This window comes from Paramormyrops kingsleyae, chromosome 8 (genome assembly GCF_048594095.1).
Source record: "Paramormyrops kingsleyae isolate MSU_618 chromosome 8, PKINGS_0.4, whole genome shotgun sequence".
Lineage (NCBI taxonomy): Eukaryota > Metazoa > Chordata > Actinopteri > Osteoglossiformes > Mormyridae > Paramormyrops > Paramormyrops kingsleyae.
In genome coordinates this window covers 15,681,288-15,753,376 of record NC_132804.1, presented here as the reverse complement: position 1 = coordinate 15,753,376, position 72,089 = coordinate 15,681,288, and the positions used below count along the sequence as shown (strand labels likewise).

The following is a 72,089-nucleotide window of genomic DNA, read 5'->3' as shown; positions in this document are numbered from 1 at the left end:
ATGAAAATGCTGGAACATTAAACCACCTCTGAAAACGAAAACACTGTCCGAAATTGCTCATGCAGAAGTTTCTCTTGATTAAACACAGACATGCAGATTAGGATGCTATTGATTTTATTAACAGATTTAAAAGATGAAGACTGTAAGAGGCAATGTGCTTAGCTCACCAACAGTCTCTGTTAAAGCAATATATATTCATATATACAGCATGTTTTTATTTCTCATTAAAAACTATATTCAAGTAATGTTACACACATTTACACTCATGTTTTCATGATAACACAACCATGCAGGCCCTATTCAGGCGTGTTTCTGAAGTACCCGTCCATGGGGCAGGCCATGTCTGTGACACCATCTTCTGTCTGTTTTTTTGGGAAGGGTTCACCCTTAAATGACTGCTTTGGGCTTTGTGTGGTTCCCAGGCATCTGCCCAAACATGGCCTTGGGGATGCATTAGTCTGACCCCGATCCACTCAGATTAACCCTAACTGTGGCTGAAGAGAAGGGAATCAACAAAGTCCAAAATAGGACAAACACAACAACATAGTCTGTTTTTGGCTTGTATGTTTTTTGATCTGAACATGAGACGAGACTAACACCTGTGAACAATAATTTCTGTTTATGTTCTAGATACTGCTGGACAAATCAATACAGCATATTATACTCTAATATCACATATAAACACGTAACCCAGACAAACTTCAAGTAATAATTTTCATCCTTTTTTTTTTTTTTTTTAGCTCTAACAAAAGTACTTTTTTTTCATTTTCATAACTGCAGAGACTGACAGTCCATGGTAACAGCGATTACAAAAATAAGGACTGGAAACCAGATCCAAACATTAACAGCAAAATGGATCTCACATCTGTACAATTAGACATTTCTTTAATTCCACTAACTTCTTCCTTTCTTGTGTACCGAAGTGTTTACTCATGTACACAAGCTACAGGCTAACCAGACAGGAAAATCATAGGAACTGGGCAAAAATATACTAGTAATACTAGTTATTAGTAATTGCAAATAGGACAGTGTCAGAATTTGGAAAGATGTAAGTAGACAACCCTATGAAAACAATTTAAATAAATAATGTGACTTAGATGTATAGAATGAAAACAAGTTACATGTACAGAGTATAACTGGGTGTGTGTGTGTGTGTGTGTGTGATCAGAATGATGTACACTCTTGTAATAAACAATGAAGCTTCTGTCTTTCCTGGAATGAGCTACAAAATTCAACTGGAAGAAAAGAAAGACAGAGAGGTAAAGATGTATTATTCTTATTGAGTTATATGGCCTGAGTCTTCGTCCAGGTGATACTCCTTTCTTGCTTCAACCACTGGTAGAACCAGAACGAAGTCTTGATCTCACAGTTCATATGGGGTATTGTAATGTAATGTATTAATGCATCTTCTCCTGGTGAACTACATTGGTTAGTAAATTGTTTTTAGGGAGCAGGTATGTGTTTTTGTATGTGCGACTGTGCAAAGTTTAATATAATCACAAAACAGTACATTAAACAAGTAATAAATTTAAAGTTTGATCACAAGAAAGACTGACAGACCCTTAACCGCTGTAAATTTAACACTGGTCACCCATAATTCCTTCTGTGCTTATTTGACAGAATGCCAAATGGCAGGAGGGTTGTGGTCACTCCAGAAGACATTCCATGTTGGGGTTGACAAATGAGAAACCGTCAAACGCAGTCTGGTCCATGGAGTCAATCAGGTTCTTGTCGCTGTGTGAGAGGCGGGGCTTCTCGCTCAAGAATTCCCGGTCAAAGTTACTGCAGTCATTAGGAGCTTTCTGTGATAGGCCAAAAAGAAAGAGCACATCAAGGCACTGTTAGGAAGGGCATCACCCTCATCCCCCATAATTCCTTAATTCCTGTGACAAAAATATAAGCAATGTTAATCTGAACAAAAAATAAATACAGGCTTCTAGTACTTTAATATTGCCAGCTTCCAATGACCCCCCCCCCCCCACCATTGGTTTAAAGAAAGCACACCATTAAGACAATGAACCAGTAGGCCGTACCACTTTGGGCTTGAATGGAGGTTCCACTTCCCGCTTCTCCAAGCTGGTCCAGTTCACGGTCTTGAAAAAGGGGTGCATGCGAATGTTGCCGACAATGCCCAGCCTGCGAGTTGGGTCCCTCTCAAACAGCTAAGGGCAGAAGAGAAGGAAGCACAACATTGTGATTCCTGGTGTGGGAAGATATGCAGCTCAGTCCTGGTTTGAGCTAAGGGTCAATAAGCTGACTCACTTTCTCTAGAAGGTCCTTGGCCTCCTTGGTGATCCAGCGGGGATAGTGGGGGGTGTCCATTCGGATGGATTCGAAAAGCTCATCCTCATCATCACCATGGAAGGGTGACTGACCAATCAGCATCTCATACACTAGTACTCCGAAAGACCACCAGTCCACGGAGAAGGAGTACTTCTGTCCCAGCAGGATCTGGGAGCAGAACACAAGAAACACACTACTGTCGTGTACTAGAAGGTTCCTCTGCTATTGATCTATTGTGGTTCATAGTCTTGGTAAACTGCTCATTTCCTCTGAATTATATGTTATGGTCAGACAAAGAAGAGTTGGACGGATCTGCTCTTCCACGGAGATAGCCTAGTATTATTCTTGATATCCATGACTACGGTAGACCCAATGAGACAGGGATATGAGATGATTTCTCTTACAAAACAGCAATATCCCACCCCTCCAAACATACCTCAGGTGCGATGTAATCTGGTGTTCCACAGAAGGTGGTGGCACGATGCTCCCCAAACATATTCTCCTTGCACATGCCAAAGTCGGCAATCTTGATGTGCCCATCACAATCCAGCATCACGTTGTCCAGCTTCAGGTCCCTGGACAGACAAGCCGAGAAGACCGTGCTTTTCACAGCTGACTGAAATGTGTTGTGGAGATTCTTGACAGGCTCAACCTGGAATTCTTACCTGTAGATGATTCCTTTAGTGTGAAGGAACTGGAGCCCGACGATTATTTCGGCCGAGTAGAACCTGAAAACCAAAACAAAAGATAAACAAAAAGCTTAAAAAAAGGCGGTTGAGTGTTGACCATAAAAAGAATAACCACCTTCTGTCATGACCACACTGATGGATCAGGTGGTTTGAATTATTTAGCAGAGCCTACTTGCCCTGGGGCAGTGTTTCTAAACCCAATCCTCGGAGACCCTCAGACAGTCCATGTCTTTGCTGCCACTTAGCCCCAGGCTAAGCAGTCAACATTTTTGCTCCCTCCCAGCTCCATAGGGAGCAAAAAATGTGGGCTGGCCCAGCGTACTAGGTTGAGAAACACTGCTGGGGGGCATGCACTAGCTGAAATTTATGCCAGGACAATGACAACTGCCACCTGTGGGACACACAATACCATGTTTCTGTATATTCCTGAACCTACAGTGTCAGCTTATTCCTCACGAGAATGCCACAGTTCCCAGCCACCTGCCCGTCTCCCCTTACCTCTTGCTTTGTTTGCAAGTTTACTGAAGCTGCCTTAACTTAGACCTGAAGCAACATGTTTGGATCCAAAGTTGTCATCCTGAGCAGGCCATCAAGCCTGAATGGGTTGAGATGCGCACTCACTCTCAATTTCTAAACACTAATTAGCCTCACTTCAGTTCTTTGCACCGTGGGAAGAAACTCTGTGTGAGTTTGCATGTTCTGTGTGTCACACGAGTGGACGCAGGATTCGAACCCTCAATCTTGGAGATATGAGACAGCAGTGCTGAAATACCATGTCACCCAGTTTTAATGACTTATTTTTATTAGTAATTGCAGTGCCAGCTATATAATGAGGATTAACCCAAACCCTAACAATGATGTCTTTGCCCAGCAGTTCTGTAGTGTAATTCCAGAGACCCTCCACTGAATGCTTGTACAGTGAACTCCACCACAGCTAGTTAATTTTTAATAAAGGTTTCGGGGGCATGGGGCTGTCAAACAAAAAGAATGGTGAGTGGAGACAGGTTGTTTCCATGGCAATGGTGACCAGCCTAAACGTGTCGCCTGAATCCCGTCATCGTGAAGGGCCAGCTGTAATGTTATGTAAGAGGGCATGTTCCGGGGATGACAGGGGGCTGTCGGGGGCAGATTGATGCATAGGCTATCCTAGGCTACAGCCTAAGGCCCCAGCAAATATTAGTTAAATTGATACCCCCTGTGTGTCCATGCTAATGTAAACTTAGGGCCCCCAGATAACTTAAACCACACATTGGGGGTTCAGACAAAGGGAAATATTATGAACTGCTTCATAGCCTGCTACACTTTCCATAGTCTTAAGATCTCATTCCTTATATTGGTCAGAAAGCTATTTCAGACAGGGAGACCATCCCATATGTTACAAGGAAACTCAAGAGAGCAGAGGACAACCCCCATTCCTCAGCTAATTTCAGATCAGGTGACATAATGGTATCCCTGGGTAATGAAATACACACTCCAAAATGTCATCGGAACAATGAGGGAAAGGGTAGACACCCCCATAAACACACGTCTCCACAGGGATAAATGAAGCTTCTTCTGTTGAATGAAGCTGCTCTCCGAGTTGAGCTAAGATAGGATGCAGGGGCCTTCTGTGCATTTTTTGTTCCCCTTGAATACCCCAGTAAAATGAGCAGCTCCTAATGTGAGGCAATGACTAAGCTGTTAACTGCACCCCCCCCGCACCCCACTTCCGGAAGCCAACACTCACATGGCTCTGTAGAGGTCAAAGCGGCCCTTCTCTTGTATGTGAAACATCAGGTCTCCCCCATTCAGGTACTCCATCACAAAGAACAGGTGTTCCTGTGGGCATAGATTGTGTTGTCACTGCGGTGATGTGCCGTGTGGCTGCAGCAAGTTCACAATGCCCATGATGGGTTTGCACATCATGTGGTAGCAACTGTATGTGATACAAGCCTTTGATAATATTGAAGCATAGATGGATGAAGGGAGAGTTGGATGTACCTTGGTCTGGAACGTGGAGTATAGGTGTGTGAGAAATGGACAGTCCCAAGCTAGTGCCAGCACTCTCTTCTCCACCATGGTGCACTCCACGTCATCATCCATCAGCACCACATCCTTTTTCAGAGCCTTTATTGCAAAGTACTGCCCAGTCCCTTTCATCTCTGCCAGTAATACCTGGAGCAACAGGAGGAGGGAGAAGGTAAGAGTTGGAGAGAAGACAAGAGAGGCTGATAGCAGACAGATTGAAGAGCCTTTAATTTAAAGTAATATTTTGAGAAAAATCTCAAAGTGGATCTTCTGGAAGTCTTGGCCTACCTTGCCAAAGCTGCCCTTGCCCAGAACTTTGTGGAAAATGAATTGTTCGGAAGTGACGCGTTTCTGGTGGGTGATGCGGGGCGGGGTAGGAACAGGGGCAGGAACAGGAACAGGAATAGGAACAGGGGTGGGGATGGGACCGGTGCCTTCCCACAGTCGCCCATACTGAGAGCCTTCTGCTTGGAACAGAGAGAAGGCCATCACATCATCTGAAAGTAACTGTGGTTGTTCTCTTTCAAGTTTAATTCACATCTGGGCTTCCATTACTACCCCCTTTTCACTTCACATTTCTCAGTCTGCAGAAAAGGTGCAAATCCTAATGGCCTCACCGTTGCTCTCTGATCCAGGACTCTTGTTGAAGTCCTGGTAGATTCCTATGTCTGTCAAGTTGGGGTCAGACCGCCGAGTGGATTTCTGCAAAGACCGGAAAAAAGATGCCATGAGACAGGAAACTGGAGATGTCGGGGAAGAGTTGGAGAAGCGCCAGATAGAAACTTCTGGGCTAGGGGACGGCCAGTGCCGGATGCAGCAAATCTCCCCTTGGGAGCTTTCAAGCACACTCAGCAAGCAACTTGGATTTTGCTGAATGTGAGTCTAGCAGGAGAATTTGTACAGTTCTTGTTCTCAGTAAAAGAATGACATTTTTATTCATTGTGCCGTTTTACTCATGTGTGGCCTGATCAGTGAAACCGACTTCACACAATAACTAACACCAGAAAAGCAGAGTCTGTGAGCAACGTCAACATTTTTTGATCCAGGAACTTTCAAAGGAAGACATAGGGACCCTTTACTAGGACTGAGTGATAAATATACATAATAAATACATACATAAGTAACTAAATGCTAAAGACTGGGGGGCAGGGCTTGCATTTGTCCTGCATTTTTCCTAAGAGGCAGGGGGGCTTCGATGTCTGAACTCCACGGACCACCACCCACCTGGCTGACTTGGTTCAGAGCCTCAGCCAGCAGCTTCTGATTGATGCCACACAAGTTGGCCACTTTGGACTGGCACTTATGATGAACGTTCATCCCACACTCTGTATAGGAAGGAAGTTTGAGACAACAAGGTGTGACAATTTGTGGAAGCGAAATGGCGAAAAAGCATTAGTTAATGAAACATAAATGCTGTCTCATAAAATATAAAGCTTGGAGTGCTGGGCTGATCCACTGCACATAACGAAGTATGCTTTTATTGAGGTGTCAAGGTTAACTATGTGGCTGACATTCTTGGTTGGAACATGCAGGCAGCAGGCAATCACGCTGGCCTACCATCACACTTGAGGCCCTGCTTGACCAAACCCCACAGTAAGCTCCCGCAATGGTCACAGAATGTGGGGCTCATGTAGTTGTTGGTCTTGAAGCGATGTGGCATGTCGATCTTGAAGCGTTCCTTCTGGAACTGAGGACAAGAAAACAGATAGGACAATAATAAGTTACTGGACTAACAGCCAATTTATGCTCTGCGTAGAATCTATGCCATAAGTAGCCGCGCACTCTATGCTGTACTCAACGCTGGAGCCTGACGTGCACCTCTCCAGAAATGTAAATACAGACGTCAGGCTATGGTGTAGGCTAGGGCATAGAGTACAAGGCTACATGGCTACGCGGCTACCCATGATGTAGAATCTGCGTAGAAGTATGAAATCAACCTTAAGAAGCCAGTCTGTTTGATAACCTGTCCTGTACCCTGGAAAGACTCCCTCCAAAGGAACTCTATTAAGCCACTGGCCTTCAATGATAATGACACCACCTGAGCCTGTGTACTGGCATGGTGGGTAGGTGAAACCTCCGCTAGCTCCACATTTCACATTCCTTTTTGAACTTCACGGCCTTCCTTGGTAAGGCCCTTCGAATGAGCTCCTCAGTGACAGCTGCTGTTATCCGCTGCTCTCACTGGAAGCTTATGGTCTTTCTGACTTTCTGAATTCCCTACCTAAGCCCTTCTGCACCTGTGTGCATACAAGTCTTCATGTCTCTTTAAACCCCTTATCGCCCCAGTGCTGAAAAAATGCAATTCAACTGTAACCTTATGTGCTCAGGTAGACTGAAAACCTTTTTGTTGTATAGATTTAGAATACCTGAAGTCACCTACCATAGTGTCTCGGCTGTTGGCCGCTGTCCCCGTACAGCGTCCAATGATTTTGTCAATGCACTTCTTGTGGATTGCTGCATTGCATTCTGGGTACGAGAGATTCAATGTTAAGTTATATGGCCAAAACAAATGATAAAACATAAATCGCAACACTGTTATGTATAGACATTCTTTCAAAATACATTTTAGCATTATATGAAAGCTAAATAAAACAGTAAAACAAGTAAAATAAGATATAAATAAATAAATGAATAAATAAAACAGTATAAAATTTAGTATGACATGCAACACAAACAAAATTTAAGAATGATAGTCTTTTTTGCTTCTGCGTAATGGCTTCTGCATTTTGTGAAGTACTAAAACATTATTTTAAGGCATTCACTTACTTCTGCACTTGTAGCCTTGTTTATTAAGGCCCCTATAGAGAAAGAAGAGAAAAAGGATGAAACTAGATACTTCAGTACAGCTATAAAAGCCTCTTGTCTCATAGCAGGGGTTACACAGCGTTCCCCCGCAGAGTCTGTGTGACTGATGATCAAACACGTTTGTCTTTGGCCTCCCACAACGGTGTGGAGCCATTATGGGCTGAGTACTTAGGTCACGTGATCAGACTTCTGCTATCGACAGCATTAGCAGCGGCGGTGCTAATGCTAACGGCTGCAGCGGCAGTGCTAATGTTAACCACAGCACTAACTCGGACCGTAGCCTTCTGAAATAGAGCGACACTCACCAGACAAACTCTCGGCACACAGAGCAGAAGGTGGGCTGCTTGAAGAAGGTGGCGATGAACTCGTGGTTCTTGATGTTGTGGATCTTGGCCTGCTTTATGGCACCTCGGCGGCGGTTCAGTGTCAGGGCGCCCTCCTCCACCTGCGATGCCTGCTTGCCTTCTGCGTACACATCAGGACAGCGGTCAGTCGGAGAGTCTCGATTCCGGCACCCAAGATGCACTGGCCCTCTCAGGTCAGTCAATCTCTGCCCTTTCACTCATTCTATTTTTCAGTCCCATAATGTAACATGTTCATTGCAATCAGAAAAGCAGGTCTCTTAATATGCTGCAAATTATAGAAAACAAACTGAAACGTATTCAAAACTTTTTAAAAATTAATTTTTATGGACTTCTTGTCAACCAACTTAGCACATTTAGCACTGTGTAATTAATTCAATGAACTATGTCCAAACAAAACAAACTGTACTTATGAAGCTCAGAGTTCATTACACTTTTACAGCATTTTTACTGGTAGGGGCTTTCAGTAAAAGCCATTCCCAGTTTTATCTCTTGATACATTGGGAGGAAGATCAAGCAAAACACAGCTGATGCCTTTAACAGTCATGCCCCCTGCTGTCCATTTGCTCAGAGAACTGTTATTGTCTCTGACCCAGTATACTATATAATTAAGAGCTGCGGGACCAGCTGATGTAATCCAAGGTAACTGGGTCGTGGACATGTGAATGGGCCCTGGGGCCGAATGCCTGGCTGGTCCAGCGTCTGGTCTAATTGTGTGGCCCCCTGCCATCGAGATCTCCTGCCACGGAAGGGTACTAAACAGCAGAGACAGGAAGTGGAAGATGGCTGTCCAGACATGGTTCCCTAAAAATATCTCAGTGGGAGCTGTTTTCCAAAGCTCTCATGCTCTCTTATTCCCCCCTCACAGCCTGGAGCCAATCCGTGGATGTTGGGCCTCAGCCAGGACCTCAAGCTTGACGCCCATGTGCTTCCAATGGGGGCTGAGCGGTTAGGGCTGATCTGCTCGCTGAAGCAGCCTTACAGACAGCCCCCCACTCCACGTCTACTGAGAGTTCGCACTTATGATCTAGACTCTCCCTGCCCTTTTTTTTTTACACGTTACTACATCAATACATCATCTAGGAGAAACACAATCAAGACTGGAGGAAAAATCTGACCAAGAGGGAAAAATCAAGCAGGAGATAATGATGAGACAGGACTACTGGCAGAAAACCCAGTTCAGGGTCCGCTCACAGCAAGACAGCCAGAGGCCGGATTTTAAAGCACTGATTCCAGGTCAGATACGCCTTGCTGCAGAGAATCCTAGTTACGGACTGAGAGTTATTCTTTCTGATCTACATAAACTGGCATGATTAGCATTACTAGGCACCATTTTACCAATTTCTGCTTCAAGACACATGGTGACGACTTGTCTGTGTGGCTGATCCTGACCAAGGCCCACATGGGGAAACTCAATTTTATAAAAATCTGTTACCACAATCAAAAAACTGAAGACTTGTATTTTGTTTGATTACTTATGGTTAACGATAGGACTGGGTAGTGGTTAAGGTTATTATTGTTGGGATTTTTCCCATATAAATTAATGGATGGTCCCCATAAAGATATGAATACAAACACCCGTGTGCATATATGTGTGTGTGTGTCTGTGTGGGATTGGTATCATTAGAGGGTCACACTCGTTCCTACCTACGTCAGCATCCTCCAGGAAGAACTGCACAGCCATCATCACCTTCCCGGTGGGCTGTAGGTCAACCTAGAGAGACCGCGCAGGTCAGAATCAGCCACATATGCAGAATAACACCGCATAGTTATACAGGGCGCCAAACCCCGCCCCGAAATTCAGGAATGCAGGGTGGAGAAAAGGGTAACAATTTACTTAAGGGTACACAAATAACACAGTGGTACATTTCTACTGGTAACACTTTACTTGAGGCGGCACAAATAATATAGTACTGTGTGATTACTTGTTTTAATTGACCACAAACTAAGTCTTACTTACATACTGATCTCATGTCAATTCATCGTTAATGAATCATGATGTGTGTTTTATCAAGCAGTTACTGTATTTGTTACTAGATCTTTAATTCTGAAAGCTGTGTAAAGCTCTAAAACTACTGAATTAAGAAGTCATGATTAACACAAGTGCTGAGCCCATGTTTGTTCATCATTAATGAATCGTGACGCATCATTCATCTCAAGTAGCAACCAGATTCATTTGTACTTCAGTAGTAACTGAGTTATTACCAAGTATTTGTGCTAGGACTGGACGATATGGCAAAAATTTATATCACGATATATTTCTTAATTTTGGTCGATACGATATAATTCCGTTATCGATATGGACAATATTAAAAAGCCTCAGGAAAAAACTGCCGAGGACACACACAATGGATGTCTGCAAACTGAATTTGCAAAGTCTATAATACCTCCAGGCTCCTCCTATTAAAATTATATAATTTTTTTTTAAATAAAAACAGTACAAAAAAAAATAAGGTTCACTTTTTATTTGTATTTAGCCTTTACAAACAAGAAATGTGAAATAAACTATCAAATAAATAAAACTCTCAGACTCAGCTTATTAACAATAATATATTTCCATTTAAACTAAAACAGGCTGATTATTCATACACTGTATATTATATGATACAGTATATATGTATATCGAAATATCGGAAATGTGTTTAAAAATCGTATCACCGTTATTGAAAAAAAATATATCACGATATATATTGATATCGAATTATTGTCCAGCCCTAATTTGTGCCATGTCATGTAAAGTGTTAATCCCTTACGTAATGTTTTAATTAACCAGCAACAAAGTGTTTGTTCTGTACTGACCCCTTGTTTATTCCTCAATCAATGAATTCATTTATTTCATGCAGTTACTGCATTTGTTCATGATTTGTATTTGAATAATAACAGAGTCACTAAGTTACTTGTGCCCCCTCAAGTAAAGTGTTACCAAAAAAGTTTTGGCCTTTATTAAAATCAAAAAGCTACACTTTGAAAGTGGAATTAACAATGTCTCTCTTTTGGCTTTATTAACATTGTAGGATAGCATACACATATATACAACCATACTATACCCCTATAACAGAAATGACTTGGTCAAGAAATTCCTCTAAGTAACCTCTAGGTGCCAGGTGCATAGCTTGAAGGCCCTGTTGAAAATCTGCATCTGTGTTAAAGGCTGCAACAGATAACTAAAATACTGCCACGAGAAAACTGTCATTTTGCTGGTGTGCATCTATACGTCCTACAGCTATAGGGTTAGTAGCTGCATCATTTTTCCCTTCTTATGTCATACAAGACATGACACACTGAGATGGCAGATTATGCAGAGACTAAATTGCCCTGACTTTTTCCAAAAATTCCCCATTACCCCTGTGCTGCGGAAAAGGGCAACTCTGAATGGATGTGGTCACCTAAGATTCAGATTCACCTAAGATTCAGATTCACCTAAGATTCCTTCCATCCCTCCAACCATCCATCCATCCATGCACTAATTGCCTGTCCTGGTCAGGGTTGTGGGAAGATACAGAAATGAAGAGGGGACAGGGACATGTTGCAGTCTTTTTGAGAGATGAACTTCTAAAAGACTAGAAGTGTTTTTAATCAATAGTTATTTACAGTGTCAAGTGTGAATACATGTCCATAACATGGAGAGTAAGCAGTGGACAAGGGTGAGTTTTACAGACGATAGTGAAAAGCCAATCCACTCAGATACAAAGGAAAATCAAGCCACAGCTGACACTCCAGCTCCTGAACTTGCTCCACGTGGGAATGGAATAGGGAAGGTGGGACAGGCACAGCTGAACACTGCACACGACATTGTGAAATGCCCATCACCTGACTCTCACTGTTACACATCCCTTTGGAGTAGACAAAGATCATCGTTTTCAATTGAAAGACCATTCTTAGTTAGACATTGTCCATCATCAACGGATGACTCTTTTTGGCTGTCCCTTTAAAGACAAAGGCTTAAAGGTTTGGACAGTCTGTTGTTCAAGTTCTTTTCATGATTTTGACCTAACCAATCTTCTTAGTCCTTTTGACGGGACACAGTTGTTTTTAAATGCTACACAGATGTCCCATCGTAATGACTGCCTACTAGCACACCAAATGCTTTTCATTAGTTGACAGATGGGTAGGAGTCTCTTACCCAGAACTCGGCATGTCCATTGCCCTTCTTGCAGCGCTCTGCCAGCACGGACACTCCCACAGTGACCTCGGACAGCGGCTCCTCAGCCGTCTTCATGAGCAACACCTGCAGGACGCGGCCCTCGTAGATGTGGGCATCAAAGCTGGACTTCCAGGCTGGGTACATGGTGGGCTTCCTCTGGACCAGAGTTTTCCCCCTCTCTGTATGAGGAGGCAGTCAGTAAACACACACAGCCTGCACCTAGGGGCATATTAACTACTCTGGGGGCCTTTGGCTGACATAGCTAGGACAAATTTGTGGAGTGAGGGGTGGGGGTGGGGGTAGTGGACCCCGATTTTGCTGGGGCATTTTTAGGTGGGGCATCTACTAAATAAATAAAGTGGCATTACTCACACACCATATATAAAGCTTGCATATCAACATAAGCGCTTATATGCAAGTTTATGACAGTGGATGTAAGTTGTGAGTGAGTAACAGTGAGTGTGTGATGGTGAATATCTGCTATAAATGTGTCTGGACACAAACCTGTGCTGAGAGACTCCTTCATCTTGATGGCGCAGAAGGGGGGGTCAGATAGGGGGGCAAAGGCACCCAGGTCGAAATCGTTGAAGGCGATACGCAGGAAGGGGGCCATGGTGAATAATGAGGCAGCCTCCTGGAGAGCACAGAGGAGAGGGGTTTACACCAACCAGTACACACCTTCATCTGGTCCCCACAGCCAGCGTGAGACAGCTGCCCCACCAAATCACACGCGACTTATAGGAAAAGAACAAACCAGACAGAAGGGGAAGGAAGTCACATTTCACAACTTTCCCTACTGCCATTGGTTCAAAGCTAGTCAGATGGAACCAGCTTTGTATTCTGCCCTGGAGAAGATTGATGTCCTCCACCATACATGCTTCAGACAAGGAGAGATGGATGCTACAAACATGGACAAGACAATCACGTCTGTGTTCTTTAGCTCGACAGAGTACAGTTCAAAGCACCATTGTAACCAACAGAGTTTCACATCCAAACGGTCCAAATCAGAAAAGACTGAGACTTCTTGTAAATGAAACAGATTAAGAATAAGGAGCTCTTTCTCTGTTCCTGGGGCATCCTGCTAAGAGAAACACTTCCACTATTCTTCTGAATGCTATGCCCAGGCAAATGAGGTGAACGTTCTGTGCAGGTGAACCTACAGATGTCCCAACACTGCTACTCCAGGTGACCAGATACAGAAATCTGGTTACATTCAGCTAACGCAAGCTGACTGAGTTCAGCCATCACCTCTGCTAGATACACAGCAAGAGATCTATTGCAAAATTTATGCAATAACTAGCTTCCCTTAACGGATGCCCTCTTCCAGTGGGAATTAGAAGGATCTCCAGCCATTACTCTATGTCTGTAAACATGCCAAAAGCACCAATGGCATCCTCAAAGTTGGACCATACAAAATGGACTGATTTGTTCCACTTCACAGACAGAATCACTAAAAAATAATCATCTATGTATCCCAGCAGTGACTCACAGTTAACGTCTACATGGATGGTGACCTATATAGGAAATCTAAATATATAAGTTAATATTTAGAGTGACTAGAAGTATTGTTCAAAGCTGGCTTTTTACATACAACAACACATCATTGCAGGATTACTCATAATAATAATTATTTTAGAGAAGAACCTCTTATTCATCCATGTGTGTCTTATTTGACTACAACTGTGCCAGGATTTCATGAGGAGCCTAGCAGAGCCTGTTCCACCGGTGATTTCTTAGAAGCTTGTAAAAAGACCCATATGCAAGAACAGGACAAACCTGTTTGGCCACAGGCAAACCCTGCTCACAAAACACAGCTTGAATGTCAAACTAAGTTTATTCTCTTTCACACGCACACTCACGTACTCTGTATCTCCTCAACTTGTGTTAGTCAGAGTATCTGTAGTTTACAGACCTATAAACAATCAGCTGGCACTGCACTGTAACTCTAACATTTAAAAAATTTGTAGCTTGAGATTCAAATGCCTGATGATTATTAAACAAAGGTCTATGCCAACCCCCGCCACAAGTGTCAATCAATGAGAGGGAGGCAGGGCACTGGGAGGTGACACTCAGGTCACATTCAGGTTCATATCCCAGTCCCAAGTAAATTTGGCATTCTTACCCAGATTACCCTTTTCATGCAGTGGCGGGCTGCATGTGTCAAAACCAGACTCAGTAACCGCTGTATTCTGCATGTCGCAACCTCAACCGTGACCAGGATCTTGCAACCAGGGCAGGCTGAAGAGGATGTGGGATTTTATAAAGTTTTTTTTCCCCCACTAGTGCTTAGATCAGCCATACTGCCACATTACATTTTTCAAAATTGTTTAAAAATGCTTGTGGAAGACGTGGTTACAATATTAAAATGACTATCTAAGCTGTAGAAGCATTTACAACTGCCATTTTAAATGTTCATGAAACACCCTTGCCTTAATCCCACAAGACAGGACATGAAAGGAGGACAACATGGTGGTTTGTCATTCCTGTGACAGAGGTACCCTCAAAATTATGCGTAAGGCTCAGCTGGTACAGTCACGCGTGTGTTTTTAAGGGTTGGCTATTTTAGTAGAAATACCGAAAAGATTCAAGGTGTAACACTTAATGGTACTTGTTATAGAAATTTGGGAGGGCATTACTCTGACGCATCAAGCAAGAAAAGAATCGCACAGAAACAGTAGCAGAAAAAGCTAATTCTCCTTCCGAAGTAGGGCACCGCAGCAGCACAAAGTGACTCCGTACCTTTCAGATGCTTTCTAACCAAGTGGCAAACCTGGCCGTGGACGTGTGTGTGCTGTTATTTCAAGCATCATGACAATTCCTCAAACTCGGTGACACAAAAGCGCTGGTGTGCTAAGCCTACGCCTACTACCATCCCGACTGTAGCCCAAAGCTTCCTTTCCTGCTTGCCGTCTATTACAGGGATCTCCCATGTTGCCTGGTAATGGTGCAGTCTTCTAAAATTTATGACGTTTACTGCATACCAAGACTCGCTATATTTTACCAGATAGTTCTGTCAAAATTCAGCTTTTGATTTCTCACAACTGCTTTCCACTCCATGATGGGGGAAAAAAAACATTTTGTCTGACTTTCACTTGAAAATGACTTAGAACTACTGAACGGAAACATTGGGAAACAAGGGTATGCCGTCATATTTCATGTGGCGACATCGCTGTCTATCTGAGAATGGGTTAATAATTTAACTGGACGTCTCTGCCTGTTTTAGAAGTATTTCAATCACACATTAAATGCATAAAATGTGGGGCGGTTGGGCGGGATCTACGAGCAACGCGTTTCCATGGAGATGGACTACTCCTCCAACAGGGGTGGGACTGGAGATGAAGCCACCCAGGTGCAGGTCCTTGGGCTGCTGAGATGGCCAGCGGGCCACCCGCTGCGCTTCACACAGTATATAGGGCACTGACTGGAATCCAGGCGACTTCTCCATGAAGGTGACCTTCATCTACTTACTCCCCGAACAGAACCGCCATATCTTGGTGCAGAGCTAGTGTCCATTTAGGCCTTTTCTGCAGAAGTGCATAGAAGATACCTGGCTTTATCAGCCTGTAGCAGTTTGAACTAGAATGCAAACTGATACTAAACTGAAACCGTCATTATTAACTGCCACCAGGCCAAGAGCATAAATCACATCACAATAGACTGCAGATCCGAATAATGGCTCCTGTCACACACAAACACACCAGCAGTGAAATTAAAGGCTGAGAGTCACACTCTAGAGTAGGCTGCGACAGAAAATTATGTTTAAATTATGTCAAAAAAATTATAAAATATGATTTTAAGCCATCAAAGTGTGCCAGCTTAGTCATTTAAAAACCTCTCCTAAAGTCACCCCAGTATTTGCAATAACTACCCAGTATAGCCATATATTTCTTCAACCCCTAGCACCTGTGTGACTCATCAATACATCATGCATTATTAATTGATTATTAATTAATTAAATATCCTGGGGGGTGAAACTGACCAAATATGTAATGACTAGGGTGCCCCTGGGGAGAGATTTGGGAACTGAAGCATTTTTTCTAGCCATCCAACAAGATATCGGTAACTGTCCGAAGAAGAGAATTATTGTATTACTTTATTAGCATATATATATATATATATATATATACTATTTTGAAAGCATTTTTGAGCAAATTTTAAACTCACTGTTTAGACAGAAATTTTTTAAACATAAATTTTCTTTGGTCACCGAAGATTCGCCCAGTACTGTATGTTTTCCCACCACAGTGTCCAACAGCAATCCTACGCTAAGCATATCGATTCCACCCCACTGAGAGCCACTGAGTCCTTATGGGGGTGGAGAACATCCACACTAGCGAAAAGTCTGTGAAACAACCCCTCCTACACACTCTCCCTAAGCGAAAGGCCCTCCCTGCGATAAAGTCAGTGCTTCCAGCCCCCCCACCCCAAATCCTGCCTGTGAGAATGATGTCAGCCTCTGCTCTTATGGTGCACAGCCTGAGGAACCCAGAGAGAGACGCCTCTGGCACCATCCAGCCTCCGGACTGGAAAAAGTGAGCGGAGACAGAGAAGAGCTGGGCAAGGCTGGACAGAGGCTTGTGCCACAGGAGACAGACGAGAACATTAAGAGACACATTCTGAACCAGAGGTCCACAGTACAAATACACAGTGCACAGTTTTAAATACACATGCAGACACATGTACATGCACACAACTGGAAAACAGTCCTCAAGCCAAACTCTGATTGGTTAATGAGGAATTCTGGGATCCGAGAGATATGAACACACCATAGATGGAAACAATGAGGCTAATACAATGTCAATATGCACTAAGCATACAAACACATACACAGGGGTGCAGGACATCACAACACCTAAAGAATTTTTTTAAATTAAAAATAAAAAACTAGTTAAACATTTTCCACTAAATTAGGGAACCAGACACACACACAGCCACACAATGCATTTGCCCAGGAAAGCTTGATAAGCAGATCCATTTACTCCGACATATTAAAACAACATCTCTGTCAATCAGTAGAAAAACAACACCAAGTGCCTTTATCATTCCTCAGCGAGAGTCTTTCCATCACCTCTACACAGCCATTAGCCATCAGCATCTCCTCAAGAGACATGAACCATTAGCTCCTCCTATCCATTATAGCGCACTACAATGTCAGGTTATAATCCTTAAATCATTTCTCGTTCTGACTCTCCGGGATCAATAAAAGCCTATTGAATCTGTGGTCAAATAGACAGGACAGCCCCATCTACTGGCTGGAGATTGACAGGTGTCCTTCTCCCAAACTATATGATCATAAGTATGTGGGAGCCCTTGTTAATTTGAAGAATTGCCCAATAGGTGTATAGCCCTAATTTAGCACACAGTCGCATGACGTCCGGCAACCAGCATTAGCAGCAGAATTTGGTGTGATTGTACAGAAGAGTTTAGTGACTTTCCACTTGGCAACCATCGTAGGACATCATCTCTCTAACAAGTCAGGTTGCCACATTTCCACCCTGCTACAGCTGTCCTGCTCAGCCACAAGTAAAGTCAAAACGTTAAGGTCAAAACGTTTGGAAGCAAATTCAGTTGTGAAGTGGCAGCCACACAAACTCACAAAAAGGGAACTGAACACACATCAACACTCAACCTGAATGGCAGCAAATCTCACCAGCAGCATTGCAGCTAGGCTTGGGCAGAATCTAATTTTCCACACCATTCACAGTATATATTTTAATGGTATTCACCAAAGTAGCACACTTTCAAAGTTTGGCAATAGATTTCCCAGTGATAAATTTAGCTGAACAGCAAATTTTATCATGGGGGACTTCTGCTTGACCAGTTTTGTCACCAAGATTTCAAAATACCACATTATACTCAAAATACTGTGGCACTGTAATACTGTCCAAGCCTAGATCAAACATCTAAAATAAATCTTTCCCAACAGAGTAGAGGCTATTACAGCAACAATTTGCCGAAAGGCTTCAAAATAATACCTTTAGAATGAGATATTGGACAAGAAGGTGTCCACATTCTTTTGCTAGAAGAGCTAAGGACCACACACATGCACACAGCAGCCCAAGCATGCACATACGGAAATACACACATAGGTTCCTCAAGCCGTTAGCACGGTACCTGAGCAATGCTGCTAATTAGCATATCGTCTCTCCATGGGCCTGCCAAACCGCAGATAGAACAGGGCACCATTCATCTACCAGCATGACTTTATTTTCATAAACCTATCCTTCAGGAGTTCATTCCTCACCACGATGGGCAGGAACACCTCAACAAATCCTGGTGGACCAAATAAAGCTAAAAATCCCACAAAACACCAGAGCAGAGGTGGACAGTTTAAGTTCAGAAAGTAAAAATCCATACCAAGATTTTGTTTCAACCAACCAGTTGAATATAAAGAGTCACAGTCACATAGTACTCAACTGGTTAGTTGAAACAAAATCTTGGTCTGGATTTTTACTTTCTGGACCCAAACTATTCACCCCTGCACCAGAGCCATTCAGTCTACTGATTTTCTGTACAGTCCTGTACAGTAAAGAGTGGGTCACTGGTGTGAAGACAAAGAACTTTGGAATCAAGTCTGTTCTTAGTGCCAACTTATCAACATCCATAGCTGCTTTTTAAGCTTTGAGTCCTCATTATGGAGACTCAGCTGTCAGGTTCCTCTATAATCCAGTCACATAGCAAGAAAGCAAGGTCAATATTTATTTTGGGAGTGAGAAAAACCAAGACAGAGATAAATGTGATGGGAGGTCAGTGGCCCCAAAGCTGTACAACATCGATCTAAAGAATCATTGCACTGGAGGGAAAGGCAGAGCCAGGCTCCACAAAGGGAGGACGGCATCTCATGCCACCCGTCCACACAAACAGATTCACACACACAAACTCTGCAACGGTGCAGAGAATCAGACGGCATCAGGTTCTCACTGCTCTCTCTGAAGTGTTAGGTCGTGAGAATCATTTCAGACGAAAGGCAATCTTGGACCATCCTCAACAATCCATATCCTGAAAGGACTGAACTCAGCACACACCAGGCAATGTAAGTCAAGCTATGTTCCTTCACCAAGATTCTCATAGTGATATGGTACCTCGGTCAATTCCCTAGCCTATGATAATTGATCTGTATGGGGGTGCTGCCACACCCTGCTTGAGACATGCCACTGGCACTTATCTGGCAAGACTGAAAAATACCAAACAATCATCTCAATGGATGCTCTCTGCTCATTAAACTCAATCTGAACACAGTGACCCGGATGCCAAGGACAACCGGAGGAGAGGTAGTAGCCGAGGGAGCATTAAAAGAGGTGTCTGTTTCTGCCCCGTCAACAAAACACAGGCCATTTAACCCGAGCTGCCTCCAGGTCGATGACCTGAGGCAAACCTGAAACAAATGGGGGAAAGGTGGCAAACTGTTTACTGAAACTGCCACATGCCATGTCTGGAAAGCATGCATGGAAATGCTGTCAGTAAAAGACAACAACGCATGTGTATGTGTGTGAGAATGTGCATGGTAAAGTATATATGCATGTATGCATGTGGGTGAAAATGCTTTCTTGTTCCCAAGCACTTTAATTCCTGCTGTAGTTTCGTTACATGCAAACAAAGAATCAAGAAAGAAAACGGTTTGAAGTTTCAGTAAAACAGAAAAAAAAGTACTCTGAGCAGATTTATCCATTAATGGGGAACTCAGTGGTCAGCCAAAAGAAATGAAATGACGGTTGGCAGACTGAGCAGAAAAAAAAAAATACACGAGTCTGTTCTGAGCCCACTCGCTGTCCTCGGACGGGGACACCCTGAAGAGAGAGACCCACGCCTCCAGAGTGTCACTCATCGCACCACATGGGACATTGAGCCACATTTCTTAAGAGAGGACCAGACTTCAAAAAAACTGCCCTTCTGGTCAAAATTGTCCCATGGCATCACTTTCTTCATTTTACTAAAACATGCCAAAAAACAAAAACAAAAAATGTGTGGTATAAACAAAGCCTGACATACTTGTCAGGGAGAGCTGGAATGTTTCAGTGATGTCATCATTTAAGTGTTCAAAATTTGATTTAGACTGATAATCAACCTTATCGACCCCACTGTATAAAGATTTGATTAAAGATTTGTGCAAACATCTGAGAACTGCATTCAGGGTCTCTTTGAAGGTAAATGTGGATAAAGCCTGAACCTTCTTCACAGCTGTCTATAGCTTTGAAGTTTTTTTAGTTTAAATTTAAATACTCTAAGCACTAAACAATTAAGCCTTATACTTTTTTTGCATTTATTTAGGATGTTGATAGAATAGCAGTCCAGTTGATACATAATTACAATAAAACTAAAATAAATTGACAGCCTAAAAGTAAGTCACAGTTAAATCACATCTGGGATACTGATTACCCCTGTTCCGTGGTGTTCATACAGGAAACTAAAAAAATGTCTGCAAAAATGTGTACGTGCACACACACACACACACACACACACACACACACACACACAAACTCACACACATACACTTTCTACCAAGTCGCCAATTTGAGGCTGTCGGTCTGGACTGAGCCGAGAACACCATCAAATCCAACCCAGATGGCCAAGGATTCAGCACACCAGCTACATACTCAGCTGTACTCCACTGCAAATGTTGTGAAAATATAGAAACGATTTTAATATAGTGACGCCGTTCAGGAGTGCATCTGTCAGAGGTACGAAATAAGGCTCAGTTCCATGCTGGAAATAAGCCCTTATACACAACAACGATTCTCAGACTGATACAGTCTAAAGAAATGACTGCCACGCCAAAAGATGTTTCAGAAAAGGAATATATGCATGAACAGAGTATACTACTGTATTTTTAAAAACAAATCAAAATTGTTACGGTAATGGTTCTTCTCCTGGGCCATTTGCACGAAAACAAAAGCTTCGTGGCAGACACAGACACTGTAATACTGGCGCTATTTGATCGTATTCGCCACATTGGCTCGCACATGCTCGTGCAAGCTTTCATACATGGCCTCGGGCTGTGCACTCGGCTGGATCCAGTCAGACGGCACTATGTATGAAAGGCTCACCTGCAGCACATACGGCGCAACAATGAAACGGCCCCGCCCTGGGAGCTGAGAGGAACTTTCAAGAATTCAGCTTCAGCGGAAGACCAACCAGGAATAAGGCTGCTGTTTTCATTTCTTTATTCGTGCACATTCTGTGCCTGGACTTGGAGTCTGTACCGCAAGGAAGGGTATTACATTAACCGTATTGTACAATGGGAGCCAAAGCAAGTTAATACACACCCCCATCACCAAAAACATCAAAGACAGTACGTGGGAAATAAAAGGTAGCAGACTTAAATTACAGTTTCAAAAAATGCGTGGAGGGTGAGGCTGGAGCTCTGTTGTATAGGTATTTAAGGTGGATAATCGTAAGTAACAGAGCTGACTGCAGACGAACATGACATCCTAAATTGGCTTATACTGCAGACACTCCTCTCGTCTGATGAATGTACCTCCAGCTTTTCCTTTCTTCATTTAAGTTCCTGCCTAGTGGTTTGACAACATCGCCGCCACAATGACAGTTCAACATCAGCGGGCAGCTGTTGACACAGTCAAACATAGTTTACCTTAACAAGGATATCTGCCCGGATCCGTGTTTTCGCATTTCCTTGTTTCTTTTTTACATTACTATTTGATACGAAACACAAAGTGCCTAATGTTTGTCCTCCGCTTGTGAGTTACAATGAAAAGCAGAGACATCAGAGGTCACGGTAAATATGCAAAAACTCAACACACCACGTAACAGGGAATACTACCTTGCAAGAAAATGAAACTGAAATGAAAAGTTTAAAAAAAACAAATTCCATTTACTTTCATTGTGAAAATTCGGTAATGCGGACAACTACCGTCACTCCCAATGAAGTAGCATAGCCTTCTGTCTGTGGGTTACGTAATATGGAGACCCACTAAAAGGATCGAGTGAGTGACAAAACCACGTCGCGTTTCCTCCCAGTCTCACCAGCCGGCATGTTTTAAGATCGGCGCCGGGGAGACCCTGCAGATTTATGTTTGCTCGGATGGACGGATCGATTTAAAGTGCATCGAGAAGCGATCAATCTCGTGAAACTCACTTTAAGACAAACACAAGTTCAAAGACTGAGCCCAAAGACGGCATAATGTATGCATGCTATACGTGTAAGAGCTGCATATTACACAGTGCTTCACATCCATTTAGAAATCGCGCTGGTTCTTAGCAACTATGTAAACTTTACGGTCAGTTCCGACGCAGTTAACTCACCGATTCAGCTGTTTCCCCCCCTTTTAGCGTAAACACTCACCTCCTCCTGAGAGCAGCAGCCGCTCCGTGAGTGTGTTAGTTGGGCGAAGTGTCCCTCCCTGCTTTCAGTTCGCAACTTCGCCCAGTGTTTAAGGAAGTGCAGTTACTCGCAGGCTTCAACGCTTGGGTGGTGACGTCGACCAGGTGCGGCTACGCACGAAGACACACACACACACACACACAGAGGCAGAAAAAAAGAAACGGGAGAGAGAGAGAAACGGGGGAGAGAGAGAGTGCACGCGGAAAGTACACACGCGATGCATGCCAACAAAATACAGACGCAACTCTCCCATTATCTGCGGTATTTCTACTATTCCATGCGAAGATTAATAGATACACAATTCTTCCTACACCAGAAAGTTTTTTCTACTGGTATGTACTGAGCATTGCATTCCATACTGTAACAGGGACAACAAGCCCGCATTTGTTTTAAGTGTACGTTCTCTGTATTTTGTCTTACAGACTCTTTGTTTGTACTTATTAAATTTGTTAATATAACGACCAACGTTGAGCAGAGTATATGATATTGGCAATTTAACTTGATCAAGTTAAATTGGTAAAAAAAAAAAAAGAAGTTTCAGCTTATGGAAAAAATACTTACACATTCTGTTTTTAACCATTAAATGAAATTATCCTACAGTAACTACTGTATACTACAGCATATTGTCTGCTTCCAATAATGTTAATCCATTTATAATGTCCAGTATTTAATAACCAGCAAAGTTGTGATGAAGTTTAGGACATAAGACAAGAAACATTAAAGATGGGACATCCCTGTGCAGACAGGTTGGTTCACAGTCACACCCTTACATAGTCACACAAGGGTAATTTAGAGTCAATGATTTATCGAAACAGTGGAGAATATGAGAGGAAAGCAGTGTACTTGGACAAAGGCCAGACATGGAGAAGGAAAACATGTAGGCCTGAAATGTGCGATACCTGGACCAGATTGTCATCAGCAGCCCCTTTTTTTTATAGCTGTGACCTGTGAATGATGACATACGATGATGTGTGATGCTATCTTCATGGCAGATAAGGTTTCTTCTGCATTACTTCATGATAGCAGAATATTCCCGTAAATACATTCCCAGTGTAAAACGTACTTGGGCTAAATATTACAAAATGAAAGCAACTTCAGAACAAATTATCGGAAGAAATTGCACTTGAACAGGATGTCCTTGATTGCTCCAAAAAATTAAACACTAAAAAAAAATCAAATACCAAAAATACAATTACTTCAAAATGTAATATATTGGTCTTGCTCATTATACCTACAGCGTAAAAGCAAAAATTTAATAAAATTAATCATGATTAAAAAAAAAAAAAACAGTAGTAGGAATTTCACACAAGGTCTCTGAACAGATGTTTGTTTGTTGTTGTCTAACAGTGACCAGAGGCTTTAAAAGTTGATTGTATGTTAACGTCGGACATTAAATTGCCCTTCAGATAACCACCACCTGTTTAATTCTGCGAGGAACCAAAGGAATTGGAACCAGCGCAAGTCACTTTACATAACCTTGATATTCCTTGAGACATCCATAGCTGAGAAAAATGTAGCACCTTATTCACGACTTGGAACATCGTTACATAACCTGCAAAATGCACATCAAGCGACAATAAGGAATTTTACACCAGTGACTTGCTATATCACTCCATCACATAATGTTATTGCTCTAAAACCTTAAGGAAAATTTTCATTTTGTTTCACCCCAAGGAAAGATTTTCATTAACATGTACACATTTAGCAGATGCTTTTGTCCAAAACGACATACATATAGTGGAACTGTTTACTGTCCATATGACAAATAAATCTTGAATCTTGAAAATTATTTTAGGTGCATTCATTTTTCACTGTGTTTTGATGCATTTTTAAAATTTTGATGTACACATGATTTGACACTAGCTAAAGCAGGTAAATGTCTGGTGGGGTCAGTAACCGCCGGCTCTCATGCACTGAGCATCGACACCCATTGCCTAATAAAGTACAAAAAGTTCTTTGCAGGAAATTAAAAGCACTCACACTGACCAATACCTCGAGTGTTTTAATGTGTGTAATTTGTGTGTGTGTGTAAACTACACAGCCATGTCAGTTTTGGATTGAAATTGTCCATTTTGACATGGTGAAGGATGTGCATCACAGCCATGAAAGTGACATGGGAGGTTGTGTTTGACGGTGACAGTGGGAAACAGCACTCCGTCTCCTATGACGCTGATTAAAAGGTGATATACTTGAGGTCAGTGAATGATTTTGCCAGCTGGTATCAACACTTGGGAACTTTAACGAATGTTAGTTATCGTGTGGGCTGGTGTTACACTTGCCCACAATTCATTACTCAGTGTAGAAGAAGAAGACTTCTATTGTTTGAATCTATAACTAAATATCTTCTCAGTAATTATCTATCCCTTGCTCTCTTTCTCTCACCCCATTGCCCAGGATAGCAAAAGAAATGATGGGAGTGGATGAGGGTAAGTGATACGGTGATTACAGTCAGAGGGGCATGGATGTCCTGGCACATTCAGGGAGCTCAGCACCTGACAGGGGCCCTTGAATAAATAAAATTATACGTAAAATGGGGTGGGGGCCCCAAGGTGACATTTTTTAGATATGCCCCTGATACAGTGATAATCACAGGATTCTTTTTGTTTGTCCTTGAGGCAAATGAGATGAGAAAAATATGTGCCTCTCAAGGATTTGTTAACCCACGAGTGAGTTCTTTTTTCAGTGGATGTCTGAAGTTTATTTATTTATCTATATTTCTCTGTGTCTGTGCGTCTGTACGTGTGTTTATGTTGCTGGCAAAGGACATGGTCTAAATATGAATAGTGTGGTAGAAGGCTATAGGTAATGGCTTTGGTGATACATTTGATTGCTTTGATTCCCATCTTACAAAAATTGAATTCACTGAGCTGGAAAAGAAAAGGATAATAATACACAGCTGTCTTGTTGACTAAGAGGACAGGAACAACTTTTGACAGAAAGCAATCAAAACAATAAGGAACTTAAACATTGACCTTAATCTCTTTCATGCTCAGCCAATGTTGCAAGAGAGGTGGAAACTATGACATCAGCATGACAGTGTGCTTTAGTGGAGCCTCCCCTTCAGCTTAATGAGACAGGGGGCCTCCCCCTCCAACCTACCTGCTGCTGAACGCATTCTTTTGTGACTCCGAAAGGGGTGTTTCCCATGCAAAAGATCTGGGAAAAGGCTAAATGTTTTCAGTATCACAGTTAGGCATTGCAGTCATGTGACACTGACTGACATGAGGGATAAATTTAGAACTTATTGTATTTTGCTTCCAGTATCATCTGAGCAATGACTCGTAAATGCTGCTTTGCTGACATGAAGGTGGGGTTTCACCTGAATGTGTATGTATGTTTCATAGGGGTGGAGCGGTTTCCTGGTGATCATAATTCACTAGTGGTTTCATATGGATAGTAAGACACACGTAGTTCCTGTCAGACTTCAGGACCATGCCGGCTGTGCCTGTCCATTGTGGGATTTCCCCTTGTTTGACTTTGCAGTCTGCTAGGTGACTAAACATTGTATGTCCTGCTCCTTATTTTATTGTCTTAAATCTCCCTCTTGGCTGTTTATGTCTTACTTGTTATGCTATCATAGCTATGATTACAGAAGACATGGGTGCTCAGGTCCCAGAGGTGTGAGATGAAATTGCTAACCACTGCACCACTAAGCCACCTTCCTATGAGGTGGTGTACATGACTGCAGTACATGGTGCCCTATATCTGCTTTATATTCTTTCTCTTGCTTAGACCGGTCTGGCCTTGATCTAACAGATCATCAGTCAGACCCAGGTAGCTGGCAAGCAACTGTGTCTAGAGATTCTTTTAACTGATTGAGATATTGACGGGCGTTCTGGTTTTTGGGTGCCGAGTCACAGTGTTTTCACAGATCCCAGGTTTTCATCTCATGCTTGGGCACGGAGTTACCATAAGATGCTGACTGACATTACTCTTGTTTGATTGGAGATTGTGTTCCAGTCTCAGCGCTGGGAAGAGAGCTGTGAGTGGGGGCATTTTCATTTTATTTTATTGCCAAAGAAGAACACAATATAAAAAGTAATCAAAGACGGACTGAGAGGAGCCAAAAGCTTTGGATTTAAGATGACTATCATCATTCTATTTTTCATACTTAACCTTATTATTTCACTTCCATTTTAGCTTTTCTTTCACTCTAACTTTTTCCAATCACCCTTTTCTACTTTCTACTCCCTAATCCAGGTACCTGACTGACCTCCTGCACCTCAGATGATGATTGTGGAACATGACCAAAGTGTTGTTCTGATCCTTTTATATTTCTATTTTCCGCCAGGTTTCAGCAGTGCATTTCGGGGTTGTGTGTCACACTCCTTGTGTTTCTGCTGCGCTGTCTTCCATGACATGCTTCTGAGCTGAGAAGTGAACATTTTAGATTGAGACTTCCTGTCTCTTCGGCCATTAGTCAATGAATCTCTGGCATCCTGCCTCTGCTCCAGGTTCTGTTAGTCACTGTGAAGAACCAGTGAAATTAATGTTTAAATAACTTGTTTGTCCAGCATAGGTTGCCACGGGACCATACCTCTTGCGTGGAATGATCCTTTGATGAACATCAAGAACTTTATTATTAGGTGATCTGAAGGCTGTCATATGGAGAAGAGCCAGGGGCAGCAGGAGTCTGCGCAGAAGGTGGCTATGACTGATCATCTCAGAAGGGAAGCATTCAGTACATATGGTTCCTTTAGCCCATTGTGACATGATGTTGAGCATTGAGTCCTGAAATTATTAGCTGTTTGTTTGCTTCTTCAGTCCTGCATGCACTCGCACAAACATTGCCCAGTCGAGGTTGAACGGCAAGCTGAAGTGGACCGGAACAAGTTCTATCGGGGCTGGCCAGATCCTGTTTGCCTGCCCAAAACATACACACACTTTATGCAGACATTAGTGAGAAGCACTAGTTCTTTCCTTGCCCCAGCTGGGAATCTGATTTACATTTTCCTTTAGTCACAGGACAGCCCAGCAAAAGGCTGTAAAGAGACCTAAAAGCTTCCAGCTGCTGCCCTCATTGAACAAACTGGTTCATGGGGGTGATTGATGTCTTTCCAGCTCCCCACTTGCCTCCTTCCGTCTCCCAGCGCCTCTGTGGACCATCTCACAGGTTGGTGGTACACAGTGTGGAGACATTGCCCCTGTCACAGTGTCGTCATCCGGGCCAGTGTGAGTTATGGGAAATGTGGGCGGACGGGCCAGAGAAAGAGTGCCCAAAAACTCTCTTCTTCCTCTTTTTCTGTCTGCCTGAATCCTTCTTTTTTCTCTATCTTGTTAATTTTGTCCCTACCAACTCTTTCAGTCTGTCTCTCTTGTTCTTTTCTCTCTAATTCACAATGTAAATACACATAGATAAATATGGATCTTCTTTTACAAACACACAACAATAGCACTATATGCATCCTGTTTAATCTCTGCATAATTTAGGATTTTACTTCTGTTTTTAAGGCTCTGAAGCTGTGAGTTTTCTGTGAAACATGGTTCCTATGAACTTGCTGTGATGAGGTGTCTTTCCATTACAATAAGAACATAAGAACATAAGAAATTTACAAACGAGAGGAGGCCATTCGGCCCATCAAGCTCGTTTGGGGAGAACTTAGCTAATAGCTCAGAGTTGTTAAAATCTTATCTAGCTCTGATTTAAAGGAACCCATGGTTTTAGCTTCCACTACAATAGCAGGAAGACTATTCCATACTCTGACTACACGCTGTGTAAAGAAGTGCTTCCTCAAATTTGTTTTAAAATGTTCTCCCGCTAATTTCCACTTATGGCCACGAGTTCTAGTATTTAGACTAATATTGAAATAGTCATTTGGCTGAACAGCATCCAATACGCCATGCAGTGTTAATTTTATAAATATGAAATGGTCAACAAAACAGATCAACATTTATCTTTTTAACAGACACATTTCTCTAGTGATGCATGTTTCACTGAGTTTAGGGCCTTGCTCAAAGGCCCAAAATTGAGATCACACTGCCAGTAATGGCCTTGAACCAGCAACCTTCTGATCATGGTAACAGACTCTTAACCTGCAGAGCCGCACACTGTCCCAACAGCTTATCTGGGTCATGTGCAGACAGGTATATACTGTACTGGGCTACCATAGCCCTCTGACATTTTGTCTTTGACTTTATTAAGGCTTTTTAGTGACAGTTACAGAGATAATGCTGCTTGTCAGGGAGGGAAACCCATGACCGTGACCAAAGGAACACAGAGAAGATGCCATGAAAGGGGACGTCTGGTAGTCTGATGTATGGAAACACACTGTTTGTCAGGGAGGGAAACTCCTATCCTGCATAGAAGGTAGAGAAGGTACTGTGGGACAAGCCCTCCCTGCTCAAAGAGGTATGTGCTCCAGCTGCTTTCCCAAAGGCCTTGAAACTTTGCACTTTTGATTTCTGCCAGCTTCTGTCTCTGTCTACCATCAGTAAAACCAGTTTAAGCATAAATGATAATGAAAAGGGCAGCATGTTGGCACAGAGGGTAGCATTGCTAACATGGGTTTGGGTTCAAATCCCACCCTTAGTCTTTGTATGTACAATTTGTAATATGATGTGCGTGATTCTTTTGTGTACGCCGCAGCCCAAAGATGTACAGTTTGATGAACTGGTGTTTCTCATTTGCCCATAGTGTGGGATTGTGTGTATGTATGGCAATGGCCTGGAACCCTATTCAGGGTGTCCCCTTCTTTGTGTCTGATGCTGCCTGGCATTGGCTCTCAGGTCCTCCATGACCCTGAACTTAATAAGTGGTGGAAAGATGGATGGATGGATGGATCGATGGATGGATGGATTAGTTATGAAGATGTGGAGATAAAGAGATAACGGGAGACCTTCTCTGGAACCTTTTCCCTGGGAACAAAGCAGATGGTTTAAAGCAGTTCTATCACTCCACTTGAGATGGGCAGGTCAGAAAGGTGACACGTTGAAATGGTCACCTTATCAACTTTAATACTGAACGGTCAGGTGACCACTGCACTTCACCTTGTGGCTGTTGTACCTTAAATGGACAAAGTGAATAAACAGTTTAGACACACAGTGAGTCAACCCAAAGTGAAGTAAACCTTCTGTGCTGCTTATGAGCACTTTGAAATGTTTAATATTGACAACTGATTTTGGGCATTAATTAATGCTAATAAATGGGTTAATAGGACAAATGTTGTGTTTTTATAGTAAGAAAGTCTGATTGGCATGTGTGCTCATTATTGTGGAGTTCTGATGTGTCATCAAAGCTTGTGTGGAAAAACTTGAGAAATGTTTTCTTGGTGAGTTTGCTCTTCTTTGGTTATGTAAGGGCTTTTGAGGAGTCTTTGTCTCCGTGCTGTGCTTTGTGTGTGCTACGCAGATGCCAGACTTATCCAATGCTATTTATATGCACAAAAGAACTGCTAAGTACCAACCAGAAAGAAATGCAACTTTTGATATCTTTAGGCTTCAATTGGCGCATCTTGTCTAATTTCCTCCAGACTTCTTTTCATATTTCTACTCCAATGAGTGACAAGTCGGCAAACAGATCTTCTGTATCTTCCACTGTTTATCGTGATCCTCTGCTGAGGTACCTATCAGGCACCTTAATGTTGCTTTCTTGCTTCTGTCATGTGACCTCAGACCTGCAGACATGTGATTCCATTGCGCAGTTTTGGAAGGAAGGGCCCACAGTTACTGCCTTCTAATCCAGTGTCGTCTATCAAAGTATCAAAGTCTGTGAATTGGTCTGTCACAGAGGGAACTCCGCACAGCTCCACTCAGGAGATTCTGTTTAATTAAACACAGCTTTATCCAGTTAAAGCTAACCCCTCCTTATTTCGCAACCTGTAACTCTGCCAGCTTTTACGCATCTCGCCCCATTCATTTCTCTCTATTTTTCAGCGCTTCCATACTGTACCATCTATGTCTCTCCGCCCCTGTCTCTAAAGGTGACCTCAAAGTCGGCTTTCTTATGCTGCAAAGCTCATAATTTTTTTCAAACAATGAACACCGCGTGGTCCTCACTGGTTCTGGTTCTGTGCAAAAAAGAGAGAGAGAGCTATTTACATCCTGCCCCTGATATTTCAGAGCGATGAGAGAGGGACTCGGACCGTGATGGATTGTCCGGTTAAAGTGGGGCGAGGTGTTTGTAACTTTCAGGTACTTTGGACAACAAACTTTCCTCGTCCTTCTCCTGTTCCGATGCTCTCAATTACTGGGTCAGCCAAGCCCCAGGGACCATGGCAAATGGAACAGCCCCACCCACTGCCTCTCTCTCTCTCTCTCTCGCCTCTCACTGACCTGGATAAGGCGCACTGCTCTCTGGGAAACCAGCCCCAAGCCCATGCTGCGGTCTTCACTTGACGGGCTGGTGCACAGAGGATGCCGGATTCAGGGGCTCTTGCGCTAGAGACCCCCGGGGGCCCCGTTTAGCTGTCACTCATTAAAGCTGCGGCAGACACAATAAGTGGGCCAGCTTGGTCCGAGTCGTGTTTCATTCTCGCTAGCTACTCACACTACTGTTAGCTCTTCTCAACCTGAGAATTAACATGTGCTGGCAGTGCATTTCACATTATATTTGCAGCTAACAGCAGCTAGCACGGATGTTTGTTTTGGTTTGGGAGTTATGGTGTGGCCACTGAGTGAGTCTTTAGGATATCCAGTTGGAGAAAAATGCATCTTCCAGATGGGGAGATGGCAAGAGGACCCCACTGGGCATAACGATTTTTTTTGTAGATATCACATTGTTACCATGCCAACCTACAGTTCAAAAAACAGGCTTCAAAGCTGACGCAGAGGAAGAACACAAGATTTGTAATATTCAGACATCTGGAGGATTTAACTTACTGCAGAAATTTATGGCTTCTGGCACAATTTGCTGCAGCCGGCTTATGTATGAAATACAGAAAAGTAAATCTGGAGAGGAAGCAAAAGGAGCAAAATTTCCACTTTTTAATTACACAGTCTAGTTTGTTTGCAATAATTTACCTTGAGGTCAAAATATTGACAATATACTGAATTGTTAAGTACTGCCCCCTAGTGGACATTAGTGAACATAACGTTCAGTTTCAGCCGAAGAACATACAAGACTAAAAGAACCACGTGTCAACACAGAGACATATGTATGTCACACCCGTCAGGGGAAAATGGTTAATTTCCCAACAACCAGCACAAAATGACAGCAGTATGAAACAAACTCACCATTGTAATTCTGTGCTTCTTTTACTTTATTTCCCTGCATAGTGTCAAAACAATCTCATTTGTTTATTTTCTCATTTTTGCAGCACATAAGATTTTGAGAATAAAAATAATTCCAGACAGGAATTATTACTTTTTTTTATAGTTAACACCTTAACAAAGAATACTTACATTCCTTTTTTTAGTTTGCCAGTGCAAATAAAGCAAAAGAATGTATATTTTTATTTATATATATATATATTTACAATTTACTATATGCAAGGCAGTTTTTAAAATAAAATACAGTACAATAAATGTATAAATGATAGCTCCACAGACAGAAGATCAAAATACAGAGTCTTATTCTATAAAGATTTATCTGCTAACCCTGTCTGGAGTGTGTATAAACCCCTAACCATTTGGCACATTGTATCTTAAAAAAGTAGCCCGATGGTGATCGACAAGCCAATAATCCTCAAAGGAAACATCAAAGCACGGCTACTAACTATATAAAGAAACCTCCGTCCTCAACCTATGCTTTGTAAAGACTCAAATGAAAAAGCTTACAAAAGCTATTGACTCAGTATAAACAGACACAGTGGAAGAGCATATATTTAGGCAAAACACTTTCCAAATTGTCCTCAGTTTCCAATTAATACGTCTCCAAGGACGTTTAAAAACATACATCCTCTCTGCAGTAATGCACCCACATAACAACATCGCACCGACCAAAGGAAAACAAACTGCTGAAACAGCTGGAATATTTACACTGGGCAGAAGTCAGTGCCACCTGATTGCCTGTAATAGTATGCGGATCCTTGGCATCGTTCATTTCATGCAATGACTTTCTAGAAGTTTGACATGTAGGTTTTCGTTTGATTTTCATTGGAGCAGTAAGCTAAAAATCCAGATGAACCAGTAAACAAAACAAGCAGAAGAATCATTTAAGTTCCCCAATAAGATATTTAATAATGATGTATTTTTTTTTATCTCAAATGCATGTTGATAATTGATTCAGAGTGCAGAAGGCACGTGACACCCTCAACACTGTTCCAGTGGGCAAAGCAGGCCAGAAGATCATTTAAACAAGCATTTCAACATGGAACGTGGTGTCTTATCTGTTACTGCAAACACAGAAGCATTAGGTGTGTCAGGTCCACATTAATCTGGCTGTCAGGATGGAGACCTCACAACAGATAACAGTAAGCAGAGAAAGGTCACATAGAACAGACCTCCGATCAACCATATAGATTATTACAGATGTTTCTGGATCATGGGTCTCCTGACCATCCCTAACAAAATCTGAGCACAGAATGGAGAGCACGCTGTTGAATTTCTGTTCATATTTAATCATTTCTGTACATTCTGCTGATTCGGAGATCACAAAAAAAGATACATTTATGGCAGTTTCTGTAGCTCAAAAACGTGATTATTTCATGACTTTCTATCACTTCTGTAAATGTCATCAGTGAAAACGGTCAAAATCACACATTAAGTAATAAGCCCTGCAACGGGTCCCACCCCTGGCAGAGCCCTACCACAAGGCCCTCCCCCGCATCACTCCGATTGGGTGCTTCGGTGTCACTCAGCCACATCCACCCAACACTCAAAGCCCTGATTGGACCTGCTGTGCAGTCCAGGTGTTGGAATGATTATGGACATAATGGTCATGCTTTCCATTTTGTGACTACTCTTTCTTCAAAAAATCCACAGAATATCTTGAAAAAGGAGCGATGTTTAGGAGACAAGGAGGAATGAGGCCTGCAGGCAGCAGAACAAATTCCTGGGCTGGGAAGCCACAGCAGTTTTAGCTTCTGGTCGAGCCACGGGCCATCGCTGCCAAGCTGAGCAAAGCTTTGTGACCAAGGAAAAGCCTCCCCGTGTGAAGACAAACAGTTAGACCGGCCACACCCGACGGCCCTCGGCTTCCCTCTTCCTGCTTTAGCATGTTCGGACGAGGTGGCCATGAGAGAGAGAGGAGCAGGGCCTTGGGTTCAGTATGAAATTGGGCGAGAGGCACCGAGGAGGGGCAGGAGAGTAAGTGTTACAATACAGTGGCCTCCTCCATGGCGTTGACCCACCTGCATGATATGAGTGAACAAAAACCATCAGAGAACAACCCTTGGAAAGGCCAAACATCAACCAGAACAGAGAACAAACATTGCTCCTTAACCCTAACTGGGGGTGAATCTCAATATGCATTCTTGACTGTACTTGTGTTCTTGTGTCCTCGTTTTACGTCAACTTCCATTGTCTAAGACCAGTCCCAATACCGAGTACAGAGGACGGTAAAAATCCCCGCCTTGCGTGCATCCATTGCATCATCACCAAACGAGACCAATCCCATGATTCATTGCACCCTAAATTCATTCTTGAGAGATAGGTTAGCAAGACTAGTCTTGCCAAGACCAAAAGTACGGTCTTTGCATTCTTGGTGTTGAGAAACCCTGGATCTCCAGCCTTGGAGCACAGGGGTGACTATGTTGCTCTGCACCTCCCCCATTAAAGAAGAAGGGGGCAGGCTAGGCTAACCTGCGCGCCGTGTGGGTGTCCTCTGCTCGGAAGGTGCAGTACAGGGTCTTCTTGTGGTACAGCTGGAAAACACTGGAGGCTTCATCCCCTTCTGGTTTCTCGGGAAGCTTCACAGTGAAGCCCTGCAGTGGGAGACTCTCTGCTGCCTCCTTGTCCTGGAGCAGGGAGCGAGGGAGAAAGGGAGAGGGAAAGGGAGTGAGAGAAAGGAGGATGCGATGAGGAACGGCTGGGATAAGGCATCGGCCTCATTGTTCCAGCCGGATAACCTGCAGCGACTCTCACCTCACCACTGCTGCCTGATACTGTCAAATTCTTTAAACCTGTCTAACACGTGTCTTCAGCAGATAAACATAAAGCTGAATTAAAAATATGGGAATCCCAACATACAAAGCATTTATAAAATTTGAATTTGTGTTCTAAGGAGAGGAAACCAGAGAGAAACAAATCAAAGAACTTGTCCCTTTCTTTGTAAAGGGCTTTGCCTTTTTCTGTATATTTGTATTATTCCATTGTTGATAATATAAAAAATCAGGAGGAAATCCCAGGACTGGTGGTGTGTGAAACAGGAGGCCGGGGGCAAGGGCTCACATATGGGGGGAGACTTTATGCCTCCTCACCTCACGTGTTGAGAAGGTGTAGAGCACCTTGTCTTTGATGAGGAACCACAGCCGCTTCCAGTTCCTTTTGCTTCTCTTGCGTCGCTGTAAGGTGCCGCTCATGGTAGAACCTTCAGTCGACGCTGCTACCTGCTGACCAAAGAGCTCTGGTTTAGACAGGAAGACTGCCTGTTGACCAGTCAGTGAGCTCTATATCAGAAGCATCTGCTGACCAATGGGCTCTATCCAATGGGCTTAACCTGCAGAAGAATTCTGTTAATGAATTCTAGATTGCTGGTGTCTGCTTTACACTATGTCACATATTTATCTTGTTTTTCTTATTTTCTTCTATTCCATTGTCACATTCAAGGTATCATCAGTCAATGAGCCTCAAGGAGAGTCTTGATTCTACCAACAGCTGACAGTAGGTGTCACTGTAGAATACTGAATGGAAGCGTGACAGAACCATCTCAGAAGACTATGGGCGAGAGAGGACTGAAAACATATCCAATCTTGGACCCAAAATTTGGACCATACGATTGAAACTCTTTTCGTGAACTACCTACATAATCAGACTAAACTGCACTATATGCATCTTGAGCAGGGAGCTGGTCTTTTGATTTAGGTAGAGTTATTCAAATCTGTGAATAATTTTTCATTGCATTCACACAAAATGACCACATTTTCCAAAATCCATGAACTCATATATCTGTAGTACATTTTTCAAATGGTAACATACTGTTTTCAAAACTGTTAAAAACACATTCAAAACAGAATGATGGCACATTTCAGCAGTAACCATATATAGAAAATCTTAGCAGAATATTTACAAGAAAATGATCATTCCAAACATATGTGCAGAACTGTCCAATGACGGTTTGCCTTTACACAAACAACACATTAGCCCCTACTATTCAGAGAGCCTCATTTAGTTTTTGGATGACCTGCATGACCAACTTGTGCCAGAGGAAGAGAGAAGTCAAGGGGCAGGAAACTCTCCAACCTTGATTATTATGTGGGATAATGATTTGCTGCACATCCCAGGATGTCAGTACTATTCCTACCTCTGTACTCCCCCTTTCTAAACCTCATATGGCAGTGTTTCCCAATCCAGTCCACCGGGGACCCGCAGACAGTCCGTGTGGAACCGGGAGGGAGCAAAAACATGGAGCGACTGTGGGTCCCTGAGGACCAGATTGGGAAACACTGTCATGGGGGAGTTTTTCTCTGCATGGAGGTGGAAGGTTTATGACCACCACCCACATGAGCAGATGGTGTGTGGAGACACTTCTCCTGAAGACTGCCAGGGTTGGATTAGACATTCCATTAGATACTTTTCAAGATGTGTCTCACCAGGAAAGCCATCAGGTGTGATGTTGATGAGGACCTGCGAAACCTCACAGTACTGTACAGTATGAGTGATTCTACTAGATATACAGTATTGTTGGGTTATGTTTTTTGTAATTATTATTGCAGCCCTGGAATTTCAGGAATTTGTCTTATGTTTCAACTTATTACAGTGTTTTCAATTGCTAAGGTACATTCCGCAATACGGAAGTCACTTTCTCAAAACTCTTTGCGCAGTTGCCGTAACTGAACTGTGGGCTGAACCGTGAATCGTTTCTCGTTGCTTTCATACAAAATGCATTCAATGACTAAATGCTGTCCCCCACCCTGACTGCTGGTCAGAAATCCACTGATCACCTGGTTCAGGTTAGGGGTGCTCCTTCTGGGCCTCCAGAGACTGGGAGGGTAAATGTTCTGAAAGACCGCGGAGAGGGGACGGCTGGCCCGGCTGGGCTGGGGACTTGCACCACCTACTGTCCCAGGAACGCCGCCACCTGTGGGTACCAAAGACAACTCAGCATGACTCTCCAGCTGCCCCCCCCCCCCAGCAGTTACCCACAGGTTTATGAAGGAGGAAGCTGGAGGTGAGATGGATGGACAGACGGCTGGATGGATGGATGCCATACCTCGCTTCCGCAGCTCGGCGTAGCAGTAATCGCACACCTTGCCCATCCTGTCCCTCAGGTACTTCAGGGGGTACTTGTTCCTAGAGCAGCTCCTGCATACAATCTGAGGGGGTGATATGCATCAGTCAGGTGAGTCTGCACCAACTGACCAATGAGAGAGGAGCATATTGCTGCAGCCAGGCCGGAAATGCCCACCTTTCCGCATGCCTGGCAGTGATGTCGTCGCAGTGTGAGGGAGAAGTCAGAGGAACAGCACATGCACATCATCACGTGGGACACAGGCACCAGAGTGGGTGGCTGCTCTCCCAGAGATGCCCACAGCTTCTCCCTGGGCTGATGGAGGACATGGGTGTTAGGGGGTGCCACACTCTGCGTGTGTGTTTCTTTGTGGACGTCCCCATGGGCTGCTTACCTCACTGCTGGAGCTGCTGAAAACTCCCAGACTCCTCGCGTGATCCGCCACGGTACGGCTTAGACTGTGAAACCAGTCCTCCCTCTCGCTGTAGGAACTGACGGACCACATGGCAGAGGAACAGTAAAGGATCTGGGTTCAAATGGCTGACTCCATCGCTAATCTCATGGAAGAAGAACGCACCTGGCTGACAGGGTGATGGAGACCTCTGCTGTCTCAATCTTCAGCACATTCTGCACATTCTCTATGGTGGGTTTGCTAACCTGACAGAGGAGAAACATGAGTGTGAACTGTGTGGCTGGGACAGAGTGTGGACAGAATACTGTGCGAATGGGATAAACTGAACATAATATTATATGGATGGGACAGCATGTGGACAGAATACTGTATGGATGGGCCACAGTGTGCCCAAGATAGATGGTCAACAGGATTCTGTGCAGGTGAAAAAGAGTATGGATGTAATACTACGTAGATGGGACAGACTAAACAGAAAACTGTGTGCATGGTGTGATGATATACAGTCAACAGGATATGCAGATGGAACAGAGAACATACTGTGTGGAAGGGATAGACTGGAGAGTATACTGTGTGGTTGGGACAGAGTGTGGACAATACTGTGTGGATGGGACTAACTGAACAGTATATTGTATGGATGGGACAGCCTGTGGACAGAATACTATGTGGATGGGATAAACTGAACAGACAATTGTATAGATGGGACAGCCTGTGGAAAGAATACTGTGTGGATGGGATAAACTGAACAGACAATTGTATGGATTGGATAGCCTGTGAACAGAATATTGTGTGGATGGGATAAACTGAACAGAATATTGTATGGATGGGTCAGCCTGTGGACAGAATACTGTGTGGATGGGATAAACTGAACAGAATATTGTATGGATGGGATAAACTGAACAGAATCTTATATGGATGGGACAGCCTGTGGACAAAGTACTCTCTGGATGGGATAAACCGAACAGAATATTGTATGGATGGGTCAGCCTGTGGACAGAATACTATGTGGATGGGATAAACTGAACAGACAATTGTATAGATGGGACAGCCTGTGGAAAGAATTCTGTGTGGATGGGATAAACTGAACAGAATATTATATGGATGGGACAGCCTGTGGACAAAGTACTCTGTGGATGGGATAAACTGAACAGAATATTGTATGGATGGGTCAGCCTGTGGACAGAATACTGTGTGGATGGGATAAAACTGAACAGAATATTGTATGGATGGGATAAACTGAACAGAATATTATATGGATGGGACAGCCTGTGGACAGAATACTGTGTGGATGGGATAAACTGAACAGACAATTGTATAGATGGGACAGCCTGTGGAAAGAATACTGTGTGGATGGGATAAACTGAACAGAATATTATATGGATGGGACAGCCTGTGGACAGAATACTGTGTGGATGGGATAAACTGAACAGAATATTGTATGGATGGGATAAACTGAACAGAATATTATATGGATGGGACAGCCTGTGGACAAAGTACTCTGTGGATGGGATAAACCGAACAGAATATTGTATGGATGGGTCAGCCTGTGGACAGAATACTGTGTGGATGGGATAAAACTGAACAGAATATTGTATGGATGGGATAAACTGAACAGAATATTATATGGATGGGACAGCCTGTGGACAGAATACTGTGTGGATGGGATAAACTGAACAGACAATTGTATAGATGGGACAGCCTGTGGAAAGAATACTGTGTGGATGGGATAAACTGAACAGAATATTATATGGATGGGACAGCCTGTGGACAGAATACTGTGTGGATGGGATAAACTGAACAGAATATTGTATGGATGGGATAAACTGAACAGAATATTATATGGATGGGACAGCCTGTGGACAAAGTACTCTGTGGATGGGATAAACCGAACAGAATATTGTATGGATGGGATAAACCGAACAGAATATTGTATGGATGGGACACTGCACAGGATAAACAGTCAACTGGATTCTGTGCTGACGAAACAGAGTATGGACAGAATACTGCATGGATGGGACAGACTAAACAGAAAACTGTGTGGATGGAATATACAGTCAACAGGATATGCGGATGGGACAGAGCATAGACCAGGGGTCTCCAACTCCGGTCCTGGAGAGCTACCGTCCAGTAGGTTTTCTATCCTACCTGGCTTCTGATGAGCCACACCTGTTCTCTGGTAAATACCAGGAGCAGGTGTGGCTCGCCAGAAGCCAAGTGGGACAGAAAACCTACTGGATAGTAGCTCTCCAGGACCGGAGTTGGAGACCCCTGGCATAGACTGTGTGGAAGGGATAGACTGGAGAGGGTACTGTGTGGTTGGGACAGAGTGTGGACAGGATACTGTGTGGACAGGAGAGAGTGAATGACACGAAATGTAAACAGCACAGAATTTGGACAGGATCACGCAACAGTTTTCCTTGTTTTTCATTAACAATTTACCTTCTGTCCCCTACTGTGCATTGAAGAATGTTTATCTGATCTGAAGCAATGAAATTAAGTTACCTTCAGGCCAGTTAGAGACAGAGTGTTCTTCAGTCTGTATTTGCCATCTTGTTGTGGGTAGGTGTACAGCAGGATGTCATTCATCTGTCAGGAGAAACACAAAGCATGATGTCAGCTTTGTTCCAGTGCACACCACAAGGTGGCAGCATAGGATTGACCAGCTGGAGGAGCCTTTCTAGGCTTTTGTCTTTTTAAATAACCAATCATATTTCACACTGCATATATATAACACAGGCACAACATTAAATTTAATCTACAGCTTTCGCTGTCCATCTAATTTCATATCTGAATAAGTAACAAAATAGACTCCTTGTTCATTGATTGTTCATGTTGCACACTTTAATATACACCAGGGCTCTCAAGTCTCACGCCTTTCAACCAGTTCACATGCTCACACACCACACGTTGAGTTTCTCATGCTGAGAAGTAAGGGATAATGCCCACCAAGGAGTCCTGTTATATATAATTAATGGACAAGACACACATTTCATCCCTAATGTCACTCATTCCAAACTTTTGATGACACTCTAGTGCTGTCAGAAAATACAGCAAATGGTTCATTACGCTTCATTTGGCCATCACTATCCATCTCACAGTACCCCTTATCTTTCACAGTTCCCCTTATCTCTCACAGTACCCCTCATCTCTGACAGTACCCCCCATCTCACATAGTTTCCCTCATCTCTCACAGTACCTCACATCTCTCACAGTACCCCTCATCTCTCACAGTACCCCCCATCTCTCACAGTACCCCTCATCTCTCACAGTACCCCTCATCTCTCACAGTACCTCACATCTCTCACAGTACCCCTCATCTCTCACAGTACCCCCCATCTTGCGCAGTGCCCCTCATCTCTCGCAGTGCCCCTCATCTCTTCACTCTCACAGTGACCCTCATCTCTCACAATTCCTCCTCTCTCCCACAGTACCCCCTCCTCAGTAACCACAGTAAGCCTCTCTCATTTATCTCTGTTATCATAAACCCCTTCCCTCCAAGTCATGCATGTTTGTTAATGTCTGTAATGTCAAGAATTATTCACATGATTATTTTCAAGGAGTTTTGGTGAGTGAGGAACAGGTCTGCAACTGTTCTGGTCTGTTCAAAGCCGCTCTTCATGGTCACAGTAACACTGCCGAATCTCACTGATACCTCTGTCCCATCAGATGTGCTCTGATCCAGCAAAGCCCATCCTTCTTGGGCTCTTATATATACAGTTTACTCTGTAAACAATGCCCCACTCCCTCTTGTTTTCCAGACCACAGGGCATTGAAAGATGCAGCTCGCACCTCTCCAGGTGTCACAGCTCCAGTCCCGGACCATCCTTCATCCCCCCCCATCCCCCAGAGAGGACCCCCTCCTGGCTCTCTGGGGTAGCCTCACCGCTGGGGTTAGCACCGGCCTCGTTCATCAAGACGGGATCCCAGTACTGCATTGCTGCTGTAGCCATGGCGACGGACAAGATGGGAGGAGCTCTCCAGAGGGAGGGGATGGAACTGTGCGCTCTGGGACACAGGAGCACTGTACCCGCCAAGGGGTTCAGCTCAGACATGATTAATGACGGAGCTCTTCTTCCAAAGCCTCATCTTTAATCTCTGGCTTTTGAGGTGGTCTACGGATATGGATGGTCTACAGATATGGAGACTGCGACATGCGGGGAAACCGAGCAAGCTTCCCTCGGGTCAATTCAGTTTTAGAAACTATTACTTGAGTGATTTTAAAAAGTTTATGACAACAATGTTGTTTTTTTTTTTTTTTTTCTTTTCATTTTTTAAGTAATGCCAGAACACTTCAAGCTGCATAATTATTCAAAAATCTACATTTAAAAACTGCACATTGAAGTGTTTTATAATGTCATGTAACATTACATAATGGTCCACCAAAAATATCTCTCCACAAAGCCATCTCGCTCTCCAGCCTCTATTTAAGAGGGAACTTTCCAGTCCTTTCCAACATTCTGGAGAGTCTGACCTTCCCAGTCCTTTCGATACAGTCCCTGGACAGGAAACTGGCTTCCAGTAACCCATAGCAAACATCCTGTCAGGAAGTAGGATTTTCAATACCAGTGCGGGCTGGGGAAGGCCTTGGCTGGATGGAGCTGCCGTCCCCCTAACCCCCTTCACAGAGGAGAGCGACACCCATGTCTGCAGAGCTTTTCTGCTTCACGCAGTTGCGGAGCCCTGGTTCTCTAGCCCGCACCCCAGTGGCATTATGGGTAGACTTCACAGAGGCACATTAGAACACCCCCATTCAGGGGGACTGTGTTTTATACTATAAGTGAAAGTGGATTCTGCTCTTATTCAAAAGAGTAAAATGAAACCCGACAGATAAATCCAATATATCTGTTTAATGCTCAAAAACAGGAGGTCTGAGAAACCTTGGCTTCCCGCCTTGAGACAGAGAATGAATTTTGGGTGTGCCCTTACAATGAAAAATAAATGGGAGGTGGGAGGGGTGGGTGTTAGCATGGAGAGAAGGTCGCAAGAGGTGGGGGTGACATGTAGAGAGAATGCCTGTCACACTATGGGGGGGTTGTGTACTGTCTCTGTTACCAGGCCTCCTGGTGCTTGCTGTCTTATTAGTGTGAATCTTGGAAGGAGGGTGGGGTGCAAACACTCCATAACCACCCCCCCCCCCCCACACACACACACACACACACACATCTGTATCTGCTGTTCCAGTGCAATTCTTGGGCTTGTTTGGTTGTGGACTACAGTGGGTCCAGAGCACCATAAGATGAAAGACAAGCAAGGTGATATTTAACACATGGGACTGAGGTTACCCACGGGGGCTCTCATGTGGAGAGTGCGATCCAAATGGCAGTAAGCAGTACTCACCAGAAACAGGTGGCGCGGCTGTCTGCACTTCCGGGACACTTTCATCAGTGTGCCCTCCTTCACAAACACCTGGAGCACCCGGGCGAGAAAGGGGAGGGGGGGGGGGTGGCTCATGTTAGCATGAAGTGGTCACTAAGGCCTTTTAGCTGGCAGAGCTGATGTCAGAGTGTGTGTGCTGCCCCCTACTAGACGGGAAGGAGCTCACCCTTCCAGGCCGGAGCAGGTCCCTCTGACCTCTGATGCTGTACTCGATATTGACCAGGCGCAGTAGGTTCTCCTACAGCCCACAGATACATGCAAATAGTAACCAACTAGTGTCTAAACAGAACCTAATGTGCTTTCAAAGTCCCCTCCATGTAAACGTACACATAGAAATGGCTAACAGCAAGTGTGCTTTGTGATAGCTCATAAACATATGCAACCCTAACCATAGCTCTACCCATAATGCTAAGCTGTACAGCTTACTCTCTAATTCTGTACTAATTCTCTTTCATGGAATGGTTTATTGTCTTATTCTGATGCAGTGTAGACGCTTAACAAAAATGGTAATTCTGTCACTTCGTTATCTGGAGCTGTGAGAGACAGACATAATGGGAGGGGGCTTTCCAGGAAATTGCACAGGATGGATGGAGATAGAGGGCCCCCGCGTCTGAGTTGGGGGGTGGGCAAGTTACGGAAGCCCAGCGGCATTCCCTTTCTTTGTTTTTTGTCACCTAGACGAGTGTTTCCCAATCCAGTCTCGGGGACCCACAGAGAGCCCATGTTATTGATCTAGCAAACATTTAGCAAAAATGTCTGGCAGGGAGCTCAGTGGGAGCAAAAATATGGACCGACTGTGGGCCTCAGAGGACCGGATTGGGAAACACTGACCTAGATTGCTTCAATGACACCAGTCCTCTAGGATTTGCCATGACTCTGTCAGACTTCCTTGTGAACTTAGACTTAAGTGTTTAATAACCAGTAAATATTTCATATGCAAGCAAAGCACCTAAGCACCAGAGGTGGACATTTCAGGTCCAGAAAGTAAAAATCCAAACCAGGATTTTATTTCAACCAACCAGCTAAGTATAAAGAGTAGCAGTCATATAGTACTCAACTGGTTGGTTGAAATAAAATCCTGGTTTGGATTTTTACTTTCTGGACCTGAAATGTCCACCTCTGCTAAGCACCCCCATATACATTTGTAGAGGCCGACCTGAGGCGGCCCCACAGAGACTCACCCCCTGCCTGAGGCTGTCGTTAGCCTGGTCCGCCACGTCCGACACGATTCCCAAGGCAGCTGGCAACAGTAAGCGGGTTAGGAGGACACAGGATCGATACATGGGGGGAGAGGGAGACACATACAGTGAAGGAAAAGCAGGCTGGACAAAGACACAGAATCAACGGCCAGTTCAGTGCCCATTCTGTGGATAATAAGGGGGGTAATGGAGGGAAGAATCGGAGACCATCAGGCCTGCTCATAGACGGATAGAGAGGCAGTGAACAGACAGACAGACAATGGACAAAGAGACAGGTCACAGACAGATAGAAAGACATCAGGCAGGTAGACGCGTAGACACAGAGTCAGTGGATGGTTAAACAGACATACAATGGACAGACAGACAGACAGACAGACAATGGACAAAGAGACAGGTCACAGACAGATAGAAAGACAGCAGGCAGGTAGACGCGTAGACACAGAGTCAGTGGATGGTTAAACAGACATACAATGGACAGACAGACAGAGAGACAGGCAATGGACAAAGAGACAGGTCACAGACAGATAGAAAGACATCAGGCAGGTAGACGCGTAGACACAGAGTCAGTGGATGGTTAAACAGACATACAATGGACAGACAGACAGAGAGACAGGCAATGGACAAAGAGACAGGTCACAGACAGATAGAAAGACAGCAGGCAGGTAGACGCGTAGACACAGAGTCAGTGGATGGTTAAACAGACATACAATGGACAGACAGACAGACAATGGACAAAGAGACAGGTCACAGATGGTTAGAAAGACAGTAGACACACAATTAGTGGACAGTGCATTTCAGCCTGTCAGTAGCATAGAAAATACCTTGTGTGTCCTCATATTCTTTTGAGTCTGGAGAAAGGTTGTTCAAATAATCTACAAAAAAAAATCAATGAGGTATAAAAGACAGACTTAAATATTATCAGTCTTATGTTGAAAGGAGTACGGACACCGTACCTGTGAGCAGCATGCGATATTGCAGGATGCGAATGACGACCTGCAGCAGCTGATATTTCAGGGGAACATTCCCTCCCAGGGGACTCTGGTGCTGCATGGAAACAGGGGAGCCCAGAAAGTTACCGATCAAAACAAACAACACAGTTGTGGCAAGACTTATAGATTATCTATAATTAGAAAGAGCCACATTTATCTGTCGTGTACCTTGATATTGTCCAGTCATAAGAAATTAAGGAAAAAGTATTTATTCCATAGCACATTCGCAGTAATCCACACACACAAACACTTACATGCACACAGAGCACAGACAACGGAAAGGACAGCATTAGATGGAAATCACCATTCAGAATAAAACAAAAGAAACAGAAATACGATCTCAAGGAACACAAAGATGGCTGACCAAGGTCCCTGCAGGGATATTATTGGACTGCAGGGTTTTAACTGGAGAAAACTGTCAAAACACTGAATGTAAAATAAAATAAATCAAACGGTAACAGATTCTGACAGGCCCTTATTCATGCTGTCACAGAAGAGCCCAGAGCTACCATTCCGGGCCCAATCTGCACTTGTGAATCGTCAGATAATTGCATCAACGTTAACAGCCTCTCGCACGGTGACCCTGCTAATTCAATAGAGCACACAGTCCTTCAGGACCAGGGGGCTCACAGAGTGTCTGGAGGAAGGGGGGGGGGCACGTTTCATTCATTGGCACGGGGCTTCGCTGGAAGATCCTCTGGGCTTTGAAGATAATCAGGGCGCTGCGTGGAGGAAGGGGTCGCGTCTGTTCAAGGTCGCCACCATTGAGCCGTCGTGTTTGGGCGGCTGCTAGAATCGCTTCAGTTTTAATGCTGTGGGTGGGGTTGGCTCAGACAACCTGGATTCAGCAGACAGCATATAGGGTTTACAGCAGAAGCTTTTTATGCAGCGTTTCTGTGATGTAATCACTGCACTGTTCTAGTGTGTTTCTGACCAGCAAGAATGCTATGCTGGGCCCCAGGGTTTTGTACTAACTGTACATGTCATTCATATCCTTCTCTTGTAATACAGCTGCCTGAACATCCCAGATCACCAGGCATCTCATCACAATCTCTTCACTTACACAACTCTGCTTCTAGTGGTCTGACGACATTGTCTGATAACCGCTGGGTCCCTCTGTAATTTCACTTCTGTTCCCCCCTAAAATCCTGTTTGACGGGAAACACTAGAGGAGCGGGCGAAGGCACCCAAGCTGTGGAATATGTTGCTGCATGAAACAAGCATGGAAGGACTGATGGCTGTGCTGCTCCTGTCGAGATCTTGGTGGCAAAAGTCTGAGGAGTCACCAGAAGATAATGGCAGAGGGACAGGCCCAAAGAAGAGGCTCGTACTGAGCTGAACTGCCGTCTGAGCCGTCGGAGGATATTAATCAGAGAGGCGGGTGAAGCAGCGGGGGCTGGTGTTCCTTTGATTAGCCCGGACTCGACCACTTCTTCAGCTGTACGCTGTGATTCCTCTGCCTGTTTCCGCTACACCCCCTTTCCCCTCAGATTTCCCATCCAGATCTGCCATACGGATTCTGTTGTCAATTTTTCACTTTCTCATTTTTATTTTCTCCCACCAAATGCCAACACAATAAACCCACACACACACACATACACACACACACGTGTGCATTTGAATTCATATCTTTATGGGTGACTGTCCTTTCATTTCTGTGGAAAACACCATAATCCCAACAATGACGACCATAAACTGTACCCAGCCCTAACCTTAACCATAAGTAACCAAACCAAATACAAGACTAGTTTTCTGATGGCAGATTTCTATAAAATTGAGCTTACCCATTGTGGGGACCGAAAAAAATGTCCCCCAAAATGTAAAAATAATTTTAATCACATTGTGGGGACATTTGGTCCCCAGAATGTAACATACTGTATACATACCCCCCCACCACACACACACACACAGAATACAGAATAATTGAGATGGTGTTAACCTTTTGGTCCCTGCTGCTGATATGGTCAGGCGTAATAGACAGTTCATTGTTGTTATCAGGGCTCCGCACTGAGCACCTGGCTCAGCACAGGGGGGGGTGGGTCAGGACATCATGCCCGTCTCTGCACCTGTGTTCCCCATGCATCTCCTGCATATTCTAAATATGTCATCATATTCACACAGCATCTGTTAAAACCTCACAGCTTCAGTTTAATAATCCATATGTTGATTTTTCTAACTTCTAACTTTCTAAACACATTACACATTAGGGACAACATAAGTAGTCCAGTGATTATTAAAATGTTTTTAATGGTATGGAGAAGATGGTACCGCTGCAGTATTTTGAAATATCTAAATTCAAGAAGACAAAAACAGACGGCAACCCTTCGCTGTGATGTTGCATCTGTAAGAAATTTTATATGATCCTCTACTGATCTTTTCTATAAAAAAACCTTTGCAGCAATTTAAATCCACAACATGGTTCAGATGATTTTTCTGTTTGATGCTTGCAGTTCCAGCTGAAAGGGACAGTGATACACAGGAAATAAATAAGCTCTAGTTACTGCTTTTATCATTTGTCTGCTATGCCTTCAAGGCAGTGGTCACCTCTGACTAGCAAATCTCAGTCTCTCAGTTTGGAAATTTTGTTTTCTGTGCTGTCAAACCCAGGAATTTCAGTTAGGGCAGGTGCTTATGAATATTTATCAGCCCAAAGACAGTGTGCCTGTCAGCTATGGGCTCCTAACAGACTCTAATCAAAATTGATATGTGTAGGATCCTTGTAGCAACCAATCATTCAGAATCAAAATACGTCCTGGGCCTTCCTGTTCATGAATATTAACGAGCGTCGCAACAGAGAGCGATCTTTGCCAGAGATTCCTCAGTGCTGGCTGGGGCTCTCCACAACAGAACAGAGATCTGGGTTTGGCTATGGAAAAATTAAACACTTTTAGGTGGATATGTACGGGAATATGCACAGAATAAGAGTTTTTTAAAACACATGCAAAACAGGCTGAATTTTAGTGATTTATCTATTTAGAAGGTATGTACGATCAGAAAAACAGATTGGATTAAGATGAAAAAGTGCCATCCAATCTGTCCAATCCCCATCCCCCGACCTCCTCAGGTCCTCCATGACAGCTGATCCATCGAGATACGGAGGCGAGGCCCATAACTGAGCAGCCTGCTGTGCGATAACAGCCTGCAAAGCCAAAGATGGACTACATAGTGTGAGAAGTTAATATGGCACAGAGGGGACCCCTTATTATAGAGACCCCAAGAAAACGAGCTGACTGACTGAGAAACAGACAGAGAATGGAACGTTTTTAAGGCTAGACAAAATGAAGAAAAGACAGGGCACCTGATACTGGACAAATCACAGCAGATAATCCTGTTCCAGGTGACCTCGTAGCTGGCTGAGGTCCTGTAGAACCCAGCAGAACTAGGATGGGCAACTGATAGCATCCTGGGGCAACTAGGAGACCCAAAGCTTTCCTTTAAGTGCCACTTGGTTTTTTTTCTCTGAGTGTAACAAAGCCCTGTGTCAGCGGTGTCCCTCAGTCTCTGATGTTTGGAGACTGATTTGTCACACTGTCAAATTACTGCTAGTGGTTAACCATTTGCATGTTAACCAAACACAGCAAATGCGTCCATAGACCATAACAATCCATCCAAAGTCTCTTAGTTCTATATTTTCCCAAAATGCTACTTTTTACAGAGATCTTTGGATGGGTGCTTCAGGAGCAGCATATCTGAGCATGAAGCTGCTTTAAACTCCTTTACACCGAGCAGCTGGTGTCTTCAACAGTGTTGGGCATTTCAGGTCCAGAAGTTAGAGCTGAACCAGTTGGGCATAAAGAGTCTCTGGAAAGAGTACAGAATATTACAGAATACTCAACTGGTTGGTAGAAACAAAATCCTGGTCTGGATTTGTAGCTTCTGGACCAGAAATGCCCAACACTCCAAAGATGTAAAAAGCAGAATAGGACACATAATATAGACATCAAGAGCAGTGAAGACAGAGGACCGAGAGACAATTAGGCCTTAGGGCAAAGACACTGGGTGCGATTCACTCTTAGAAACTGAGAGAAGGCAGGGCCCCTCTGCACTGTTGTTTTCCTTTATTTCTGTCTTCACGGCGGCTGTAGGCCAGACTCCTCTGGGAGCGGCTCATTGTACTCTGGACTTTCCTTGGCTTTTCTCCTCCACACCCGCCTGCACGGGATCTGACCTTTCAGAGCCGGGCTCCTCTGCGGTTCAGCGAGCATCGCGACGCCCGTCGTGCGGCACCCACAATGCACCGCAGTCACACTCTTTGTGGCGATAGGGATCTCTGGGGCTTTTACGAAGCCTGAAATGCCAGATGTTCATTATCGGTCCCGAGGTGCTGCTTGTTCCGGCCTCGTTGGCAGCGAATTACGCTGACCCCTACAAACTGTTTCCTTCGCAGGGCCAGAGCCAAACCCGCGGGCCGGACGTTATCGGGATCAGTGCCGGTCTGCCAGCTGCGGCACAGCTGAGCCAATCACGCCAAACGGCCTTTCCGCTCAGCGGTACCCAGACTAATTCACTCCAAGAAATAAGCAGGGAAACTGAAAATTAGCTTCCATGAGCCAATCGATCTTTCCGAGTTTACCTGGAGCAGATCTATATCAGAAATGAATATGCCAATACTTAATATTGCGGGAAAAAATGGTTGCGGTGAGGTGTACCTCAAACTGGCGGGCGATGGAGGAGAAGGCAGGTGACCTATGGCGGCTGTCGTCCAACAGGGTCATGTTGCGGTCATACTGCGCCACATAGGGCATGAAGATGGAGAACTCCGCCTGCCGCGTAAGGAAGATGTCAGCCATCCGAGGGCTCTCCTCCCTAGTGATCAACAGACACGATCAGGGAACCTCCTGCATAGACAAGCATCACTGACCAGCTTCAGAGGTTCAATGGTTGGGGAGACTCTGTGATCATCTGACAAGCGTATTTCTCACATATGCTTGTGTATAGGGCCATTGAAGATGCATGGATCGGGGGGGCAGCACTTTGTAGGGCCCCCAAAATGTAGAGTTGGGGCGCCTCAGCTCGCTAAAATATACTGATGTGGACTCCCCTGCCTTGCTTGGCAAATTCTATCTACTATTGGATCTGTATTTCTTCAGATTGAAAGTGCCCAAGGTGATATTTTGTTGGGGGGGCCAAAAATTTCAAGTTACCCCTTTACTGGTCTGTATGGCTGTATGTATTTAACTGTATAAGTTTCTGTATGTATATGAATGTGTGTGTGTGCGTGCGTGTGTGTGTGTGTGTGTGTGTGTGTGTGCATGTGGGTATACAAGTCTGAGTGTCTTAGCCTTTTCATTTGCTTAATTGTCTGTGGAAACAAAGATCTGCATGTCCTGGGTCTCTGAATGATTGCTCTCTCTGTATGTGTTCAGGCTGTTAACTGCCACCTATAAATGGATGTGTATACATGTGCATTTGTGATGTATGACAGTGCTCACCACTGTAACATGCGGTTCTCCAGCTCATCCAGTAGATGGCAGTGTAACAGGTACACCTCTGGCAGCAGGTTCAGGATCTCCATCAGCTTCTCCTCTTTCAGAATCGGCTGTCCGTCCTCTCCTACTGCACCACCAACTGCTGCCCTGAAATCCTGGGGGAGGGTGGGGGGTGTCAGCCTTCTTAGAATACTGCTTGTATCACATCTGCTACCGTCTGAAGGAGTCACACCATCAAAAAAGGGTAACAGCAGCCGTGTTTGAGATTGTGGGGTCAATAGCAATCCTATGTTGGCTTCAAACTCCATACAAAACCTTGGAAAAGCTCTTGGTGTCACTAACCATCAAACACAAAACATATGTTGACAGGTAGCTTGCCTCACAGCTCAGATGAATAATATTAATGTTTCTTCACAGAAAGCCTTCAGAATTGGATCGATCTTAGATACAGCGTGTTCAGATACAAACTGCTCAAAGTAATGCATCATGAACCGCAATCTCTGATAGCCTGGCTCAGCACCTCAGATTCTTCACGGACTCAGATTAGCTCAAAATTGCAATTTATCACTGAAAAAGCGCATCACACATATTATTCTCGCTCTCATTTCTGCAGTAACGTGCAAATAAAAAAGCTCTTTGTTTCCATAACTAGTCTCTAGACTGTTCTGATGGAGAGGGATGGTGGCGTGACTGTGCGTCTGAGATCGTACTCCTCAGTGGTCCCTTTATGAAGAGGTGGTCTTTGAATCCATCCCTTGTAGAAGGTTCACTGATCAGTCTGTAGGTTCTGGAAATAAAAGGCAGGGGCGGCCATGCAACTTGGTGCCCCACCAGACTTTGGGAAACACCCCGCTTGAGTTCACGCTCTAAATTAAACAATAGAACAATAGGCGCGGTGTTTCGCTGTGAACTGCTCTACCAGTGATCTCTCAGATGCACTCACGAGGGTGTGTTCAGAATCTGTGCACAGTCCCACCTTACAAGGAGGAACAGTGACTAACGCTGAAACCATTTTCTACCACGAAATCTGTCAGAGCACCAGTGTTGTGTCATTACGCAAGGCACAGTTTCAGGCAAAACAGACACACTGCAAGGTTGTGGGAGTTTCTCCACACACAAGGGCAAAGACACACACTGGGTTTACTGTGAACTTATGACTATTACCAGTTTGTCGTGATACATCACCTAGGCCACTAGCACTGCATGTGACTGAAAGATCAGTATATCGTGCTATCAGTATATCGTCACTGTCCAGTGAAAAACATGTATCTCCAAAAATCCGCTATTTCTGGAGTGTGAAAAACACATTCTCTCAGAAACAGCTTTACAAAATAAACTTAAACCAGTGAAATGAGACCCCCTTCTCACCACCAATAGAAACCTCTGTTTACACAGCTGTCAATGAATGATTTAATACTGAAAAATGTACTTACGTGGATTTTTGTCAGTGAGTCAAATGTGTCAGTGTCAGCAGTATACAAACTAATCTTTTATATTCAGAACTAACAATTATGTTAGCTAGCTATCTAACGGGCAAGATTAAGTTGCTAAAAATTAGCAATATAAAGTAATCCGCTACATGACCGTCATGAATACAAATGTTAAGTAGTACAAATATAAATATTAGTTAAACTGATGACTTTGTAAAACATCAGTTCATTGGTCAATTAGATCGCTAACCCCTGATAAACAAATGTTTAGACGCCTTTATGGCAGGATTAGCCATTCTGTTAGGTCAACGCTGTCCGCTTCTGTTTTGTGTGGATACTTCACTGTATCAAGAATGATTTTCGTGCACTATTCATAAAAGGAACAATTTCACAGAGGGATATATATAAATATTGATGTAAGACCTCCTGCAGATAAATGACAGTGCTCTCTGTTTTCCTTTCATTGCTGTGTCCGTCTTCCCCTTACAGTAAATGGTTTGTCTTCACTTGGTTTTGCCCCTTGAGAAAGAAAACGCCATATGTAATGAGAAGAGCTTCTCTAATGATCCTTACTGTGTGATATTTATGCTTCTACCACATTCTCCTAACTTCACTGGGAATTGCCTGCAGTAATAGAGAATAATGAGCCTTCCTTTCCAAATGCAGCCTGTTAAATCCCAATAAAGGAAATCTGCCTTAGTGCAGTCCAAAGTACATAAGTTTCTCATCTAGTGTAAAATGCCTAACTAGTATCAGAAATCAATGGTCAAGATGATCTAATATCGGAGATCAGTGGTAATGGTAAAACTTTAGTATCAGAGATTGGTAGTCAGGCTGATCTTGTAATATCAAAGATGTGTGGTTGGGGTGAACTGATAAGAGATCAACAGTTATGGTGATGTTAATGTCAGAGATCAGCAGTTAAAGTGTTCTTAATGTCAGAGATCAGCGGTTTCACAAAAAAATGAGTCTTTTTAAAGAGAACAATGATACCATGGGAGATTATAGCTCAGGATCTTACCCTGACCTTATTCCTTGGTCTCTAGGCATTGCTTTGACATAACTAACGGCACTACTGAGGCCCAGCAGAGTTAAAGGTTAGCTAAACAAACTCATTTCATATTCGTTTCACGTCAGCTTGTGATGGCTTTCTTTGCATAAGCCTTTTTATAAAGAGGAAGTCAACTTTGCTGGATCAACACTGATAGTCCTGAGCGACTCCTTGGCTGGGCGAGGTTGCTCATTTCTCCACAGAGCAGCAGAGAACGAGCCATACCGGGTCAGAAGACATGACGTCATTTGCAGTATCACTGCACCTTCATGTCTAGTGCTGGTGACACTTCCACATGTCTATCTACTGTAACGACAGTGGAATAGTGATCACATGACCCATCCTTCAAGTCAGCTTGAATCATCAGTTAATTCCGGATCCAACAGTTAAAGAGAATGAACAGTGAACCGAATTGTACTAATATGATTTCCTAAACTGAAATGTTCAAGTACATTCAACAGCAGACATCAGGGAGCAAAAGCTGAGAAGATAATTTGAAAGCAATCTTACCTACTGCTGGGGACAGTGCATGTACTAATATAACATGGGCTAATTCAAGGATCAGGATGCCTATCAAGTGCCAACAGAGTGAAACTGACGGTAAAAGGAAGTAATTGCCTTCTCAGTAATAATACTGGTTATGGCAATTAAACATAATTAATACACATACTAAATGAAAGAATGTTTTCTACTCAGAGAAGTCTGTTTATTAACTATATAAAATCCTTATATTCTGAGATTAAATATAGTGCACCTCATCAAGTATCATTTTGAGTATATTATATATTCTGTATTTCCAAGACATGAATATACTGACAAACAACTTAAAAGACACAGGAGAAACAAAGAAAAACTGAACAATGGACGCATGACTATATAAAAATCTTGAAGAAAATGTAGAAATATCATAGAATCTAACGTTCATGCAGCAAGAGAATGCATTCTGATAAGCAGATGGGGAAATGGGAAAACTCAGATCTAGGAGAGCATGGGACACAGGCTGATTTTTTAAAATCAATGCGAGTGTTTATGGAGGAAGGAATCCAATGCAAGAGATCAAGAATGAGCAGGATGGAAAACTCTTTCTGTCCTACTGTGCCCCTCTGACACAGACACACATTGACTGCGACACTGCAGACAGAACTGATTTGTGCTTGTTCATTATTAATCAATCATGACAGTTCATATATTACCTTGAGGCACTATATTAGTTAACTAATTAGTTAATAATGGTAAGACCACTTGAGAGGGCATAAATTACTTAAATCGTTTAATACTCAAGAACAAATCATGAACTAATATAGGTTTCCCCATGAAATACATGAACTGTCATGATTTATTAATGATGAATGAACATGGGATCAGTACTTAATGAACACTTAGTTACTGGTTAATTAATACATTAAATAAGCATGTACTAATACATTATTCATGTCCCCTCAAGTAAAGCGTTACCCAAAAGGTTGAGTATCTGTGGTGAGTATGTTAACAATATTGTATATCTAATGAAAGAAATCTGTGACTCATATCATGGTGATCTCCACTGGGCCTCGAACCACCAAGTTCCAGGCATGATCTGCCACTGTCTAAGTGTAGAACCTGTTAGCCCAATACCCTCCAGATGCTGCCCCACATCTGCCTTGACACACACCACCTCATTTTAAAACAGGAACCCCCAAAGTCTCCCAAAAGTTTAGGTCACCACCATCTGCCGGAAGACCAAGACTCTGCTGAACTGATGATATGATGAATGTAGCTGAAGTCCAACAGGTCAACTGGGGGCAGCTGCACTGTTCTACTCTCACCAGCATTTCCCTGAGCCCCAGCACCATAAGACACTCAGAGGCATTAAACACAGAGAGCTTAGAGTGTGACCCAACAGGGAAAGAATCAGTCCCACAAAAGGCACTCGGAATCATCTCTAGGCAAGAGCAATGCATGCATTTTATATCTTTATATTGTTCAATACACAGAGATAAAACAATAAGTATCTTACCTCATGTAAGAGTCTGAGTCCCTTTACATGTCTGCAGAAAGGAAGAAGATGCTGTCAAGATGTTGTCAAAATGGCCAAAGATAAGCCAGGAGTACAGTTGACTTCCACTGAATTTAAATATTGTGTATGTGCAATACCGTTGATTTGTATGTATAATTAAAAATGCAAAGGGATAAAGACATGGAAAGGGAATATATTTCAGAACAGTGCAATTAAAATACTAATAACATGCCCTTGTACAACATAAAGAGAGTGCCATCACAATATCAAGCAATAATATACTCTCTGCCAAAACAAAAATGCATTGGTTAGTATACCTAAAAGAAAACATATATTAATTTTGAAATGCTAATTGTAGTACCTGCCACCAGTCAACACTCCAGTTAGACGACTCTCTGTCTCACCTGTGCATTAGATACACCTATTGACTACTTCCCAATTAGGCCAAACAGTGACTCAAGAACCTCTGTGAAATGAAACCTTTGTGTACTGAGGCATGGCTGACTGTGGTTGCAATATGTAGTGTTCTGATCTTTTCCTGGTGTGTCGGAATTGCTGATTTGAATCTGGTGTATTTGACCTGTTTCCTGGCCCTAGCCTGTCCTCTGGAGTAGAATTTGGTATGTTGTCTTCCCAGTAAAGAATCTGCTGTGCAGTTGGACTTTTGGGCTGATTCATTACACTAATAACAAGATGAAGTGCACTGCACTTGCTTAGCTATTGTGTTTTGGTTTTATGGACCATTTGCTGTTAAACCTCATGGGGCCACTGTGGAATCAAATCACTCATCCAGATACAATGAACCATGGATGGTGTGGTCTACAACAACAGAAACCATTATGAGCTGAGTTTCCTCATCGTTCCTTACTGAATCCACTAAAGAAATTCTTTTTCTATAGGATGACAATCTACGAAGTCCTCTCGTCCAAAACATGGATGCCCAACCCAGCAATACCACATGTGGATTTAATGAGACAATATGATTGCCTTGGAGATGAAGAACTGTGATGTGGTGTTGATGAGATCCTCTGATCACCTGCAGTAAAGCCCGATGACCAAAGGCATTTCGATTCAATTGAATTATTGCACAGCTGCTTCACTCCTCAAACAGCTCCTTGGATTTATTTGCATAAAATAATTCCTGCATAAGACTTTTTGTGCATGACTTTGTTCCAGAAGACATTTTAAAATATTTTATTTAAGTTTTAAAGTGCACATTGCTTAATGTTATTACAGAATTGTGCTTAATTACATTATACACTCACCTAAAGGATTATTAGGAACACCATACTAATACGGTGTTTGACCCCCTTTCGCCTTCAGAACTGCCTTAATTCTACGTGGCATTTATTCAACAAGGTGCTGAAAGCATTCTTTAGAAATGTTGGCCCATATTGATAGGATAGCATCTTGCAGTTGATGGAGATTTGTGGGATGCACATCCAGGGCACGAAACTCCCGTTCCACCACATCCCAAAGATGCTCTATTGGGTTGAGATCTGGTGACTGTGGGGGCCTCTGTAGTACAGTGAACTCATTGTCATGTTCAAGAAACAAATTTGAAATGATTCGAGCTTTGTGACATGGTGCATTATCCTGCTGGAAGTAGCCATCAGAGGATGGGTACATGGTGGTCATAAAGGGATGGACATGGTCAGAAACAATGCTCAGGTAGGCCGTGGCATTTAAACGATGGCCAATTGGCACTAAGGGGCCTAAAGTGTGCCAAGAAAACATCCCCCACACCATTACACCACCACCACCAGCCTGCACAGTGGTAACAAGGCATGATGGATCCATGTTCTCATTCTGTTTACGCCAAATTCTGACTCTACCATTTGAATGTCTCAACAGAAATCGAGACTCATCAGACCAGGCAACATTTTTCCAGTCTTCAACTGTCCAATTTTGGTGAGCTCGTGCAAATTGTAGCCTCTTTTTCCTATTTGTAGTGGAGATGAGTGGTACCCGGTGGGGTCTTCTGCTGTTGTAACCCATCCGCCTCAAGGTTGTGCGTGTTGTGGCTTCACAAATGCTTTGCTGCATACCTCGGTTGTAACGAGTGGTTATTTCAGCCAAAGTTGCTCTTCTATCAGCTTGAATCAGTCGGACCATTCTCCTCTGACCTCTAGCATCAACAAGGCATTTTCGCCCACAGGACCGCCGCATACTGGATGTTTTTCCCTTTGCACACCATTCTTTGTAAACCCTAGAAATGGTTGTGCGTGAAAATCCCAGTAACTGAGCAGATTGTGAAATACTCAGACCGGCCCGTCTGGCACCAACAACCATGCCACGCTCAAAATTGCTTAAATCACCTTTCTTTCCCATTCTGACATTCAGTTTGGAGTTCAGGAGATTGTCTTGACCAGGACTACACCCCTAAATGCATTGAAGCAACTGCCATGTGATTGGTTGATTAGATAATTGCATTAATGAGAAATTGAACAGGTGTTCCTAATAATCCTTTAGGTGAGTGTAAGTAATGTTCCACTGACTTGTTCAATAATTGTTTTTCTCCTGTTTTTGAGCACAGTGTTTCATTGCATCATGCTGCAAATATCAAAATTGTTGCATATGGGATAAAAAGTTTAAGAAAACCTGCAAACAAGATTGCAAAAATGCAGATTATGTAAAATAGAGAGTAAAGAGACAATTGCAGTTTTACTTCCAAAAGCACAATAAAGAGGACATCTGAATGATCTGTAAAACAAACTTTGATGGTTACTTACATTTTCTCAGATTCCACCAGATCTTTGGCAATGTAAAAAGCTCTAGATCGGCCATCAGTCTGTATCAGATAAATAAAAACATGAAAAACATAATAAGTGAGTAAGTGAATAAATCTTGTGTGTCCAAAGTACTGGTACTGCTTTCTCGGTTCCCTGATGATTAAAGAAATAAATTCCTGCTTGTCAAAACAAGAATGATTCCTTCTTGTTAAATAAGGGAGTCAGAAACAGGAGACAGTAGAAAGAAAAAATAATTCTGGCTCCAGGGCTTCAGTTTTTAATATGCATTCAAATTCAACTATAATTTACAGAATCAATGCCTGCTTTTTTAGCTGAGAACAGTAAATCCATACATTAAAAGATTTAATACCTGGTCCATAAAATTTCTCATCATATTTTGTAACTGTATTTGAAATCCTATCTTATAGTGCTGACATCTTTTAGCATTATTGTATCTGCTATTTTTTCATATACATCATGGCAAAAATACATCAAAGATGCATACACAATCCGCTCCTTCATACTGAATGTGATTTATGTTCTTTCTCAAAAGTTTTCTTCAAAATGGGATTAAAAATGCCTGGCATTTAGTTATTAAGGCAGCTTCCAGTCACAGGAACTGATTTGACCTGATCCAGGGAACAGGGAGGTATTTTAACCAGTGGATGAATTTTGTAATCTGACTAAAATAGTCACATTCCAGTATGCACTGTAATCTATGGGACTTTCAGGGTCAGAAACGACAGTAAACATTGGCACATTAAGTTGAAGCAGACCCAAAGATTTCAGTGTTACAAGTTAAGAGGTTTAGAAGATGCTCGTCATTTTCTACCACTTCTACTCAGCAGCCTCTTAAGAACTTCTAAGGATCTTAGAAGGTTGCAGATCTGAAGATGATCCCCTGTTAACTTGATCACTTTTCAATTGCAGCATTATGAAGGCTGTTTGTGGGCCCGTCTGTGTGCCATGAATAAAATAATATCAAATATCTAATGGAATCATGGATTCATTTTAAGGGATGACCTGGGTATTATATAGCTGTGCGTCACTCACGTGTCTGTCGTAGCTGTGATCTGTACAGCCATCATCATCCTCCGATGTCCGACCCTGGTCTTCCTCAGCCATTGTTTCTCGCACCATCCTACCCGACAGCGGGCACACTCTGAAAGGTTCTGTGTATGCACTGCACCAACCAAAAAGAGGGAAACCATCAGTCAATTGAGCGCTGAACAGGCTAAACACACCAGCAATACTCATAAGGAAGAAAGACACACATGAAGACAAAACAACACTCAATGGCCTGAACCCTCCTCACGGTCCAGTCAAAGCATTTATTTGTTATCTGTCCTGAAATCACAGCTTCATTCTATAGATGAGCTGATCCTGAAGAAGAAAGCGGCCTGCTGTATCTCACGCTCCCATCTATCCGAATCCAGCTGTGTTGCTTAGCGAGACCTGTGCAGAGGTGGCACCTTGCGGGAGAACAGCAATGTTAAGATAGGATTTCTCCCGGACGGTGGGCTAGTTCACATCTGAGCACACGTACTGATGAAGGCTGCAGCAGGGTGCGCGTGACCCTGATGACATCAGCACATTCTGCAGCCTAGATACCCTACACAGGTGATGTTAACAGCTACTGTGTGCCAGGGGTCACAGGGTATGCAGCCAGGAACCCAGCTGGCAGGAGGACCCTCATCCTTCACAAGACCCATTCCCATGTTACCCTCCCATGCTCGACAGTGCCCTCAGGGGAAAATCTGCCCCATTTTTTGTGTCCAGTGGGAAAATTCAATAAGACATGGTACAGTGATTCGTTTAGCGCGTTTATTCTTTCGTGTCCCCAGTGACCGGCCTTCATTGGGCCCTCTCTCTGCCCTCTGATGTGCAACCTGTTCCCGGAGAGAGGTACAGCGAGTGCCGAGTGACCCCAAAGGTGGCTCTTGGAGACCCTGCACCCTTTCCAACCCTGACTAATCCTGAGTGAGCTTAAGCCCAGTTCTTCTTGTCAGTGAGTTTCTCAGGTAGAACAAGTGAATGATTTGAGATCAGGTTAAGACCTCACGTACAGACGCTCCGGACAACGGTCATGTTACGATGGGTAAATGTTTCTCACCTTCAGTACATTATTCAATAAATTACATGAGATATTAAACACTTAATTATAAAATAGGCTTTGTATTAATGACTGTATTAATGAGTGTTCTAAGCATGTTTAGGCTAGGCTAGGCTAGGCTATGATGTTTGTCATGCTAGGTGTGCTGTATTAAAATGCATTTTCGCCTTACGATATTTTCAATTTACGATAGGTTTATCGGAACATAATCCCATCGTAACCTCGGCGAAGACTGTACATTGCTACTCTACGACCTACTTAATGCATACAATGGGCCATATAAAATACAAATATAATTTGAAGATCATTAGGTGAAGTGGCACCTCGTACATACATGTGTGCGTCAGAGTGCATGGATGACAGACCACGTTAGGGTGTTAATGATAAGGTTAGGTGTTAATTTATGGAAGAAAGAAACCTGAATACTTAACTTCTGTTGTACCGTTAAAGCCACGTACCTGCTTTAAAGCTTTTGTAGATAATCTGACTCTATAATAGCTATATAAAAGCGTATGTTAAACTGCCATATATACCAGTGTTTCTTAAGCCTGACTTCAGAGATCCCCAGAGAGTCCACATTTCGGCTCCCTTCCAGTTCCCTGTGCACCTGTATCAGGTGTTTTGTGTTCTTGATTGGTTGGGAGGGAACAAAAATATGGACTTTCTAGGGGGTCCCTGAGGACGGGCTTAAGAAACACTGATATAGATAGTAATATGTTGGTCATAAATTCTGACTAACGGTGTATGTTGATCAGTCCTGGAAGACCTAAATGGCCTCCTTCTCATCCCCATCTAACTTTAGACTGTCACCGTATCCTTATATTAGCAAGCATAACTTATGGAAAAAAGTTAAGAAGCTTAATCGTTACCACTAATGTAATGTAATTATGACACCCACTACTTCTGCAGCCGTAAAACTTTATTACACCCTTTAGCTAAATTTACTAACCAAATTACGAAGGACATTACATGAACATTTTAACAATACCGTTCACTCCCATTTAGCAAGCTTTGCAGAGGCTTATAATTCGCAATTCAATAAAATTAGGTGTTGAGCATTAAAGTGTTTATTGTCAGTATGTGTGTGCGTGAGTTAAAGTGTACTTTCCAGGTTATTGCACAGTGATACCACCAGGGGTGCTGTGGCTGAGTAGGGTGGCAGTGTGTGGCTCAGCGTGTTTGAGTCCCAGTGTCCGCAGGATGGTACCACCATTGGGCCCCCAAGCAAGGCCCTTAACCCCCCATTGCACCAGGGGCTGTTTGCCCCTGCTTTCTCAAAAATGTATGCTACTTTGGATGAAAGCATCTACTAAATAAATAAAAAAGTAAAATATTAGAGACATTTTCACTAAAAGCTTTTAGAGGCACCAATATTTTGTGTGACATGAGTAAATAAATCCTTGCTGGTAACTGAAGACCCAGTAAAAGTGACATGATTTATGCTTATCTCCAGCTTATCTGCTAGACTGCTGACTCTGTTAAGCACCATTCAGATCACTGGGGTGGCACCTGCGGGTAATTTTTCCAGAGACCATGAACTTGCAGGTGGTCTCTGAGTCAGGGACACGGTGACTCTCCTGCTGGGATGGGACTATACCTCAGTGACCCAGTATGCATCTATTCACCCCCTTTACATGGGGAAATTTTGTGTTTCCACGTGTGTCTAACCTGCATGTTTGCCATGACGATAAGCAGAACCATTCATCAATGACATGAGCCACATTACCTATGAAGTTTTACCCTGGATCCAGTGATTTCATTATAAAGTTCTGAAGGGTCTGTTCCAGGCAATGTTTCTCGTGTAGTGAAAACAACATGGACCCTGAGTCAAGACAACTTTTGTTCTTGAGGTGACTTTTCATGGCAGGCACTGCTTCTGTGTGTATATGACTGGGACAAGGTGTGGCTTGTTTTTCTAAACGCAGGGGAGTCTGGGAACTTCGCACTCCACGCCCTGCCCCAGTGGTTACGGGCCCCTTGTCCAGCATTTCCTGTAAACAGTGAAGCGGAAGCTGCAAGGCAGGACACTTCCTCCCAGGAGATGACCTGGAAATGACCTCAGTGCAGCTGATGTTCAGAATGACCTACGCCCAGGAGAAGCCTGGTGCACATCACTTCGCCTGCTACTGGCCCGTAAAGGAAGACTAGGAACCATATTTATACGTAAGACCTGCAAATAGGCCACTTATAAGACTGCTAGTCAAATCAGACATCATTTTTCCCTAGCTTAACCTCTCGCCATTAATCTGTATTTATGCAGTTAACACTTATATTGCTCAATACATCTTAAAATGACCACCACAATGACAACATCTATCTATTTTATCTTTATGTGCCTATTATGGATGCCAATTCATCTTAAATGTCCACCTTCGAATTTAGGAGGAAAATTGAAACCATGAGGAACAAGGGAGACATACATGCACAGAGCCAGCAGGAATCAAACCCAGAGCCCCGGAGGTGACAGGCCAGAGCATTGTCCTGGTGATCAAAATAACCGCATACATTTAGCACACCAGTATTTACGTAGCTCAGATCATGAAATACAACATGTTTAATTCTATTGGCTAGTGAAAAGCAAATGCCAACAGATGGTAGCTGCAATGTTCCTTACTAAAATCAAACCAGCAACAGGAGTGACCATCAACAGCCTCAAATGGGGGTGGATACCATTCCCTCCAGCTTCTTAAACCCAGAAGCCATGGTCCATCATACCATCTCCTCACAAAGCCACCAGAGATAGTGAGCCCCCAAAACAAGATGTGGTCTCAGACTTCATGTTCAAAGTCATGGCACCTAATCATTCATATCCTGCCAAATGCATTTTGTAAAAACACATAAAGTGCATATTTCCCGTCCCCAGTTAAAAATGCATGAAATCACAGGTGACGCTTATTATATTAAAAAAGAGCTATATTACAAAATAAATACCTCAAAGACAATTTCCTGTCAACAAAACCCTTTTCAGTAATGAGCCACACAAGAAATGTCTAGATGATACTCTCAGACCTTCCGGCAGTTCTGGGAAAAATAAAGAAGCACATTCGTTTTGTCACCCACCGTGCTACAATTGTATGTATTTCAGCACTGACTGTTATTATCCACGGTAAGCACCCAGGACTCTCGCTGCTCGAGACACTAGGAGGCACATTCAATCAGTTTTTATTACTGCAGCACCAGTCTGTAGCACAAAACTACAGTAGGTAGACCTGTGAGGACATCACTCCAAGCCCCAACAACGAAAGTGTGTACAGTACAGGAAAGGATGGGGCTCGGCTGCAGGTCAAGGGCAGTCAGGAGGAGGACAAAGAGCCGGTTTACGTAATGGTAGGGGGTGGAAGGGCATAGATTACTGATGGTGATGGGGCAAGGGTGATAGGGAACGAATACAGCTAGCAGAGGGATACTCTGAACAGTAGAACAGTACGTGGGTATGTCGGAAGGTAGGTATCTATACTTTTCTTACTTCAAGTAGGACAAAATGGTGGCAGTACAGCAGTGGAGTATTTGGGGAGGGCAGGTTGAAATAGTATAGCAGTAGCTTAGATACTGGGAACATTGGGGATATTAGGGCAGGGTAGAACAATTCAGTGGCACAGGTTCATATTTATGCGCTTTATGTACAGTATTGTTCGCTTGTCACTGTGTTACTATCTCACATTTATAGAATATGGGGGCAGAGAAAGCTCTCGATGTACAGTGACACATTCTCAAAACATTTTCGACCTCAGTTCACTATGAGATTAGTATTTGACACTCATTTTTCAGTAATTCCTTCCTAGTTGAGTGATAACAAAAGTCTGCTAAGTGTCGCCTTTACTGCATTTGGAAAAAATTGCTTTTCATGAACAGGAACCTCCTTGGTGCCACTAGAAATGGCATTACGTGGGGAAGAAAAATGTCTGATACCGTAAGTTTGCGGGGATCGGTCTGGCTGGACGTGTACGATAGCATAGCAGAAGAGGAGCTTTTCTGAGCATCTACATTTGGCATAACATAGCCAGACAAGCTCTCCGTGTAGGTGCTTCTGGCCTGCCTAGCCAACCAGATGCCACACTGACTCCATAATGAGGTCCATAATGAGCACAGCCTTGGGTCTGGGGAAGTCGCCCATCACCATTTAGAATAGCTTGGTTATTACCATGTCATCTGACTGCTATGGTCAAAAATCAGTCTGGAAGAAATCTATGGAAGTACTTTAACACTCAGGCTCTTGATAGCTTATGTTTCAAGGTAATATCTTCAACATCATTCTCTATAAATTATAGGTCGCTATGAACAGAACCCTAACCCTAATCACACAAAGACCACTATGAACAGAACCCTAACATTAATCTCATATAAGTCACTATGAAAAGAGCCCTAACACTAATCTCACAACAGTATTTAACCCTAAGCCTACGCCATTGGCAAAGAAGTGTTTCAGGCTTCAATGAGATGCTGAAACCCAAACCATTACAGGTCATAAACACACAGTGAACCTTGTGAAAATGCATAACAAACCCACAAACTGCAATTCCAAAACTACCACCAAACTTACATCTGCATCACATTCAGAAAGACCCCCCTAAACCAATAGGCTATGTATTTGATTTAATCCTTATATGAAACAAAGTGATGTTTTATGTAGTAAACAGACATACTTCATACTTACACCCGCGTCCCAAAGCAATTTATCGAGTACAAGGTCACAATGAGCCTGTAGCCTATTGCTAATCAGGAAACACTCAGAGCAGGATTCCACTCCATCTCACTGGATACACTCACTAAGGGAAACTGGTGCCAAATTGCCTAAAAGCACCTTTTTGGACCATGGGAGGAAACCAATATAGCCAGAAGAATCCTTTGTGATACAATGAGAACATCCACTGAGCCACAGAGCCATCCTCCACTATGTGGCCATAAGTTATCTCTTGCGTTTTACTATTAACATTTTACATATTTCAGTTATTGCAAAATAGAATAATTCATTATTTAAAAACAATTATCTTGCATTGCGTTGAAAGAACCTTCGAACGCACTTTGAAGACCTCTGTGTCACTCTGACATATCACTAGACTGGAACCTCTCAAGGACGTTGTAAGGCTAACATGTTAGGAAACAGACACATTCCACTTTACCTTTCAGAGTCTTGCTCTGGTGTTTGAGGTTTACTGTCAAATCCGGCAAAGCTACTCATGTCCACATATCCGTCATTCTCATTGGATGTGGAGTGTCCCCGATTGGGGTCATCAAAGAACTCTGTGAAGGTCCCCACATGGACCGGTCTCCTGGGTGGGACTGGGACATTCTCATAGTCTGAACTCAAGGCAGGTATGTTCTCATAGTCAGAAGTATCTGCACTTGGGAAGGAGATGGACCTCAGTTTGGTCAAAGGAAGAGGCATGAATGGTGGCCCAGAGCGATCCTCAAATGACTCCACACGAGACACACGGCGGTTGTTGGTTTTGTTTGTACTTTTCCTGCATGGCCCATCATTGTAAAATAGGAAGGTGGTCAGGGAGTCAGAGGAGCGTTGAAGTTTCCCTGACTTGCAAAGAAGTTGTGGGGAGCTACCTGCACTCTTTTTCTCCATGGCCCGGAATCGGAATGGCCCATGATGGCTAGACTCCGACGATGACCGAGAGGAAGGGAAATTTGTGTCTTTACTCTCTGTCTTTCTTTTAAACTTGAGCGCCAGAAAGCGCTTAAAGGAGGTCTTCTTCTTCTTTTGTTTTTCTGAGGAGTCATTCTCAATCAATAGAGAAGGGGAACTTTTGGTGATGGGCTTCTTGGTGATGTAGGCTAACTCGAAAGGAGGTGGGATGTCAACCACAGAAGTTGGTGTGGACATCCCACTAGAGGCCTGGTGACTTTTCTGGGAGAAGCTTCCAGATGACGTGATGACACAGGGCAGAGAGAGATTGTCATCGATCCTCTTCATCCTTCCTTCTTCCCCTGGAGAACATTCATTCTCCCTGTAGGCATTCATCGGCACATCCCGTCCCTCCATAGAAAATGACCGGGGGTAGATATTAAAGCCCCTATGTTTGGACGAAGGAACAACATGGTTGAAGTCCACATCCTCACTAATTCTCAGAATACCATGGCTCTCATCTAAAGACACTGTGTAGTAGTCATGGGTCAGACATTCAGTCCCGGGCTCCTCAGGAACAGTCTCAGGCACATAGCCAGGCACTTTTCCAGAAAGGGAGCGTGACCGTGTTACAATGCTCTTTCTTTCCAGGGACAGGAAGTTTTCCCCCTCCGAGTCCAGCCCGGCTTCCTCATAGACATGTTCATCACTGATGTTGTCCCTCTGTGTATCCAAATCCTCAAAATAAGGCACAATGTGGCCTTCTTCATCAGTGTCATCCTCAAGGGCATCTGAGGTATCGGCGAGCACCAGTCGATTAGTGTGCTCCGTTCCACTGAGGTCCATATCTGCTGGCACGGTGATAGCACACAGTCTGAATCGTGGCTGGCAGTTTCTCGGATTCAGAAGCGGGAGACAAGGCTTTCCTGTCTCTTTAGATTCCTTTGGTGATTTCTTTTGTTCTGTTTCCACTCTCTCTTCATCATCACCGATTTCAACATAGTCTTCCGAAGATGGACATTCAAGCTGATCTAAATTCACAGCTTCATCAATATCTGCATAGTCATCTTCCTTTTCCTGGCCTGATTCTACATTAGAATTTATAATTGTAACACTTGGGTGTCCTGATTCAGGACTGACACACTGGTTAGGGTTAACTTGACTTTCATCCACATCATTCACTTCATTTGCTGAAACATAGTAAGGCTCCAGGTTACTATTGCCAGCTGGGTCTAGACCTTCTGATGTGCTGCTGATGTTCCTGTTAATGTCTGTGATATTAAGTACGTCTTCCCCAGGGACTGACTCAATGACCGAGTAAGGTTGAAAGCCCTCCCAAGTATCCTGAAACACCTGGGACTTATCAGAGTTATCTGTGAGGGTCTCTGGTTGAGCTGAATCTGTGTCACATGGGGGACCAATCACATCATAAGTGCATTCATCCAATGATAAAGGAACTTTGCAGATATCTAACACCAGAGAGAGTTCCCCACCAACAGTAAACCTGTGACAAGGTAGACATCCTTCACTGCAGTTCTCCTGAGAAGGTGCACTTTGTAGATCTGACTCATCCTCACTGCACAGTTCATCTGTTGTCTCTTCTGGATCATTCCGGATTTTGTCACCATCCCTAAATGGGCTCTCATCTTCCTGCAAGTGTCCTATTTCATGCTCATGAGATGATTCCCTGGCTGATTCATGTTTATCAAATGCCATGCTATGGTTTGGGAGTTCATCAGCCTGTGGAACGTCTTCTTCAGCATTGTTGCTCCAGGGTTCTAAGCTCTCCATATCTTCGAGGTCACTGATTTCAGCACTGTGCAGTGACTCAGGCGTGGATTCCACATCACAAACCTCAACCATGTCAGCAAAATCACTGCCCTCCATTTCTATGGAGTTTATCAAGTTCAGACCCTGCTCCTTCAACTCGCTCTCCCCCTCTACCTTCTCCTCTTTGACCTCATTCCCACAGAGTGTCTCTGTCAACTGCTCCTCTTCATCACAGGATTCCACAACATGCCTCCCAAGTTGCACCCTTGTTTCCTGGCAGGCTTTCAGCTCGTGGTCCTCCTCTGATTCCAGGTGTCCATTAGCATGCGGGCAGCCCTCTTCCTTCTCTGGCTGCTCTGAATTGTGCAGCAGGGAAGGCTTGGGTGCGATAGGAGGTCTGGCACCCCGAGAGACAACGCGAGGTCTGGACATCAGGGTAGAAGGCAGCCTAATAGTCAGATGATTCAAAATTCTTGGCTTTGAAGAATGCGGTGACTTCAGATACTCTGAAAAAAATAAAAAACAAAAGAGAAAATGATCTAATGCTTGCCTAAAAATAGAAACAAGCAAGCACCTGTTGTATTAATACCCATATTTCAAACTGTATATCATAAATATACAAGTGTGTGTATATATATATGCACACAAAATAATTGGGTGTTTAGTAAATGTAGTATGAGGCAACAAAATATTACATTCCTGTACCTGCCCAACACATATTTGAATTGCATTTCCTTGGCTCAAACTATACAACACGACTATTTTGAGACACTTAACATTCATCTGGAAATGTGAACGTCATGATTAACAGATAGCTTGATTAGAACGTGAAAAATGTGATAGCTAAATGGTATCATACAGAAGGCTGGAAACAGCATCTCCCACAGGTCAGAGCTGAGCTGAATGAACAAAAGTGTTGTTATGTTAACACACATATGTGATAGTTATTAATGACCTAAAGCAGAGCTTAGGAATATAGCATTATGCACATTTTCATCAAGAAATATTTGTTTTTTACGTTTTTTATAGGGTCCCCCCATAATCAGAATACCCTAAACACCCACAGAATTATCCTGCCATCCTGCACCTACATCTGTACGCGTCCCTCTGAACTCAGCACACTTTCTTCTCTTTTTGCTAAGACGTTGTTTTCCACACCACTAATTAACTATTTCAGCAGACTCTGCATGACACTGTCGGGAAGTGCACAGGGAAAAGACGACAAGCTGTGCACTGGCTGCTTGCTCATCCAATTGGAGTCCAGCATGTGCGACACCACTGGACTTCCTCCTTATTGTTCTTCCTGTGATTCTCAGGCGAGGAACCCCACAAGAGCCTCCCTCTCTACTGATTTGTAACCCCGTCAGAGCCACTGTGTCCCTCTTTGTTTTCTTCAGATTATCACAGAACAATAAAAAGCAGAGACAACAGCAGGAATCTCACACAGCCCTTTCCAACAACAGGATATGCACATTCACAAAAAAACTCAGGATGCTACACAGCACAGAACATAACTTTGCCTGCAGATAAATCACCATATAAACCAATGGCGTAGGTTTGCTTTCTACATTGGTAGGGACCAAATCAGCTCTGAACCTCTTGCCCCCTAAACACACACAGTACTCCCACAATATTGGAAGGGACATGTACCTACTGTCCATACCCAAAGCTATGCCCTTGATATAAACACACCGTTTAGACCCTATACACAAAGAACAAACCGTTAAACTTAGTTGGGGCACAGTGTTTATCCCTTTTCATTTTGCAAACTCTTCGCCATCTAGTGGCCATTTATTGTGCAAAATCTGCATATGCACGAGCTCTTTATAAATACACTAATCAAATCCTAGAGAACAACAAAATGACTAGAAACGTGTTTTCCATATCACAATTTCCAATCTGTATGTCTTACACGGTTTTGTACAGCTCACAACCTGCAATATACACAGGAGAACAGCAGTTTTGAAATTCCCCTCAAAAAGTTAAAAAGCAAAATGAATATTAATATGATTGCTTCTAATAATAGCATAAGAATATTAAAATGAATGCTTTACATTATTATTATTATTATACCTATATGGATATGAAAAATATAGTGGCTGTTCACATGAACATTGGTATAATTGTGCGTAATCTTATTATAAATTATATTGTTTCACTTTGTTGAACAACTACATAAGACCACGCTTGTCGATTAACAAATAATATGTCTATATATTTTTATTTTATTTTATTTTGTTTTATCACATTCATATAGCCTATCTCCCGAAAGCTACGGCACTTATAGAGTTGTACCGTTCCGGGTACCAATCTCCTTAACAAGCTGGTCGTTCTCGGGTTAGAATTGCCACGAGATACTACTACATTGCAAACATGCATATGGCAAGAAAAACAATGATAGGCCTACTACATATATATTAGTTTGTTTGGAACTTTAAATAATGTACTCCAAAGAAACTCAGAAACTCTTCATTCGGTATTTTCACTGTTAGAGTGACAAATTGAAGAAAAACATAGATCATTAATTTTGTTTATTAGAGACAATTGATAAAAAGTCACTTGTATTCTCTGTCAGCCCGCTTTTCTGAAGTGAATACGGACCTTACCTGTGTTCATTTTGAGACATCATCTGCAAAGGCACCCAGAACCTCTCCTCGGCACTCGTTCTAAACAAAAAGCGTGCGGCGCATCCGAAGGTAGGCTGACTGGCTGACTTACTTCCAGATATGTCCACAAGCCAGAGCTAAAACGGCGTGGGCGGATGGGTGATGCTCCTGAGCGTGTCACATCGCTCCAGCTGTGCTCCAGCTGCGCTCCTGCTTTCGCCGGCGACGCGCCCAGTCTGGCGGGGGAGCGCGCATTGGGGGTGCGAGGTGTTTCCTCCCCTCCGGGTGGGAAGCTCTTATGGGCAGGAACTGTGAAGAAAGCGCTCATGTGCCCTCCACTGCCGGCAGCTCCTTCCACCGTAACTGCAGGACGCTGACGGGCTCAATCGATCGCACATGCTTGGATAGGAATTATCGATTGATTAGGGCAGTATTTTAATAGACTTATTATACAGAGGTATAATAAGTAGCTGTATCCTTCTGTTGTAGTTTTGTATTGAACATTATACAGATAGTTTTAATATTGGATATTAACAGACGCATCTGTTTTATAAAAATGTTACCTGAGTTGCATTCTGTTGTTGGTGCTTTATCGTGATAGATATAATCTGATAATTATACATTCCCGGTAATAAAAGCAGTGGCAAAAACGCAGTATCTCGTGCATTATTAGCTTGGAATGGATTTATTTCCCGGACCACCGGCACTTTTGCTGAAGTTGTAGACATCGTACAATTAAAGGCGGCATTTATAGAACCAGTCAGTGATTTCAATGATTTCCAAATAAAATTATAGGCCACTATGTAGAGAGTATTAACTGTGTGATGAGGACGGACCCGTTGATCTTTGCTATAGAAATTTCTGGACCTATAGAAGTAAGGTCAGAGGTGAGAGGTGAACATCAGGCTGTGCACAGATGTCATAAACAACTGAAATAACCTGCTGGCTAACTATTATTTAGTTTTTTGTGTTGGGGTTGTGTGAAAATGCAAGTCCATTTTCCCTCACCTCAGTCCTTTGCAGTGCACTGAACAGATGTAGCTTACAATCATTTCTAAAAACAGTTTCCCTAAGATACCAATGGCCTTTGCCACCACTGGACTTCCTGGGGAGGCATTTGTGGCCTGATTGGAGGAAAGAACCCCCTTTTAAAGCACTATGCATAACAGGAAACCATCCCCCCCATTTCCTCCAAAACACACAGCGCTTCCTTGGCAACAGGTGGACAGGACTGTGGCAGTTAACCCCATAGGGTGTCATAACATACACAAAAAGATATTCTTTCCGAAGAATATGAAACTCTCTGACTAATTTGATCAGGACAATGAAGTCCTGAAAAGTAAGACCAGCCGCTATGTGAGCTGAGCAATGAATGGACCTGCTTATGTATAAAGCCCAGTACACTGTAGACACACAAACTAAAACACGTAGATGTGATATCATCGAGAAAAAAGCCCATCAGCTTTACTTGGGTTACGTCCCATATTGGTGGCTGCTTTCGTTTCACGGGGGTCTTTTTGTCACTTTCTTCAGCCGTCCAAACAAAATCAGAACTAAATAAGCGATCACTGTTTGAACAAGCAGTGAGAATTCACTGAAGGGCAGCATGAAACTGCAGTGAAGAACTATCTCCTGTAGATAAATCAAAGTTCAAAGGACCGGTGAAAAACAAGCCTGGATGAAGGGGAGGCTGTTATAGGACACAGGGAATTCCTGTAAGGGGGGACAGAGTTCTCTCCCACCTGCCCCTCACTCCGCAAAACATCCGTAGCCCAGGGGAAATCTCTCCTGATAAATTTATTTTTTCATCACACTGGAAGTTCAAAGGTTACATCTCCTGCAGAGAGTCAGAGCAAGAATTAGCTGACAGGTGTGCGGGTCAACCTAGGAAATTTAAAATATAAGCCACATTTACAGAAAGCCTGAGGATGTTTTGGAGCTGTTGTGATTTACACTTTGGATGCCTCGTGGACCGAAATGTGGACAGACAGGCCCTCAGAACAGGCACTCAGGTAGTACAGGGTGGGAGTGTGAGGGGTACGGTGATGGGACAGAGCGTGCAGCCCAGCTGATGTGGACACCACGCAGGAAGGACTTCTCCAACAGGCGTGTCTCCCATGAATGTTCATGAAATACAGATCAGATGAACTTTATTGATCTCGGGGAGAACTTGCTTTGTGTACAGCAGCAATACATGTAAATTACACACAAACAAACAAGGCAGCGTAGACAAGTAAACATAGTGCAAATAAATTTAAAAGGTACACAGTACACCAACATTACATCATGAAAAAGAATTTAAGTAAATAAATATACATATTTTTTAAATAAATTAACAGAAAGTATATGTTCAATAAGAAATACCAGATAGCGCCAGAGTTTTTCTACAGCAGAGATGTGATACTTCCTGACGTGTTCTGGCTGTGGGTGGCGGTGGCATGGTTTGGGGGGGGGAGGGGTGGGGGGGTAGAATGAAGCCTGATGATTTTCAGCTGAAGATGAGAAGCCCCCTAACCCTT

General features: G+C 43.3%; 2 protein-coding genes across 8 annotated transcripts; both read right to left on the bottom strand.

Moving 5' to 3' along the window:
- Nucleotides 1–97: 97 nt before the first annotated feature.
- Nucleotides 98–22,756, bottom strand: LOC111839856 (protein kinase C delta type-like). Of its 3 annotated transcripts, XM_023804132.2 has the most exons (19): nt 21,766–21,823; nt 21,335–21,484; nt 12,795–12,924; nt 12,270–12,469; nt 9,794–9,860; nt 8,090–8,249; nt 7,746–7,777; nt 7,360–7,445; nt 6,537–6,666; nt 6,204–6,304; nt 5,597–5,681; nt 5,268–5,443; nt 4,953–5,126; nt 4,699–4,790; nt 2,949–3,011; nt 2,720–2,858; nt 2,263–2,451; nt 2,034–2,162; nt 98–1,802 (listed from the first exon to the last, which is right to left on the bottom strand). In XM_023804132.2, the coding sequence occupies exons 3-19, from the start codon at nt 12,901–12,903 to the stop codon at nt 1,647–1,649; spliced, it is 2,088 nt and encodes a 695-aa protein (XP_023659900.1). In that variant the 5' UTR covers nt 12,904–12,924; nt 21,335–21,484; nt 21,766–21,823; the 3' UTR covers nt 98–1,646. The 3 variants fall into 3 exon arrangements, with proteins under 3 accessions (XP_023659900.1, XP_023659901.1, XP_023659899.1); XM_023804133.2 differs by lacking the exons at nt 21,335–21,484; nt 21,766–21,823 and adding an exon at nt 22,551–22,756; XM_023804131.2 differs by lacking the exons at nt 21,335–21,484; nt 21,766–21,823 and adding an exon at nt 22,591–22,755.
- Nucleotides 22,757–31,808: 9,052 nt separating this feature from the next.
- Nucleotides 31,809–69,834, bottom strand: LOC111839849 (FYVE, RhoGEF and PH domain-containing protein 5). 5 transcript variants are annotated; one of them, XM_023804117.2, is made up of 21 exons: nt 69,571–69,834; nt 64,740–67,470; nt 58,560–58,689; nt 57,507–57,565; nt 54,775–54,805; nt 50,301–50,452; nt 49,518–49,674; nt 44,833–44,923; nt 44,701–44,751; nt 43,862–43,920; nt 42,847–42,918; nt 42,642–42,710; nt 39,807–39,890; nt 37,473–37,552; nt 37,290–37,386; nt 37,073–37,210; nt 36,878–36,980; nt 36,609–36,745; nt 34,926–35,057; nt 34,309–34,463; nt 31,809–33,857 (listed from the first exon to the last, which is right to left on the bottom strand). In XM_023804117.2, the coding sequence occupies exons 1-21, from the start codon at nt 69,578–69,580 to the stop codon at nt 33,821–33,823; spliced, it is 4,575 nt and encodes a 1,524-aa protein (XP_023659885.1). In that variant the 5' UTR covers nt 69,581–69,834; the 3' UTR covers nt 31,809–33,820. The 5 variants fall into 5 exon arrangements, with proteins under 5 accessions (XP_023659885.1, XP_023659887.1, XP_023659888.1 ...); XM_023804119.2 differs by having other exon boundaries at nt 34,953–35,057; XM_023804120.2 differs by having other exon boundaries at nt 34,953–35,054.
- Between the last annotated feature and the right edge of the window lie 2,255 nt (nt 69,835–72,089).

Bases quoted from the DNA above. Each gene is read 5' to 3' on its own strand.
- LOC111839856 (XM_023804133.2), bottom strand. From the start codon at position 12,903: ATGGCCCCCTTCCTGCGTATCGCCTTCAACGATTTCGACCTGGGTGCC. The intron at 6,305-6,536 runs GTAGGCCAGCGT...CTTCCTATACAG, and splicing joins GCAGGGCCTCAAGTGTGATG to AGTGTGGGATGAACGTTCAT. The intron at 4,791-4,952 runs GTACATCCAACT...CTATGCCCACAG, and splicing joins ACTCCACGTTCCAGACCAAG to GAACACCTGTTCTTTGTGAT.
- LOC111839849 (XM_023804117.2), bottom strand. The intron at 37,211-37,289 runs GTAAGCAGCCCA...GTCCTCCATCAG, and splicing joins TCAGCAGCTCCAGCAGTGAG to CCCAGGGAGAAGCTGTGGGC. The intron at 33,858-34,308 runs GTTAGCCTAGCC...CATATCATGCAG, and splicing joins GACACCCACACGGCGCGCAG to GTGGGTCAACGCCATGGAGG.